This window comes from Haematobia irritans, chromosome 1 (genome assembly GCF_050003625.1).
Source record: "Haematobia irritans isolate KBUSLIRL chromosome 1, ASM5000362v1, whole genome shotgun sequence".
Classification (NCBI taxonomy): Eukaryota; Metazoa; Arthropoda; class Insecta; order Diptera; family Muscidae; genus Haematobia; species Haematobia irritans.
In genome coordinates this window covers 187,614,109-187,686,197 of record NC_134397.1, presented here as the reverse complement: position 1 = coordinate 187,686,197, position 72,089 = coordinate 187,614,109, and the positions used below count along the sequence as shown (strand labels likewise).

Sequence of the window (72,089 nt, the reverse complement as noted above, 5' to 3'; positions counted from 1 at the left end):
GCTGAGACGACAAAGAGAGTTGCCGGTAGTTTCAAGCGAAACCCTAACCTCTCTCTCCGAGATGCCGCAAATAAGCTGGGTGTATCGTCTACAACCGTGCATCGAGCCAAAAAACGAGCCGGACTATCGACTTACAAGAAGGTAGTGACTCCAAATCGCGATGATAAACAAAATTCGACGGCCAAAGCGCGATCCCGGAGGCTGTACACAACGATGCTGACGAAGTTTGACTGCGTGGTAATGGACGACGAAACCTACGTCAAAGCCGACTACAAGCAGCTTCTGGGACAAGAGTTTTATACGGCAAAAGGAAGGGGAAAGGTAGCAGATATTTTCAAGCACATAAAACAGTCAAAGTTCGCAAAGAAATATCTGGTTGGCAAGCCATCTGTACCTGTGGCTTGAAAAGCAGCATTTTCATAGCTTCCGGGACTGTCAACCAAGAAATTTACGTGAAAGAGTGTTTGAATAAACGTCTGCTGCCTTTCCTGAAGAAACACGGTTTTTCTTGCCATTACGGTAAAAAGGCGATGGGGTGGTACACCGCCAACAACGTGCAGGTGGTTCCCAAGGACAAGAACCCTCCCAACACGCCGCCCAATTGAGAAATACTGGGCTATTGTCAAGCGGAACCTAAAGAAGACCAAAAAAACTGCTAAGGACGAGCAGCAGTTCAAGGCAAACTGGCTTTCTGCGGCGAAGAAGGTGGACAAGATGGCTGTACAAAATCTGATGGCAGGTGTCAAGCGTGAGGCCCGGCAATTCGGATTTGGAAAAGCGAAAGTCTAACTGAATATTTTTCCTGAATTTTATACTAATTGAACTTGAAAAAGAAATTTAATTTGATTTTTTAAATAAACGATTTCACCGATTTACACGCGTTTTCCCTTGACCAAATTTTGACCGTATCACCCTTTATATTATCTTATCCCAAACAGTGTTACCGCTGGACATTTTGAAAAAGTCGCATACTCAAGAAAAGGTCGCACAAAAAAGTCGCATACATGTGTGAGGTTTTTATACCCTTCACAACTACTGTGGTACAGGGTATAATAAGTTTGTGCATTTGTATGTATGTTAATGCCGAGAAGGACTAATCATAAACCCACCTTTTAGTATAACGATCGACTTGGAATAAAATTCTGAGTCGATTTAGCGATGTCCGCCTGTCTGTCTGTTGACGTATTTTTGTGTGCAAAGTCCAGCTCGCAGTTTAAGTCCGATCGTCTTCAAATTGGGCATAGGGTCCTCTTTGGGCTCAAAGACGATCCCTAATGATTTTGGAAAAAATCAGTTCAGAGTTAGATATAGCTGCCATATATATTTATAACCGATCTAGTCATAAATGCAAAATATCAGTCAAATCGGTTTAGATTTAGATATAGCTCTCGTATATAGATTTCGTCCGATATTACGAGGCCAATCTTTTGTTCCGATTTACGTGAAATTTTGCACAGAGAGTAGAATTAGCATTATATATATCCGCACCGAATTTGGTTGAAATCGGTTCAGATTAAGATATAGCTCCCATATATAGTATTCGCCCGATTTGCACTCCTATGGCCCCTGAGGCCAGTCTTGTGTTCCCGTTTACATGAAATTTTGCACAGGGAGTAGAATTAACATTATAAATATCCACACCGAATTTGGTTGAAATCGGTTCAGATTTAGATATAGCTCCCATGTATAGCATTCACCCGATTTACACTCCCATGGCCCCAGAGGCCAAAATTTTACCCCGAGTTACGTAAAATTTCGCACAAGGAGTAAAACTAACAGTATAAATATGCATATGAAATCGGTTCAGATTTATAAGTAGCTCCCATACATATATGTCGTCGATTTACAGTCGTATGACCACCGTAGATCAAAATTTCTCTCCGATTTACTTAAAATTATGCACAGGGAATGGATATAACATTTTTGCTATGCATGCCAAATTTAGTTGAAATTGCTTCAGATTTAGATATAGCTGCCATATATATCTTTCGTCCGATACGCACTTAAATATATGGCCCCAGAGGTCAAAATTTCACTCCGATTTACTTGAAGTTTTGCACAGAAAATAAGACTAACCATCTTGCAACACATGCCAAATTAAAATCGGTTCAGAGTTAGATGGGTTAGGTTAGGTGGCAGCCCGATGTATCAGGCTCACTTAGACTATTAAGTCCATTGTGATACCACATTGGTGAACTTCTCTCTTATCACTGAGTGCTGCCCGATTCCATGTTAAGCTCAATGACAAGGGACCTTCTTTCTATAGCCGAGTCCGAACGGCGTTCACATTGCATTGAAACCACTTAGAGAAGCTTTGAAACCCTCAGAAATGCCACCAGCATTACTGAGGTGGGATGATTATCCCGCCGCTGAAAAACTTTTTGGTGTTCGGTCGAAGCAGGAATCGAACCCACGACCTTGTGTATGCAAAGCGGGCATGCTAACCATTGCACCACGGTGGCTCCCTTCAGATTTAGATATAAATCCCATATATATCTTTCGGCCGATTTAGATTCATATGACCACGCAGCCCAAAGTTTCATTTCGAAAGTTTAAAAAATTTTGTCCAAATCGGTTCATATTCAAATATATGTATATGGGAAAATAAACCTTTGTATAGCTCTGAACAAATTTGAAGGTGTTAGGATGGTATCATGTACGTACTATTTGGTTATGGCTAACTCTTGCAAAATTTTACTGGGGAAAAAATTCCTAGAAAAAACTTACAACTTCTCTATTTCTCAAATGTCAAATTTGATTTCACTCTGGATCATTTTTGCTGGCAAACGTAAAGTAAACGAACGTCTCCAGTAATAATGTAAGTGGCCATTTACAGAATTTGATTTTCTTTAATGAGAAGTCATTACAAAACTAAGCAGTTCGTGAATAAACAAAATGATCAGGATTACTTGTCAGCTGAAAATATATGCTTGTTTGTTTTTCAACCATTTCTCCTTTCTTAAGGTATGTTCACACTATGCAAATATTTGACCAAAATAAGTGTCTAACATTTTTCCAGGAGCATTTTGATTTTATATATCCTATATATTGATTTTATATATCCTAAAATGTTTGCTGGTTTGACTGTGCGGACAAATTTTTTTGTTGCCTGCCAAATATTTGTACAGTGTGATCGTACCGTTATACTTGTTTTGTTTTAATGAATTCCTTAATCTGGTAAGACTTAATGTTTAAAAGTTATTAATCGAGGAATTTTAAGTTCCCCAGCGAAATACCAAAAAAAAAAACAAGTATATACGGCCGTAAGTTCGGCCAGGCCGAAGCTTATGTACCCTCCATCATGGATTGCGTAGAAACTTCTTCTAAACACTGCCATCCACAATCGAATTACTTAAGTTGCAGTAACGCTTGCCGATGGCAAGGCATCTTATAGCCTCCTAACACCATCTTCTAAATTGTATGACAAAATTATCTATAGAAAGAAAATTTTGACAAAAATTTCTACAGAAATAAAATTTTAACAAAATTTTCTATAGAAATAAACTTTTGACCAAATTTTCTATAGAAATAAAATCTTGGAAGATTATTTTTGGCTCGAGTGGCAACCATGATTATGAACCGAATAAAATTTGAACAAAATTTTCTATAGAAATAAAATTTTGACAAAATTTTCTATAGAAATAAAATTTTGACAATGATGAAAATTTTATTATGAACCGAATAATATTTTAACAAAATTTTCTCTAGAAATGAAATTTTGACAAAATTTTCTATAGAAATAAAATTTTGACAACATTTTCTATAGAAAAAAATTTTGGTAGATTATTTTTGGCTCTAGTGGCAACCATGATTATGGGCCGATATGGACCAATTTTTGTGTGATTGGACCAATTTTGGTATGGTTGTTAGCGACCATATACTAACACCACGTTCTTAATTTGAACCGGATCGGATGAATTTTGCACCTCCAAGAGGCTCCGGAGGTCAAATCTGGAGAACGTTTTATATGGGGGCTATATATAATTATGGACCGATATGGACCAATTCTGGAACGGTTGTTAAAGATCATATACTAACACCATGTTCCAAATTACAACCGTATTGGATGAAATTTGCTTCTCTTGGAGACTTCGCAAGCCAAATCTGGGGATCGTTTTATATGGGGGCTATATATAATTATGAACCGATGTGGACCAATTTTTGCATGGTTGTTAGAGACCATATACCAATATCATGTACCAAATTTCAGGCGGATCGGATGAAATTTGCTTCTCTTTGAGGCTCCGCAACCCAAATCTGGGGATCGGTTTATATGGGCGCTTTATATAATTATGGACCGATGTGGACCAATTTTTGCATGGTTGTTAGAGACCATATACCAATATCATGTACCAAATTTCAGGCGGATCGGATGCAATTTGCTTCTCTTTGAGGCTTTGCAAGCCAAATCTGGAGATCGGTTTATATGGGGGCTATATATAATTATGGACCGATGTGGACCAATTTTTGCACGGTTGTTAGAGACCATATACCAACATTTTGTACCAAATTTCAGCCGAATCGGATGAAATATGCTTCTCTTTGAGGCTTTGCAAGCCAAATCTGGAGATTGGTTTATATGGGGGCTATATATAATTATGGACCGATGTGGACCAATTTTTGCACGGTTGTTAGAGACCATATACCAACATTTTGTACCAAATTTCACCCGAATCGGATGAAATATGCTTATCTTAGAGGCTCCACAACCCAAATCTAGGGATCGGTTTATATGGGGGCTATATATAATTATGGACCGATGTGGACCAATTTTTGCATGGTTGTTAGAGAGCATATACCAACACTATATACCAAATTTCAGCCGGATCGGATGAAATATGCTTCTCTTAGAGGCTCTACAAGCCAAATCTGGGGATCGGTTTATATGGGGCCTATATATAATTAAGGACCGATATGGACCAATTTTTGCATGGTTGTTAAAGACCATATACCAACATCATGTACCAAATTTCAGCCGGATCGGATGAAATTGGCTTCTCTTTTAGGCTCCGCAAGCCAAATCTGGGGATCGGTTTATATGGGGGCTATATATAATTATGGACCGATGTGGACCAATTTTTGCATGGTTGGTAGAGACCATATACCAACACCACATACCAAATTTCTGCCGGATCGGATGAAATATGCTTCTGTTAGAGGCTCTACAAGCCAAATCTGGGGATCGGTTTATATGGGGCCTATATATAATTAAGGACCGATATGGACCAATTTTTGCATGGTTGTTAGAGACCATATACCAACATCATGTACCAAATTTTAGCCGTATCGGATGAAATTTGCTTCTTTTTTAGGCTCCGCAAGCCAAATCTGGGGATCGGTTTATATGGGGGCTATATATAATTATGGACCGATGTGGACCAATTTTTGCATGGTTAGTAGAGACCATATACTAACAGCATGTACCAAATTTCAGCCGGATCGGATGAAATTTGCTTCTCTTAGAGCAATCGCAAGCCAAATTTGGGGGTCCGTTTATATGGGAGCTATACGTAAAAGTGGACCGATATGGACCAATTTTGGCATGGTTGTTAGAGACCATATACCAACACCATGTACCAAATTTCAGCCGGATCGGATGAAATATGCTTCTGTTAGAGGCTCTACAAGCCAAATCTGACGGTCCCTTTATATGGGGGCTATACGTAAAAGTGGACCGATATGGCCCATTTTCAATACCATCCGACCTACATCGATAACAACTACTTGTGCCAAGTTTCAAGTCGATAGCTTGTTTCGTTCGGAAGTTAGCGTGATTTCAACAGACGGACGGACGGACATGCTTAGATCGACTCAGAATTTCACCACGACCCAGAATATATATACTTTATGGGGTCTTAGAGCAATATTTCGATGTGTTACAAACGGAATGACAAAGTTAATATACCCCCATCCTATGATGGAGGGTATAAAAAAAACAATAACTGAGTTTTTTCAATGGAACATTATTTTATTGTACCATTAAATAAATAAAAGTTATAACAACAAACAATTCAAAAAAACAAAAAACATATTCGAGTTTTAGTCAATTAAGCTCTGCGATGAACATTGGCAGGAAGATAGGAAGCACTTGTGGCAGCACCAAAAGATCCATGATGAGCAGCAGAAGCGCCAAATGAACTATGACCGCCAATAGCACCGAAAGAACCACCGGTAGAGCCAAAAGATCCACCAGTAGAACCAGCTGAGGCGAAATTCAAAGATGGAGCTACTCCACCATCAAAGTGTTGAGTTTTACCACCCAAAGCATCATATTGAGCTTGGATAGCTCTTTGAGCATTGGCAGCATCTTCTTGAGTGCGATATTTGACAAAGTGAACTTCAGGTTTGCTGTTCACATTGCTGCTTTCTGTGCTCAATTTGTTGGCCAATCCAGACAAGTCAGTTTGTTTGCTGAGAACATAGATGGCAGTCTTCTGTTCGTTCGAGTGTTTGGCCAAAGCCAGAGCAGCATTTTCCAAACCATTGTTTTCGGGGCCCTTGATGAAGATAACACGAAGACCTTGCTTGACGCTATTGGCAATTTGATTGGAAGCAGCAGGCTCATTGAAATCTTGTTCATCAGCAGTGAAGGTATAGAATTCCTTTTCCAATTCGCTTTGTACAGGGGCCTGGAAGGAAGAAGAAACTGCACCACCAAATGCAGGACCAGAAGCGGCAAATGAAGATCCAGAACCACCAAAGCTCGAGGCACCAAATGATGAACCCGATCCGCCAAAGGAAGCACCAGATCCAAATCCTCCTGTAGCACCACTGGCAAAACCTCCACCAATGGCTCCACCTGATACTCCGTAATTATATCCAGATTGGGCACAAGCAGTAGCCACCAAACAAAGGACAATGAAGGCGCGCATTTTAAGATTGTTTTTCGTTAATTGGAATTGTTTGATTAAATTCGACCTAGAAGATTTTCAGAATGATTACCAGTTGATACGGTTTTAACTTTTATACAAAATTTGTATTTCTTTCGATTAACGATATTGCATTCGACTGTCAACACCGATGTTCTTCATTGATTTATGACTCTTATATGAATATGCAATATTCAAATGCGTTCAATACTTCTCAGCGATTCTATTCCACACTTCTCACACTTTTGATTTATTTAGCACTACTCTGATTTATTTTAATGCTCCAGTTTACTAATTTATTTATGTCAAACATATGTTTAGGCATGTGGTATATTTTACTATAACTTGCTTAGCTTTCAGCTATTAACTTGGTTAACGAATATTATTAGCAGCTCCAACTGCATAAATGTCGATCAATTCAAAATTCTTTGGCAGTCCAGTTTTCATTTTTAGATTGCCGAATAGTTTGTAACTAATGATATCATAATTGCTTCAAAATTCTTTGAGTTCGAATTGAGTTTTCAAATTCCAAAATAAAGTGAGGAAAAAGCAGTGAAAAAAAAATTCTTTGGATCCCCAAGTGTTGCAAAATCGGATCGCATGCAATGAATTTCACATGGAGTTGTCCTACGGAAGGGGTCTGGTAAGTATGTAGACTGAAAAAAATAAAATATATTTAAAAGAAGTTAGGAAAGTCGACACATAGGCAGGGCCGACTATATTATAGCCTTCACCACTTTGTAGCCCAACATTTTTGGTACCATTCCAAATATTTCACATTTATTTACTTATTCATTCTATGGAATAAATTTCTCATAGACTAGCTCTTTTACAAACAAGTAAGGAAAGGCTAAAGTTGGGCGGGGCCGACTATATTATACCCTGTAACACTTTGCACATCCACATTTTCGATATCATATCAAATCCGTCAAATGTGTTGGGTGCTATATATAAAGGTTTTTGTCCCAAATACATAAATTTAAATCTGACTCGATCTGGACAAAATTTGTTAGACTTTTACAAAATCCATAGAATTAAAATTTAACTCGGCTAATGCCTGAGGTGGAACACAATGTTAGTAAAGAAACAGGTTAGTAAAGTCTAAAGTCGGGCGGGTCCGACTATACTATACCCTTCACCACTATGTAGACCTAAATTTTTGTTACCATCTCAACTTCTTCAAATTTGTTGGGATTTATATAAAGGTTTACATATACAGATATTTAAATCAGATCCTATTTGGAGAAATATTTTTAAACTTTTACAAAATATTAGACTTTAAATTTAAATGGGTATAAAATATGACATTTTCTACTATATTTCTCGAAATCAAGCGTATATATGGGAGCTATATCAAAATCTATACCAATTGGTACTAAATTTGGTACACAAAACTAAAATTTTAATTGTACTCTCAGGTTAAAATTTCAAGTAAATCGAAATGAAATTTTGGTTTCCGGTTATTATATCAGTCTAAATCGGGCGAACGATATATATGGAAGCTATATATACAAAATTTTAAGAAACTAAAGGCAAAATTCCGACGTCTAGGGGTAATTAAGACCATATCGGACGAAAGATATATATTGGAGCTTTATCTAAATCTGAACCGAGTTTATCAAATTTTGCATGGATAGCTATATTATTAATTATACTCCCTGTACATAGACTCACATATATCGGAATAAAACTTTGGCCTCTATGGTCATATGACTCTAAATCGGCCGAAAGATGTAAATGGGAGCTATATCTAAATCTGAACCGATTTCCACAAAATTTAGTAAGCATTGGAAGAATGACAATTCTACTCGATGTGCAAAATTTCACGAAAATCGGTAGTAAACTTTGGCCTCTGTTGTCATATGAATCTAAATCGGGCGAAAGATATATATGGGAGCTATATGTAAATCTGAACAGATTTCAATCAAATTTAACATGCATTTCTAGAATGTCAATTCTACACTATGTGCAAAATTTCACATAAATCGGTGTTAAACTTTGGCTTCTGTGGTCATATAGGAGCTATATCTAAATCTGAACCGATTTCAACTAAATTTGTCACAATTGACGACAATATCAATTGTACTCTTTGTACAAAATTGTGAGCAAATCAGGTAAACCTCAGGCATCTCGAACCATACAAGTACATATCGAGCGAAAGATATATATGGGAGCTATATCTAAATCTGAACCGATTTGGATGATATTCTGCAAGTTTTTCGAGACTCATAAAATATTCGGATGTACGGTTTTTGAAGGAGATGTAATGATAAACACGTCAATTATGACTAGATCGGTAATAAATATATATGTCAGCTATATGTAAATCTGAACCGATATTTTCCAAAAACAATAGCGATTGTCTTTGTCCGGAAAAAAGACCCTGTGCCAAATTTGACGACAATCGGACTTAAACTGCGACCTGCACACAAAATTGCATTAACAGATAGACGGCTAAATCGACTCAGAATTCAATTCTAAGACAATCGGTATAGTAAACGATAGGTCTCTGACGTTTCCTTCTTGGCGTTACATACAAATGCACAAACTTATTGTACTGTACCACAGAAGTGGTGAAGGGTATAAAATCAAAAACTTTTCTAAGTCAGCGCAACAGACACTTTTTTTATACCCTCCATAATAGGAATGGGGGGGATACTACGTTTTTCATTCCGTTTGTAACACATCAAAATGTTCGTGTCATTGTGAAATTCTGAGCGATGTCCGTCCGTCTGTCTGTCTGTCTGTCTGTTTAAATGACAATATTTTCCGTACGGGCCCAGCTACCGACCTGAAACTATGTAGAAGTAGTTGTTATTAATGTAGGTCGGAAGGTTCTGCAAATAGGCATTATCGGACCATTTTTTGGTATAGCCCCATATAAACCGACCCCAGAGTTATCTTGCAGAGCCTCTTAAAAGAACATGCTACGTGATGTTAGTATATGTTCTCTAATAACCATGCAAAAATTGGTCGATGTAGGTTCATAAGTGCATAAAGACCCCAAATAAACCGATCCCCAGATTTGACCTCCGGAAACGCTTGGAGAAGTAAATTTCATCCGTACGAGATGTTAGGGTATGCACCTGACAACCATGAAAAAAGTTTTCCATGTCGGTCCATAATTTCCTAGCAAAAACAGTGTCGCAAAAAATTAGTGATAATGTTCTTTCCTATTGAGGCACGCACGCAATAATGTGCTGAGGGGTACACCATGAGGACATAATCTGCACGGGAGACTCCCGTTAGAGTTGATATCAGAATTAGATCTCGACACTTAGGGAGCCACCTTGGTGCAATGGTTAGCATGCCCGCCTTGCATACACAAAGTCGTGGGTTCGGTTCCTGCTTCGACCGAATACCAAAAAGTTTTTCAGCGGTGGATTAACCCACTTCAGTAATGCTGATGACATTTCTGAGGGTTTCAAAGCTTCTCTAATTCACTGCAATGTGGAACGCCGTTCGGACTCGGCTATAAAGAGGAGGTCCCTTGTCATTGAGCTTAACATGGAATCGGACAGCACTCAGTGATAAGAGAGAAGTTCACCAATGTGGTATCACAATGGACTGAATAGCCTAAGTGAGCCTGATACATCGGGCTGCCACCTAACCTAACCTAACCGAGATCTAGACACTTAAACATAGTCCAGTCGGGTAAACTACATTCCTTTCGCTGAATGTTAATATTCTAAAGGCGAAACTTTGGTTATCATTCCTTTCATTCCATCTTTGATTACATTTAAGATTCCCAGTGTAAAAACCTTTTCATTGAGCTGTTGAACAATGTTGTTCACTTTACGGTTGCACTTGGCGTTAGCCTTGGAAAGACTTAGACTTGTAGACCAATCTTGTTTGTTTCAATTATTTCAGCAGAGTCACATTCAGTGATTTCGTAGGTTTATTCCCCTGAGGAGTAAAGGTTGAGTTACATATCATGCGTTAATCCATGAGTTGATGGAAGGGTTGATTTTTTTTAATTGAAGCACTCTAACAAAACTGTTGCTTTCAAAGAGAAAATTCAACTCTTCAATCAACTGACGCATTAACGCATGGGAACCACCGCGGTGCAATGGTTAGCATGCCCGCATTGTATACACAAGGTCGTGGGTTCGATTCTTGCTTCGACCGAACACCAAAAAGTTTTTCAGCGGTGGATTATCCTCAGTGACACTTCTGAGTGTTTCATAACTTCTCTAATTGGTTTCACTGCAATGTGGAACACCGTTCGGACTCGGCTATAAAAAGGAGGTCCCTTGTCATTGAGCTTAACATGGAAGCGGGCAGAACTCAGCGATAAGAGAGAAGTTCACCAATGTGGTATCACAATGGACTGAAGTGAGCCTGATACATCGGGCTCAACCTAACCTACCGCACGGTATGTAACTCAACCTTAAGTCTTGCTTGCTTGCATAAAATCGAACAAAAACACTTACAAAGGCAATCACTGACCGTCCATCTGTCTATTCTGAGGGCTTTTAATCAAACTCATCTCCAGTCGTCTGTAGTTCGTTCTTACTTCCTCCATACGGTGGATGATTGATTGTTTGTGAATGTCTGTGAACTCATCTTGCAATTAAACTTTTTCACTCTTGTGGCTTCATTTTAAGTAACTCTTTAATTCACTTGTAATTCCTTAATCAATAAATAACAATAACAAAACAAAATTAGTAACTGTTTAGAAATTATCGCAATTTAAAGACGAAGACGGCGTAAAACGGAAGCGGGTAAATAGCTAGATCCCACATTTCCACCAGCGCCAGCATGAGAAGCAGAAGCTCCACCTCCTACTGCAGCACTATGACGGACTGAGGCAGCAGAAGCAGGAGCGGCAGAAGCAAAATTCAAAGATGAAGCAACACCACCATCAATGTTCTGGGAATGTCCACCTAAGGCTTCATATTCAGATTGAATGGTGTGTTGAGCATGGATAGCATCTTCTTGGGTGCGATATTTGACAAAGTGAACTTCAGGTCCATTATTGGAATTTCTAGTTTCAGCATTCAATTTATTGGCCAATTCGCCTATGTCAGCCTGTTTGTTGAGCACGTAGATGGCAGTCTGTTGATTGGCAGCATTCTTGGCCAAAGCAAGGGCAGCATTTTCCAAACCACGATTTTCAGGGCCCTTAATGAATACGACACGGAGACCTTGCTTCACAGAATTGGCAATTTGTTGAGAAGCCGAGGCATCATTGAAATCTTCTTCAGCAGCGGTGAAGGTATAGAATTCCTTTTCGAGACCACCACTAACTACAGAGTTATCATTGGAGGCAGAGTCAAAACTGCCCTGAGCTACACCAAAATCTGAGCCAGATCGAGTAGCGGCAAAGGAGTGATCGGAAGAACCATGATCGAAAGCTCCAGCGGCATTGGAAACAACAACACTGTCATCTGAGCTGGCTACTCCGAAAGATCCTGAGCCAGAGCTGGAACCACCGAATGAAGAAGATCCGCCATCAGCTACACCAAAGGATGTGGATGAAGCACCAGAAGTACCAGCATCAAAAGCGCCATCCGAACTTCCAACATCTATGGCAGCTTGGGCATTACTAGCTGCAGCACCTAATCCAGAGCTCTCACCAGGAGGTATATACGAACGATCCACTGGATGATAATCCGCTGCCAAATGATCGGCACTGGCCACGGCCACAAGACACAAAACAAAGGCAAAGAAGCGCATTTTTCCTTTCAGATGGATGATAAAACAATTATTACTGCTCGAGATTGAACCGAAGGAGGAGAATGGTTCTTGCTACGAACAGATTTCACTTTTATACATTTTAATAAAAATCATTTGGCATGCGGCTTGAATTATTATGTCGTTGACTAATGAGCCTAATGAAATATTCATTATTCAAACTCCCTTCAATTCTCAGATTAGAAACTAAAAGTGATAGTAGTGTCATTGTGTTTTGTTTACCTAATTTTTTTCTTGCTATGATTAATGGCATTTATTGGTAGACCTCTGTGAAGGTATCACAAAATATATGAACCTCTTTTGAATATTTGACCGAAGAGAAATGAAAGCCCATACGTCATTTCCACAAGCCATAGACAAAGACAATAGGCGTTCATCTGATACCTGGTCAGAAGGAGGTCAAAAGTCCATGAAGCATGTAGCATGTATGGAGTAGGTGGTTTTTCAAGTTTTTCTTTGTTTTGATTGTTTTTTTTTTTTTTTTTTTTGTTTTTGTTTCTTGTGACATTAGGAATTTTACATTTTTATAAATAGTGCGAAATTAGATCCGTGTTGGTGCATGAAAAGCATGGGAACTTGTTTTCTGTTTGGCTGAATGAATGGAGGCGATGACCTATGACTCAATTCCTACACAATTTTGTTTTGAAAATCAAATTGTGAGACAATCTATGGAATATAAGTTAGGATGCTCATACGAGTATTGTGGATATAAAGCATTTCTTACATATATATAACGTGGCACAAAGTGGCCCAAAATTGAAGTCATTTAGCCAAAATTGTTGTATTTGTGATCGAAATGGAAGAATTCGTAATGTCTGTTTTTCTTTGGTAATCAAGTTACAGTTATCACATAGATCTGGTATTGATTGCCACACGGGTTAAGGTTCGGCGTTCAAAGAAATATGAAGACCATTTGTAACATGATGTCACTATTGGAGTACTGCTCCCTCTTGTGTCAAACGCATGTGCTAAAATTCTGAGGGATAAACACACAAGAATTATGATTTGTCCAGGAGGGCATAACTTGCGGGAGAGACTCCCGCGAAAGTCGATACTAGAATCTAGATCTAAACAGCGTCCAGTCGAAGTAACTGCTTTCCTGGATGTTGTTGTTGTATTGGCGTTTTTATACCCTAAACCACATAAAGAGTATAATAACTTTCATCTGCCAAAAAATGTTCCTATTGATATAAGTCCGCATAAAATATATACCAATATAGCCCTTGGTGTCCGTCCTTGTATTTGTTCTTTACAGGATTCCGGTCTGACTGAGTTTTTTTATACCCTGCGCCACACTGTGGAACAGGGTATTTTAAGTTAGTGCATATGTTTGTAACACCCAGAAGGAGACGAGATAGACACATGGTGTCTTTGGCAATAATGCTCAGGGTGGGTCCCTGAGTCGATATAACCATGTCCGTCCGTCTGTCTGTGAACACATTTTTGTGATCAAAGTCTAGGTCGCAATTTAAGTCCAATCGCTTTCAAATTTGGCACATGTTCCTAATTTGGGTCAGAATAGAACCCTATTGATTTTGAAAGAAATCGATTCAGATTTAGATATAGCTCCCATATATATCTTTCGCCCGATATGCACTAATATGGACCTAGCAGCCAGAGTTTTATACCGATTTGCTTGAAATTTTGTACAAACATAACACTTAGTCGTACAGTCAAGTTTTTATTGAAATCGGTTCAGATTTAGATATAGCTCCCATATATATTTTTCGCCCGATATGGACTAATATGGTCCTAAAAGCCAGAGTTTTGGCCCAATTTGGTTGAAATTTTGCACAGGGAGTATATTTAGCATTGTAGCTATGCGTGCCAAATTTGGCTGAAATCGATTCAGATTTAGATATAGCTCCCATATATATCTTTCGCCCGATATGGACTAATATGGTCCTAGAAGTCAGACTTTTTGCCCAATTTGTTTGAAATTTTGCACTAGGAGTACAATAAGTAGTGCTATTAAGTGTGCAAAATTTGATTGAAATCGGGTCAGATTTAGATATAGCTCCATATATATCTTTCGCCCGATATGGACTAATATTGTTCTAATAGTCAGAGTTTTGGCCCAATTTGGTTGAAATTTCGCACAGGAAGTAGATTTAGCATTGTTGCTATGTGTGCTAAATTTGATTGAAATCGGTTCAGATTTATATATAGCTCACATATATAGCTTTCGCCCGATTTACACTCATATGACCACAGAGGCCAATTTTTTACTCCGATTTAGTTGAAATTTTGCACAGGGAGTAGAATTAGCATTGTAGCTATGCGTGCCCAATTTGGTTGAAATCGGTTCAGATTTATATATAGCTCCCATATAAATGTTTTTCTGATTTCGACAAAAATGGTCAAAATACCAACATTTTTCTTGTAAAATCGCCACTGCTTAGTCGAAAAGTTGTAAAAATGACTCTAATTTTCCTAGACTTCTAATACATATATATCGAGCGATAAATCATAAAAAAACTTTTGCGAAGTTTCCTTAAAATTGCTTCAGATTTAAATGTTTCCCATATTTTTTTACTAACATTGTGTTCCACCCTAGTGCATTAGCCGACTTAAATTTTGAGTCTATAGATTTTGTAGAAGTCTATCAAATTCTGTCCAGATCGAGTGATATTTAAATGTAAGTATTTGGGACAAACCTTTATATATAGCACCCAACAAATTTGACGGATGTGATATCGAAAATTTAGATCTACAAAATGGTGCAGGGTATAATATAGTCGGCCCCGCCCGACTTTAGACTTTCCTTACTTGTTTTTTTTTTTTTTTTTGGCAAAAGGACGAACGCTATTGAATTTGGAAAACATCCGACGGAATTTAGATATAGCTTTCATATACTGTGGCGGGCAGAAATGAGTACATAATTAATTTTTTTCAATGCTAAACGAATAAAAAAGCAGCAATAAAGAAACTAAAAGTAATTTTATTATACCCTCCACCATAGGATGAAGGGTATATTAACTTTGTCATTCCGTTTGTAACACATCGAAATATTGCTCTAAGACCCCCATAAAGTATGTACACTCATAGAAAAAAGTCTGCTAAAAACAGCAGTCGATATCTGCTGTTATATTTTTGTACTTCAGGGCCAAATGAACAACAATTTATAAAATTTGTAGGTTATAAATTTTTCCCCAAAGCATATTTAAGAACCAAAAGTAGTTTTTAGTATATTTTTGCACTGTAATATACTTACAAGCTCCTAAATACGATCAGCAAACATTTTGTTTGCTGTTACGCCTCAATTCGATAAATATTCAGATTTTTGGTCAAATACTATAGATATTCATAAAATATTGTTTTAATTATGTTAGGATAGCTCCTAAGTTGACATTTTTATTTGTTTTAGCCAAAATAGAACATGTTTTAGTTTAATCGAGCTTCAAAAATAGCAGGAAATGTTTGCTATTTCAGCAAACAGTGACTGCTGTCCCTTTTTCAGCAGACTTTATGATGTTTTAGCAGACTTTTCTGCTGTCCCTACTAACTAATTCCTTGGGTGTATATTCTGGGTCGTGTTGAAATTCTGAGCCGATTTGAGCATGTCCGTCCGTCCGTCAGTCTTTTGAAATCACGCTAACTTCCGAACGAAACAAGCTATCGCCTTGAAACTTGGCATAAGTAGTTGTTATTGATTTAGGTCGAATGGTATTGCAAATGGGCCATATCGGACCACTTTTACGTATAGCCCCCATATAAACCAAAATTCATCCGATCCGGTTCAAATTAGGAACTTGGTGTTAGTATATGGTCGCTAACAACCATACCAAAATTGGTCCAATAACACAAAAATTGGTCCATATCGGTTCATAATCATGGTTGCCACTAGAGCCAAAAATAATCTACCAAAATTTTATTTCTATAGAAAATTTTGTCAAAATGTTATTTCTATAGAAATAACATTTACGTATAGCCCCCATATAAACCGACCCTCAGATTTGGCTTGCAGAGCCTCTTGGAGGAGCAAAATTCATCCGATCCGCTTGAAATTTGGTATGTGGTGTTAGTATATGGTCTGTAACAACCATGCAAAAATTGGTCCAAATCGGACCATAAATATATATAGCCCCCATATAAACCGATCCCCAGATTTGACCTCCGGAGCCTCTTGGAGGAGCAAAATTCATCCGATCCGCTTGAAATTTTGTATGTGGTGTTAAAATATGGTTTATAATAACCATGCAAAAATTGGTCCATAAATATATATATATATCCCCCATATAAACCGATCCCCAGATTTGACCTCCGGAGCCTCTTGGAGGAGCAAAATCTTCCGATCCGGTTGAAATTTGGTACTTGGTGTTACTATATGGTCTATAACAACCATCCAAAAGTTGGTTCATATCGGTCCATATTTATATATAGCCGCCATATAAACCGATCCCCAGATTTGAACTCTGGAGCAGCGTTGCCAATTCAGCTTTTTTCCCGCTAGAATTGGCTTTTTTTGAAGACGTTTAGCGGGAAAAAAATGCCTTTAGCTTTTTTTCTGGCTTTTTTTCATGACCCTTTTAGCTATTTTTACCTTTTTTATTTCCGACATGTTCCTATTGAAATATGGATAAAACTTCGTTTTTATCTAAGCCTTACTGACAGAATAAGATTTTCCACATATATCAAAGTTCAATTGAAACATTAATAATTATTCCAGCATTTTTGCAGCACATACACCTTGTTATAAAGTTTTTCCTCGTATTCATAAAAGTTATCGTAAATTTTAAATCTACTATTACCATACAAATTCCTTATATAAACTGTCAGTAAATTATTAGGAATATTAGCATTTGACTCGTTTATCCTTTTTATGTTATTATAATATTCTAAAGTGAATTGCTTTGTACACTGAAAAAAATATTGTCGTGAGGCCATAGATTTCATGTCCTTAAAATACGAACGCGAATTTTGGTTATAATAGCATTTGTGAATTTCTCTTATATAAACTGTTTTCCTTGTCCAAAAGCCGATAAAGTCGAATCACTTAACTATAAGGACAAAATTATAGTTAAGTGATTCAACTAAAAAAGGGGTATCTTTTCATGAAGGAAGGCTAGGGTAAATTCTAAAAAATCTTAAAATTAATGAAATAGTCTTTAAATTTGCGGAGTTTTTGTATCTTATACCACAAAGCAAAATAGCGTTCAAAAATAGAAGAGGTTTTTCAACATTTTATGGTGAGTACTATGTTCGGGGTTTTCACCAACACACTAAACTAAAAGTACAAATATATTCGTGAAGACGTTTATATTTTGCTCAAGTCTTACCAAATAATGGATGGAAAAGATCCAAGGAATGATTGCAAATAATTTTATATTTCTAAATTAATTAATTAAAACAAGTAAGTAAAGTAGAAAGTCGGGCGGGGCCGACTATATCATACCCTAAACCACCATTACAGAATTAGTAATCATAAGCATTTGTGGGGTAACATATAGGTCTGGGAGATAAACCGCAGTTGCATATTTAGGAAAATTAAGGGGTACATGTCTATGGGTGCTTTGTGTCAATCTGACTATAGCTCATAGTCAATGTTGCCAGGGAAAATGTTCGGTTTACCCTACAAGGACAAAAAAATTCCCTACTTTCCCATACATTCACAAACAATTTTCTCTACTATATTTTTCGTTAAATTAAAAAAAAAAATTACAAAACAAAAATGGTTCTAAGTACTTTATTATCTTAAAACATGAATATGCAACGTATATAACTTAGAATATAAATTTGTATTACGACCACGGTTGCCACAGTTGGTAGAATTCTACCCAAATTAATAATCTTTTTTGTTAAATCTTTATAAAAATAAAATTTTGGAAAAAGTTTCTATAAACAAAATTTTGTGAGAAATTTTTCTATAGAAATAAAATTTTGACAATAAATTCTATAGAAATTTGAAACAAAATTCCACAGAAATAAAATTTTGAGAACATTTTTTATAGAAATAATATTTTGAAAAAAATTTCTATAGAAATACAATTTTGACAAAATGTTCCATAGAAATAAAATGTTGACAAAATTTTCTACAGGAATAAAGTTTACCACACATTGTTAAATATCAAGCCTTGCCGGCTAATTCCTAATATTGAGCCCACTATTAAAAAAGAGCAAATCGTTAAATTAGTGTGGGTAATAAATACAAATTTGTAAAAATAGAGCAAAATTCTTATGTAAGAGCTGCAAGTACGTATAAGTACGATCGGTTAGTACATCAAAATTTGAGTAACATTGGTTAATAAATAAGAGTACTATGGCCAAATTTGGGAAAATCGAGCGATGCATATATATCGAAGCTATATCCAAATCTGAACCAATTTGCATAATATTTTGCTGGTTTGATTAATACCACAAAAGGTTACCTTGTGCAAGATCAGTTAAGAAATGAGGCCTGTATGGTCAAACATAAGGTTATTAGGGGCGAATTTTTCAAAATCGGGTGATACATATATGGGAGCTATATCTACATCTGAACCGATTTCGATGAAATTTTGCACATATAGTTAGTACTATGGAGGACTGGATCTAGCCAACTTTTAGTAAGATCGGTTAATAAATAAGGGTTCTACGGCCAAATTTGGGAAAATCGGGCTATACATATATATGGGAGCTATATCTAAATCTGAATCGATTTCGATGATTTTTTGCACATATAGTTAGTGCTATAAAAGACTACATTTAGCCAAATTTGAGTAAGATCGGTTGATAAATAAGGGTTTTACGGACAAATTTAGAAAAATCGGGCTATACATATATATGAGAGCTATATCTAAATCTGAACCGATTTGGATGAAATTTTGCAGACTTGAAGGGCGATGAAAAAGATTACCTTTTGCCAAATTTGGTGACGATCCGTTTGAAAAAAAGCGCAACGTGACCCCATTTGTCGAAATCGGGCGATACATATATATGGGAGCTATATCTAAATTTGATCCGATTTCTTCCAAATTCAATAGAGTTCGTCCTTGTGCCCAAAAAAACTCCCTGTACCAAATTTAATCAAAATCGGTTAATAATTGCGACCGGAATCCTGTGAACAACAAATACATGGACAGACGGACGGACGGACGGACACCAAGCGCTAGATCGACTCAGGAGGTGATTCTGAGTCGATCGGTATATATTTTATGGGGTCTAAAATAAATATTTCTGGTAGGCACATTTTTTGGCCGATCAAACTTATTATATCCTGACCACTATGTGGTTTAGGGTATAAAAAGTAACCGTGAAAACAAGCTGGTTTTCAGCTTGAAAACTTAAAATAGTACTCAGCTTTATTTTAAAATCGTATACATAAAATAATTTCTACCTAAATTCGAGCCTGAATTTGGAAATTTAAGTTGTCGTTAGCACGTTTTTAAAGCACAGCTCATGAAGAAAAAGCCTAAAAAACTAATAAATTCAAATTTGACTCGGAATCAATACCAAAATCATTAGTGTACAAAATCTTTGGAACCGAACATAGAAATAATTAAGGAAATAAAGTTTTGAATGTGGTATTATTTTTTTTAACATCAAAAAATGCAATAAAAAATTCGTAGTGATAGGATCACAACAAATCTGCTATTTATTAATGGAATGGATTTACATTTACGAAAACTGGACAACAGTAGGTTTGTATGGGAAATTTCCGAATAAAAGTCATTCAGTATAAACTTGCAAGACAGTTGGAATGGGTTTTGTTCTCTTGGGTAAAATTAGGAGAAGTGTACACGTTCACGAATTTATCATTAATTCAGTTAAAACGAAATATATTGATATTTTCTAATGCAGTTCTAAGTGACATTGTGCAATATATCGCACATTGGACTTGATGATTAACCAGCTGACAATTGCAAGTTTACTGGGAAAAATGTTTTTACTAGGAAATATTTATAAACGAAGGACTTCCAGTAAACATTTGTGATAGTAATCAAAATGTATCGAGTACGCCAACAGAGCTAATATGACTTAGATTTTCTTACAGTCACACAGAAATGGAATTAAAATGAATATAATTAAAATAATATGCATTTTAAGTGAAGTAAAGCCTTTAAGTTTGTTAAATTTGATGACTTTTGATACAAACAAATTTAGCTTTTTTTCTAGCTATTTTTTAACATTTTTTTAGCTTTTTTGGCTAGTTTTTTGGACAAATCTAGCGGTTTTTGGTGAAACAATTCTGGCAACGCTGCTCCGGAGCCTCTTGGAGGAGCAAAATTCATCCGATGCGGTTGAAATTTGGCACGTGGTGTTAGTATATGGTCTATAACAACTAGATTTGATTTCAGGAACCTCTTGGAGCAGCAAAATTCATCCGATTCTGCTAAAATTTGGTACATTGCGCTAGTATATGACCGCTAACAGCCATGCACAAATTGGTCCATATCGGTCTATAGTTATATATAGCCAATGGCCAATCACACAAAAATTGGTCCATATCGCCAAAAATAATCTACCAAAATTTTATTTCTGTAGAAAATTTTGTCAAAATTTTGTTAGTAGAAAGTTTTGTCAAAATTTTGTTAGTAGAAAATTTTGTTAAAATTTTTTTTCTGTAGAAAATTTTGTCAAAATTTTATTTCTAAAGAAAATTTTGTCAAAAATTTATTTCTATAGAAAATTTTGTCAAAATTTTATTTCTATAGAAAATTTTGTCAAAATTTTATTTCTATAGAAAATTATGTCAACATTTTATTTCTATAGAAAATTTTGTCGAACTAATTATATAAAGGGTGATACGGTCAAAACTTGGTCAAGGGAAAACGCGTGTAAATCGGTGAAATCGTTTATTTAAAAAATCAAATTAATTTTTTTTTTCAAGTTCAATTAGTATAAAATTCAGGAAAAATATTCAGTTAGGCTTTCGCTTTTCTAAATCCGAATTGCCGGGCCTCACGCTTGACACCTGCCATCAGATTTTGTACAGCCACCTTGTCCACCTTCTTCGCCACAGAAAGCCAGTTTGCCTTGAACTGCTGCTCGTCCTTAGCAGTTTTTTGGTCTTCTTTAGGTTCCGCTTGACAATAGCCCCGTATTTCTCAATTGGGCGGAGCTCTGTGTGTTGGGAGGGTTCTTGTCCTTGGGTACCACTCCATGGCCTTTTTACCGTAATGGCAAGATGCCAAATCCGGCCAAACAGTACGGAACAACCGTGTTTCTTCAGGAAAGGCAGCAGACGTTTATTCAAACACTCTTTCACGTAATTTTCTTGGTTGACATTCCCGGAAGCTATGAAAATGCTGCTTTTCAAGCCACAGGTACAGATGGCTTGCCAAACCAGATATTTCTTTGCGAACTTTGACAGTTTAATGTGCTTGAAAATATCTGCTACCTTTCCCCTTCCTTTTGCCGCATAAAACTCCTGTCCCGGAAGCTGCTTGTAGTCGGCTTTGACGTAGGTTTCGTCGTCCATTACCACGCAGTCAAACTTCGTCAGCATCGTCGTGTACAGCCTCCGGGATCGCGCTTCGGCCGTCGTATTTTGCTTATCATCGCGATTTGGAGTCACTACCTTCTTGTAAGTCGATAGTCCGGCTCGTTTTTGGCTCGATGTACGGTTGTAGACGATACACCCAGCTTATTTGCGGCATCTCGGAGAGAGAGGTTAGGGTTTCGCTTGAAACTACCGGCAACTCTCTTTGTCGTCTCAGCGGCTTCCGGTTTTCGATTTCCCCCCGATCCAGACTTCCTGGCTGTCGACAAACGTTCCCCAAACACTTTAATTACATTTGTAACGGTTGATTTGGCAACTTTTAGCGATTTTGCCAGCTTTGCGTGCGAGTAGCTCGGATTTTCGCGATGCGCGAGCAAAATTTTGATACGCTGCTCTTCTTGCTTGGACGGCATTTTGAAGAGTGAATTCCAAAATCAAAATAGGAGCAACATTCTACACACACCTTCAAAATAAGGGGTGTTCAGGTTTTTTAAATGCAAAATTGAAAGAAATATATCAAGTTTATATTGACCAAATTTTGACCGTATCACCCTTTATCTGGTACATCCGGTGCTATTATGGTATTAACAAAGACCTTTTACTTTTGTTTTGTTGAAATAAAAAGGTATTAACATTTTACCAAACCGGTATTAAGACCACTATTAATACCGCTTAGACTTTGATACCATATTGGTACTTTCTTAATACCGTATGGTACTTTCATGCTTTGCGTACCGTCTGTACCGTTCTGTATTGATATTGTACCACACGGGGTTGGCTAGGTAAATATCAATAATGTACGGTATCGATTTGAGCCTGTATGGAAATAATTTTTTTATCGGTTTAGGGATAGAGGCAGTGTGTTTCGACACACTGAACCGTACCATGGTTTAGGGTATTCTTCTATATGGGATCTAACCAGAAGCAACGCAAAAAGAGGGACGAAACACCACGTATTGGCACTGAGACTGTGTACTGTAACCAGAGAAAATCACAGATCATCTTCAAAGATGATGCGAATCGTAACGCATTAATGTCATGTACTATCGATAAAATAAAGATGTCATAAACTGTCTTAAATTTTATGTGTTTTTTTATACCCACCACCATAAAATAGTGACGGAGGTATAATAAGTTTGTCATTTCGTTTGCAAAACATCGAAATATCGATTTCCGACTATATAAAGTATATATATTCTTGATCAGGGAGAAATTCTAAGACGATATAACGATGTCCGTCTGTCTGGCTGTCTGTTGTAATCACGCTACAGTCTTCAATAATGAAGCAATCGTGCTGAAATTTTGCACAAACTCGTCCTTTGTCTGCAGGCAGATCAAGTTCGAAGATGGGCTATATCGGTCCAGGTTTTGGTATAGTCGCATATAAACCGACCTCCCGATTTGGGGCTTATAGAAATCGTAGTTTTTATCCAATTTGCGTGAAATTTGAAATGAAGAGGTATTTTATGACCATAAAGAGGTGTGCCAAAAATGGTGAGCATCGGTCCATGTTTTGGTATGGTCCCCATATAAACCGACCTCCCGATTTGGGGTCTTGGGCTTATAGAAACCGTAGTTTTTATTCAATTTGCCTGAAATTGAAAATCTAGAGGTACTTGAGGTCCATCAAAAGGTGTGCCGAAAATGGTCCGTATCGGTCCATGGTTTGGTATAGCCCCCATATAGACCGATATCCCGATTTTACTTCTTGGGCTTCTAGAATCCGAAGTTTATATCCAATTTACCTGAAATTGGAAATTTAGAGGTATTTTCTTATAAATCCAGAATCTGATATAGTCCTCATAGGTGAAATCTTTAAATTTATCTTCGGGAAGTGTCCTCAAGTCCTCCTGAAATTTCAAAGGAATCCCTAATATTTGGTTCATGGTGGTGGGTATTTAAGATTCGGCCCGGCCGAACTTACTGCTGTATATACTTGTTTTGTTTCTATTGCTCCTCAAGAGTCACCACTTACATAGGGTATCCAAAGCTTTAAGTCTTCTAGAGGTAAAACACAATCTTTTTTTTTTTTAGAAAACTTTCGATAACTAAGTCGTATATTTAAAAAAATAATAACAACAATCAACAACAATCTAAGCGAAATTCAAACGGTTAGAAACGATTACGACGGAAAATCGACGCTGGAAGATAGCTGGGACTGCTGGCAGCACCGAAAGATCCCTGGGAAGCTGGAGCAAATGGGGCCTGAGAAGCAAAGTTCAATGATGAGGCAACACCACCATCAATGTTCTGGGATTTACCACCCAAAGCATCGTATTCAGCTTGAATGGCTCTCTGGGCATTGGCAGCATCTTCTGGGGTGCGATATTTGACGAAATGAACATCGGGTTTGTTATTGGCATTACTGGCTTCAGTGTTCAATTTATTGGCCAAGGCGGCGAGATCGGTTTGTTTGTTGAGGACATAGATGGCAGTCTGTTGGCTGGCAGCATTCTTGGCCAAAGCAAGAGCAGCATTTTCCAAACCGCTATTGTCGGGACCCTTAATGAAAACAACACGAAGACCTTGTTTAACAGCATTGGCGAATTGATTGGTAGCTTGGGGATCATGGAAATCCTGTTCATCAGCAGTATAGGTGATGAATTGTTTCTCTAGTTCACCGTGGGCAACGGGGGCATCGAAGGATGAGGCACCAGCAGGACTTGCAGATCCACCGAATGAAGGTCCAGAACTAGAACCACCAAATGAAGGACTAGAGCTTACACCACCGAAAGATGGACCTGAACTGGAACCACCAAAACTAGGACTGGAACTAGAAGCCCCATATGAAGGGCTACCAAATGAAGAACTTCCACCCAGACTTCCACCACCTTGTTGATAATTATATCCAGATTGGGCACTAGCCACTGCTACCAAGCACAATACAATGAAGGCACGCATTTTTTTCTAGATACTCTGAACTTTGTTCGTTATGCTACAAAAACTTAAATGATACTAATGATCAATTTTGCATGACTTTTATACAATCATAGAATTTCATAATAAAAAAAATATGAATTTTCACCGCCAATCGCTGTTTCTGTATAAATTAATAATTAAACTAAATCTGAAGCAAAATCTTTAGTCTGACATATTTTCCTTTTGTTCAAAATTCATAGGTAGACTTGTTTTTATGCTTCCGTTTTGGCAAAAATTCCTGATATTTGCACTATTGACTCATTTGAGACTGGGTCAGTGACATTGCAATCGATTCTAAATCAAAACTTACTCTTAACCATAATCCATCCTATAGTGGGTGTGAATTTAAGGTTAATAACATTAAACATGAAATTTAAAAGACAAAAAAACACAGATATTTGATTTTTTTATTATATGCAATAAAATGCATTTGAATAATTAACACTAAAATCTTTTGATGTTACTGGTATTTAATCTCTTAATCCCACAAAATATTTGTTATAAACCAATAAAAATATTAACAGTTTTTGTTTTTGTGTGCCATGGTATTGGCTGATGTGATTGTTATACATGAAGACATGAAAAAATTAAACATTTCCGTGGTAACCAAAAAAAAATCACCAGCCTATAATTGTGTACACGTAAAGAAAAAAAAACGTTTGGAACACGTGTATCGAAAACGTTTTTTTTTTGTTAGATTTTTTTTAATTTCTTCAAAAATTTTAAACTTTAATCACCAAAAAATTTCGTTGGTTACAAAACTTTTATTTTTTTAATATTTTTTTTTAATAAAAGAAAAACATTCCTTTCGTTTATATCAAGCACTATTCTTTTCTGACATTAACCCCCAGATTCATAAAGCTACATTAGTGTTCCGTTAACTAACCAACTTTTAAACCTATTATGGACGAAGCTGTCATATTCCATATATACACACAAAAAAATGTTTTTCTGATTCAATCACGAAATTAGTTGATCCTATTAATTTTTAATTGAAATGTCTTCAATCACAGAAATGATAGTATCAATTAAAAAATTAATTGAAGGTCAATTAAAAAGTTAATTGATCCAAATAAAAAATTAATTGATACTATTATTTTTGTGATTGATTTTTGTTTCAATTAAAAAATTTGTTGAACCAATTAAATTTTTAATTGAAAAATTTTTAAAACTCAATTAAAATTTTGGATCGAACCCACAACCCTTGGTATGTAAGGCGGACGTACTAACTATTGCCCTACGTTGCCCAACTAAAAGTATGTTTCTGTTAAATAAAGTTTGTTTGAACGGCTCGTGGGCGCCGAAAACGATGCTATAGAAATATAACTGTTTCACTGTTGATGACAATAACAGCTACGTAGCCTAGTGGATAGTGCGTTGGCTTACAAATTGTATGGTACGCGGTTCGATTCTTCGTCCAGGCGAAAGTTAGAATTTAAAAAATTTATAAAATCGAATAATTTCTTCTATATTGTATTACAGAAAAAGGTACTAAGAACTAAAACAAAAAACCTCTTGGAAGTGGGAGAAATGTGAGAAAAAGTTTGTTTTTTGAATTAGTCTTTATGAAATTGTTTTTATATACACCCTGAAAAAAAGCATGCCCGGTTTCAAAGATTTTGTCTTTACTTTAAAAATGTTGGTATTTATTCCGAGCCAAAGAAGCGTAGAATACAAGTAAGGATACTTTTAAGACACAATTCTCTTTTAAATTTGAGTTTTATGTACTTGCTTCTAGGATTCACTTTTTCAGATTTTTTTTCTTCATATGCTATCAAATTCCTTTAAAAACGAGTTAACGACAACTTTATTTTCCCAATTAAGACTCGAGTTTCAGTAGAAATGCTATGTTTCTATGTTTCAAGTAAAAAACGTCTTTAAAATAAAGTGTTGGAAAACATGTCCTATATTTGAAAGATTTTTTGCTTTGTAGTCAAGATGCAAACAGACAACAAATTTAAAGGCAATTTCAAGAATTTTTCTGAATTATTAAAGTCAAGTTGACCTTAGCCCAAACATTTTTTTTCTTTCATGTTATGATACCCATTTTTAAGTGAAATCACTTAATTATAAGGACAACACCACTTCATTGAAACGTTTATCGATTTTTGGACAAGGAAAAAAACTTTATATTAGAGAGATGCGTCTTATATGCTAAGCAAAATTTGCATTCGTATTTTAAAGACATGAAATCTTTGACCTCACGACAATATTTTTTTTTAGTGCAGGAAAAGAATAAACGTTTATCACAAAAAGTATATACTTTCCCGCCTTGCATACACAAGGTCGTGGGTTCGATTCCTGCCTCGACCGAACACCAAAAAGTTTTTCAGCGGTGGATTATCCCACCTCAGTAATGCTGGTGACATTTGTTTCAAAGCTTCTCTGAGTGGTTTCAATGCAATGTGGAACGCCGTTCGTAATCGGTCGTAATGAGGTCCCTTGTCACTGAATCAAACATAGAATCCAGTGATAAAGGAGAAGTTCGTCACTGTGGTATCACAATAGACTGAATACCTAACCTACCACAATGACGAGTTACTAACATTTTCTTGAATGGGGCCATTTTTCGTTATCGTGAATGTACGTAAGTCGTTATAAGTTTTATGTGCGTGAGTACAGATTTTTTATGTGCGTGAGTACTCGTGAGTAAAACTTTCCGTCATGAGTGTGCGTGAGTAAAATGTTACTCACGTTCACACCTCTAATATCCAATATAACACAGAAGTGTTTGCCATACTCATTATACCCTTCACCACTACTGTGGTACAGGGTATAATAAATTTGTGCATTTGTATGTAACGCCAAGAAGGAGTAATCATAGACCAACCTTTTAGTATACGGATCGGCTTAGAATTAAATTCTGAGTCGATTTAGCGATGTCCGTCTGTCTGTCCGTCTGTCTGTCTGTCTGTCTGTCTGTTGATGTATTTTTGTCCGATTTGTCCTAAAATTTGGTATAGGGTCCTGTTTCGGCTCAAAGACGATCCCTATTGATTTTGGAAAAAATGGTTAAGATTTAGATATAGCTGCCATATATATTTTTCACCGATCTGGTCATAATTGGCGTGTATATCAACCGATCTTCCTCAAATTCCGTACATCCAAATATTTTATGAGTCTCGAAAAGCTTGCAAAATATCAGCAAAATCGGTTCAGATTTAGATATAGCTCCCATATATAGCTTTCGCCCGATTTACACTCATTTGCCCACAGAGGCCAATTTTTTGCTAAGATTTAGTTGAAATTTTGCATAGGGAGTAGAATTAGCGTTGTAACTATGCGTGCCAAATTTGCTTGAAATCGGTTCAGATTTGGATATATCTCCCATATAAAGCTTTCGCCCGATTTATACTCATATGACCACAGAGGCCAATTTTTAACTCCGATTTAGTTGAAATTTTGCACAGGGAGTAGAATTAGCATTGTAGCTATGCGTGCCAAATTTGGTTGAAATCGGTTCAGATTTAGATATAGCTCCCATATATATGTTTTTCTGATTTCGACAAAAATGGTCAAAATACCAACATTTTCCTTGTAAAATCGCCACTGCTTAGTCGAAAAGTTGTAAAAATGACTCTAATTTTCCTAAACTTCTAATACATATATATCGAGCGATAAATCATAAATAAACTTTTTCGAAGTTTTCTTAAATTTGCTTCAGATTTAAACGTTTCCCATATTTTTTTTACTAACATTGTGTTCCACCCTAGTGCATTAGCCGACTTAAATTTTGAGTCTATAGATTTTGTAGAAGTCTATCAAATTCTTCCAGATCGAGTGATATTTAAATGTATGTATTTGGGACAAACCTTTATATATAGCCCCCAACGCATTTTACGGATGTGATATGGTATCGAAATTTAGATCTACAAAGTGGTGCAGGGTATAATATAGTCGGCCCCGCCCGACTTTAGACTTTCCTTACTGGTTTTTTACTAACATTGTATTCCACCTCAGCGCATTAGCCGACTTAAATGTAAAATCTATAAGTATTGCAGAACTCTGTACAGATCTGCTCAGATATACATAATATAGGTGTATGGATTCATATAGCATCCAACACATGGACAGATATGGTATCGAAATTGTGGACTTACAAAGTGGTGAAGGGTATAATATAGTCGGCCCCGCCCGACTTTAGACTTTCCTTACTTGTTTAAGGAGATTAACTCATCCAAAGAAATCTTAAATCACAAATACACTCACAACAAGCAGTAAATTCGGCCGGGCCGAATTTTAAATACCCAACGCCATGAATGAAATATTAGAGTTTCTTTTGAAATGTCAGGGGGATTTGATGACAGATATTCTCCCCAAACAGAGCAGTTCAACTAGTACACTTCTCGAAGATAAATTTAAAGATTTTACCAATGAAGACTACATCAGATTCTGAATTTATAAGAAAATTTTTGTTTGAGTTTTAGAGGAATCATTAACGTCTCTTCTAAGTGTGCAAGAACATGATGAAATAACGAATTGATTTGAAATCTAGAATCTGTAGATTTTCACCCCCATTATTTAAATGATTACGAGAAGTAAAATGTGGAAATTATACATTCAGTTTCAAGCAATTTTCATGATCAGTAAGCTTTCTATACCCTCAAGAAGTGAAATCGGTCTATATGTATGCCTTATCAAATGGACCGATAAAAACTAAATCCGATACACGTTTTTGTGAGTCTAAAATTCCAGTATAACATATTTACAATTTCAGGCAAATCGGATAAAATGTACGGTTTCTAGGAGTCAAATCGTGAGATCTGTCTATATGGGGGCTTTACTAAAACATTGACCGATACTCACCATTTTAGGCACACCTTTTAATGGTCCTAAACTAGTTCTTGATTTAAAATGTTATGCCAATTGGATAAAAACTACGGTTTCTATAAGCCCAAGAAGTAAAATCTGGAGGTCGGTCTATATGGGGGATATACCAAAACATGAACCGATACTCACCATTTTTGACACAACCCTTTATGGTCCGAAAACACCTCTAGATTTCCAATTTCAGGTGAATTGGATAAAAGCGATGGTTTTTTATAAGCCCAAGACCCCAAATCGGGACGTCGGTTTATATGGGGACTATATCAAAAAAGAAACTTTATTTGAAGCGTTTTTATCTTAAATCTAAAGATTCAATATTTCAGTTATTTCAAGGTAAATTTCTTTAAATCAAAAATGTGTTTCTTTACTTTAAGGAAAATTTGCCGTAGTACAAAGATATTCGACTTTAACAGAGGGACGCAGGTTTCCAAAATTTGTGTCTTAATTTTAATTAAAAAAAATTGAAACTAAGATTAAAAACTTTATTTTAGTTACAATTTAAAGCAATATGCCCTAAATATTTTCTAAATTACGAATCCTAAAATTAAGGTTGAGTGTTTGCCACACTCATTTCATTTAAGGAGATGGACTTATCCAAAGAAATCTTAAATCTTGTGCAGGACACAAATGTACTCAAAAAAAGTTTACTTGAATCCAAAGATTTTGACTTCCCATTTAAGATTCTGCTATTAATTCCGATCCAAAGATACAGCTTCGTTAAACTAGAGATATTTTTAGCGACCTATTTGTTTTTACATATAGGATGAATAAACTTCAACTTAGCATACAGACTTCATTTATAGATTTTTTTTTCATTCTCTTTTCGCGGCATATTAATAAAGCTAATTAGGTACAAACAAATACCAGTATAAAAATATTTTCTTAATTAAAAAAAAAAATATTTGAAGCCCTTTTATCTTAAATCTGAATATTCAATATTTCAGTTATTTCAAGGTCAATTTCTTTAAATCAAAAATGTGTTTCTTTACTTTAAGGAAAATTTGCCGTAGTACAAAGATATGCGACTTTAACGGAGGGACGCAAGTTTCCAAAATTTGTGTCCTAAATTTAATAAAAAAAAAATTTAAACAAAGATTAAAAACTTTATTTTAGTTACAATTTAAAGAAATACGACCTAAATATTTTCTAAATTACGAATCCAAAAATTAAGGTTGGATAATCCTTTTCCAGAGTAGTTTTGCTTGCAGGATTTACTCCTAGAACAATCTGCCTAGCGTCTTGCATAGAAAGGGTCGTGGTTTCTATTCCTGTTTCGACCAAAAATAGATTTCAGTGAAACCTATGACATTTCTGTTTCAAAATTCCTCCAAGTGGTTTCCCCAATACTGTGAAACGGTCTTGTCTATAACACGATGTTTCTCCCCCCAGAAGAAAACATATTAATTTTTTTGCGAAAACTTTGGTTTACTTAGTCGTTAAAAAATAAATAATAACAAAAATCAACAACAGTCTAAGCAACGTTTTGACGCTTAGAAACGATAACGACGGAAAATCGAAGCTGGAAGATAGCTGGGACTGCTGGCAGCACCGAAAGATCCCTGGGAAGCTGGAGCTAATGGAGCCTGAGAAGCAAAGTTCAATGATGAGGCAACACCACCATCAATGTTCTGGGATTTACCACCCAAAGCATCGTATTCAGCTTGAATGGCTTTCTGGGCATTGGCAGCATCTTCTGGGGTGCGATATTTGACAAAGTGGACCTCGGGTTTGTTGTTGGCATTGTTGGTTTCGGTGTTCAATTTGTTGGCCAAGGCAGCAAGATCGGTTTGTTTGTTGAGGACATAGATGGCAGTCTGTTGGCTGGCAGCATTCTTGGCCAAAGCAAGGGCAGCATTTTCCAAACCGCTATTGTCGGGACCCTTAATGAAGACAACACGAAGGCCTTGTTTCACAGCATTAGCAAATTGATTGGTGGCTTGGGGATCATGGAAATCCTGTTCATCAGCAGTGTAGGTGATGAATTGTTTCTCTACTTCACCATGGGCGACGGGGGCATCGAAGGATGAGGCACCAACAGGACTTGCAGATCCACCAAATGAAGGGCCAGAAGATCCAAAGGAAGGACTTGAGCTGGAACCACCAAATGATGGACCTGAACTGGAACCACCAAAACTAGGACTGGAACTAGAAGCCCCAAATGATGGGCTACCAAATGAAGAACTTCCACCTGGTCCTCCACCTACTCCTTGTTGATAATTATATCCAGATTGGGCACTAGCCACAGCTACCAAGCACAATACAACGAAGGCACGCATATTTTCAGTCTTTGCTGATTATTCGATATAGTTAAAAAACTAGAATGATTCTATTTCAAACTCTGCATCACTTTTATACAATGAAAAGAAGTTTAAGCAAAAATTATGAATTTTTCCCCTAACATAGTTGTATAAATTAATAATTTTGCATAACTGTGAAATAAATTGCATATTAAGGCATATTTTCCACTATGTTTTTAGACTAGCCTAGAGATTTGTTGTTTTTTTGTTTTGCTTCCGTTTTGACCAAAAATCCAGATTATGGTAGCATAAATTGTGAACATGAATGAATGTTGACTCATACAAGCTAGGGGTCAATAACATTGCACTTTCATTATTCAATCATTTTTGCGTATTTTTTCTTTAAAAACATTTGAGTGATTTAGTAGTATTTTTAACATATCATAATCGCATGAGATTTAGTTCATTTTTAAAATTTTCAGAGTTATCGCATGAGATTTATCGTAATCGCATGAGATTTAGTTCATTTTTAAAAGATTCAGAGTTAAATTGAAACAAGTACAGTATGTCAAGAAAGTGTTTTGACAATAGGATAAAACTTATGTTTTGTTCCAAAATTAAATATAATTTAATTTTAAAAAATATTTTATTATGTATTTTGCAAATTATACATATTTTATTTTTCTCAAAACGAATTAACATTTAGATTTTTACTTAAATTATTTCTGGAATTTGAAATATTTGGCAATGTCAAAAGACTTTCTTGACATACTGTATATACGGCCGTAAGTTCGGCCAGGCCGAATCTTATGTACCCCCCACCATGAATTGCGTAGAAACTTCTACGAAAGACTGTCATCCACAATCGAAATACTTGGGTTGTGGTATCTTAAAACTTCTTAACATCGTTTTCTAAATTGTGAGTTAGTCCATACGTGGTATATATTAGACAAAAAAGTTATGTGTAGTTAAGTCTACAAATAATTACGAACCGATATGGACTTTTTGGTACGTAGAGAGCCAGAAGTGAAATATGGGGGTCACTTATATGGGGGCTATATACAATTATGAACTTGATATGGACCAATTTTTGTGTGATTGGAAATCGATTTATCTGAGGGATATATATAACTATAGACCGATATGGACCTCGTTAGGCATGGTTATTAACGACCATATACTAGCACAATGTACCAAATTTCAACTCACTCGGATGAAATTCGCTCCTCCAAGAGGCTCCAAAACCAAATCTCGGGATCGGTTTATATGGGGCTATATGTGATTATGGACTGATATGGACCACTTTTGGCATGGTTGTTAAATATCATATACGATCACCACGTACCAAATTTCAAGCAGATCGGATGAATTTTGTTTCTCCAAAAGGCACCGGAGGTCAAATCTGGGGATCGGTTTATATGGGAGCTATATATAATTATGGGCTGATAGGAACCAATTCCTGCATGGTTGTTGGATACCATATACTAACATCATTTACCAAATTTCAACCGAATGGGAAGAATTTTGCTCTTCCAAGGGGCTCTGGAGGTCAAATCTGGGGATCAGTTTATATGGGGCCTATATATAATTATGGACCGATTTCGACCAATTTTTGCATGGGAGTTTGAGGCCATATATTAACACAACGTACCAAATTTCAACTGAATCAGATGAATTTTGGTCTTCCAAGAGGCTCCGGAGTTCAAATCTGGTGATCGGTTTATATGGGGTCTATATATAATTATGGACCGATGTGGACCAATTTTTTCATGGTTGTTAGAGGCCATATACTAACATTATGTACCAAATTTCCGCCGGATCGAATGAAATTTGCTTCTCTTAGAGGCCTCGCAAGCCAAATCGGGGGATCGGTTTATATGGGGGCTATATATAATTATGGACCGATGTGGACCAATGTTTGCATGGTTGTTAGAGGCCATATACTAACACCATGTACCAAATTTCAGCCGGATCGGATGAAATTTGCTTCTCTTAGAGGCCTCGCAAGCTAAATCGGGGGATCGGTTTATATGGGGGCTATATAATTATGGACCGATGTGGACCAATTTTTGCATGGATGTTAGAGGCCATAGAGCTACTTGTGCCAAGTTTCAAGTCGATACCTTGTTTCGTTCGGAAGTTAGCGTGATTTCAACAGACGGACGGACGGACGGACATGCTCAGATCGACTCTGAATTTCACCACGACCCAGAATATATATATATATATATATATATATATATATATATATATATATATATATATATATATATATATATATATATATATATATATATATATATATATATATATATATATATATATATATATATATATATATATATATATATATATATATATATATATATATATATATATATATATATATATATATATATATATATATATATATATATATATATATATATATATATATATATATATATATATATATATATATATATATATATATATATATATATATATATATATATATATATATATATATATATATATATATATATATATATATATATATACTTTATGGGGTCTTAGAGCAATATTTCGATGTGTTACAAACGGAATGACAAAGTTAATAAGTTAATATACCCCCCATCCTATGGTGGAGGGTATAAAAAAAAAACACAACTATCTAAAGATGTTTTAAAAACATCCACATTTTCTAATTATAAATTCTATTTTTAAAGACAGAAATAAAGAGTTTCTGTTTTGGATTTGGAAGTGGTGCATTTCTTTTAAAGTGCATCCCGAGATCCCCTATCGATTTTTTCCCATGCAGTCCTTTTGGACAAGTCTGAGAAAGTACGGAATTAGGCCGTTTTAAAGTGAAAATTTAAGTTTTGGACAATTAAATTTGGCAAAAAGAATGGAAAATCAAAAAAAAATAAAAATAAAAAAATCATCCCCGCTGGGATTTGAAACTGTGTCGTTTGACTTTTTCACTTCCGTGGAAGTTCTGTCGAGAAGGTTTTGCAAATTACGATAAGTTTTATTTTTTTTGGTGATTTTTAATGGAAAAATATATTTATACAAAAATATATGTGTCGAAAAAAAAAAAACAAAATAAAAAAACGATGTATAATATAAAAAATAATTTGTTTGAAAAATATTTAATAAAAAACAAGTAAGGAAAGTCTAAAGTCGGGCGGGGCCGACTATATTATACCCTGCACCACTTTGTAGATCTAAATTTTCGATACCATATCACATCCGTCAAATGTGTTGGGTGATATATATAAACGTGTGTCCCAAATACATACACTTAAATATCACTCGATCTGGACAGAATTTGATAGACTTCTACTAATCTATAGACTCAACATTTAAGTCGGCTAATGCACTAGGGTGGAACACAATATTAGTAAAAAAATATGTGAAACATTTAAATCTGAGTTAAAAATTGGCCTTTGTGGTCATATGAGTGTAAATCGGGCGAAAGCTATATATGGGAGATATATCCAAATCTGAACCGATTTCAACCAAATTTGGAACGCATTGTTACAATGCTAATTCTACTCCCTGTGCAAAATTTCAACTAAATCGGAGTTAAAAATTGGCCTCTGTGGGCAAATGAGTGTAAATCGGCCGAAAGCTATATATGGGAGCTATATCTAAATCTGAACCGATTTGGCTGATATTTTTCATGTTTTTCGAGACCCATTAAATATTCGTATGTACGGAATTTGAGGAAGATCGGTTGATATACACGCCAATTATGACCAGATCGGTGAAAAATATATATGACAGCTATATCTAAATCTGAACCGATTTTTCCCAAAATCAATAGGGATCGTCTTTGAGCCGAAACAGGACCCTATACCAAATTTTAGGACAATCGGACTAAAACTGCGAGCTGTACTTTGCACACAAAAATACATCAACAGACAGACGGACAGACAGACAGACAGACAGACAGACAGACAGACAGACAGACGGACATCGCTAAACCGACTCAGAATTTAATTCTAAGCCGATCCGTATACTAAAAGGTTGGTCTATGATTACTCCTTCATGGCGTTACATACAAATGCACAAACTTATTATACCCTGTACCACAGTAGTGGTGAAGGGTATAAAAATTTGCCACTGGTGATATTTGAACCATAATAACATTCATAATAATGAATAACATCTCAGGAAGAAGTTAGTTAGAAATATTTCAATTTGCAAAATTTGAGTACACAGAAAAAAATTTCACGAAAATTTTTCCAATTAAAATTTTAATTAAGTTTTAAAATATTTTCAATTAAGAATTTAATTGATTCAACTAAGTTTTTAATTGAAACAAAAATCAATCACAAAAGTTAATAGTATCAATTAATTTTTTAATTGACATCATCATTTCTGTGATTGAAGACATTTCAATTAAAAAATTAATTGGATCAATTAATTTCGTGATTGAATCAGAAAAATTTCTTTTTGTGTGTATAAGAAAATAAAAGTGTAACAAAAAATACTGATAAAAATAAAAAGTGATTTTTTTTTTAATTTCTTCATCCACATAAACTTCCAAAGCACAACTTCTAGAGCAATGCAAAGGATCCAAAAATGGAGTACATCCGTCCTATGTAAAATTCATGGAGGTGATCAAAGTTTGCATTACTTCCGGATCACAAATTGGGGATCCAAACTACTTATTTGGAAGCTCTTTTTTGCTGGGTTTCTAGTAAAAAAGTAAAACAATACCACAGTAACTAAAAGTACCAATTATATATGGGCACTTTTAGTTTTAACCGCTGAACCTTCTCCACCATTTACTACTGTTGAACAAACCTTAACCAACATTTGCTTAAATTAACGTTTTCCAGGTCCACCAGTAATAAAAGCTAAAATTCGCTTACGCCTAATACAAAACAAAGGACACTCACACAAGAGGTGTTGAATTGATTCCTTTGCCTCCGCATGATGACAGCTCATGCAGTAGTACTTCGGGCCTATGGTTTCCGCAAACTCGCCTATCAGGCAGCGACCCGTTGTAGCAAATATCAGGAGTGATATCTGACGTCTTGAATACACTAGCATATCTAGTGTGCGGTTTAAGTTTAGATGGGGCCATATTGGCTTAGTGTCGTTGCAACCCTTGCAATTCTCCCATCGGACATTCGCCATCATAATAGCCTTCTTTTATAGCAGGTTGACTGTCTGAGTATATATTAATTCCACCATTTGTTGCAACATTGAATCTCAGGCAATTTTCTACCTTTTTTATTGTTTCGGTATTTTAAGTTCCTGGTCTTTAGAATATACTCCGAAACTCAGTTGTCCATTCAATTTGAATCCATTGGTGTAGAAATCTATATAACGTTTATTCCCAGGGATTTGTGTGCTCCACGCCGCGCTGTTGGGAATTAGAGTTTCAAACTTTTTGTCGAAAAGCCGTTTTTTGCCAGAGAGTAATGCACTACGTTTGGCACATCTGGCATTACTTTAAGGACCGAGGTGTGACCATGCGTTTTTTTTTCCGACCATAGCAATGGCTCACAGCCGTTGTTGCTGTAGACTGTTTGGCTAATATCTCTAAATGTAATAGATGCAGCATGACATTAAGGGAATCGGTTCCTGTCTTGCTGAATGCACCTGAGATACATAAGCACGCCATTCGCTGAACTTTATCTACACTAGTCGGCTTCTAAAGTACAGGCCACCAGACCACAATACCATATAACATTATATGTCTAACCCCTGCAGTGTATAACCAATGCATAATTTTCGGTTTTAGTTTCCACTTTTTTCTATTGCCTTTTTGCACGAATACAAAGCTATTGTGGCTTTTCTCGCCCTTTCTTCAATATTAAGATTAAAGTTCAGCTCCCTGTCCAAAATAACGCCAAGGTATTTTGCACACTCGCCAAAGGGAATTTCAATATCCCCTAATGATATGGGCTTAACCGTTGGAGTTTTGTGATCTTTGTAGTACATGACTAGTTCTGTCTTTGCAGGATTTATCCCTAGACCATTCTCTTTCACCCATTTCTCAGTCATCCGGAGAGCTATCTGTATAATATCTGTGATTGTGGATGGGAATTTTCCCCTGACTGTAAGAGCCACTTCACCTCCGTATGCCACCACTTTTATCCTTTATTTTTCGAGGGAAACCAGAAGGTTGTTTATAGCAACATTCCAAAGAAGAAGTGATAGAACTCCCCAGCAAAAAAAGCGTCGCCAAAAACATAATGAAAATTTTCTTTTTGGATCCGGAAGTGGTGCCAAATTGACGCAGAAGCGATGAATTTAACATGGACTTGTCATAGGACGGATGTCCACCATTTCAACAGCCGATGCACTGAATTTGCATCACTTCTTAAGGTGTGAGGTGAATTCATGGTTTTTGATGTGAATGAAGAATTTTTGGTAATATTTTGACAAAAAAAAAATAAATTTTAAAATTTTTTATGATTTTTTAATGCATTATAAATATTATAAATATTTTAAAAAAATCGCAATTTTTCTAGAAAGGATTAAACATTTTTTTCGGCTAAATTTGAATAACTTGTGCCATTTTATTAATTCTTAATATGTTTTTAACCTATTTGAAACAAAAACAAGTATATACGGCCGTAAGTTCGGCCAGGCCGAAGCTTATGTACCATCCATCATGGATGGCGTAGAAACTTCTTCTAAACACTGCCATCCACAATCGAATTACTTAAGTTGCGGTAACGCTTGCCGATGGCAAGGTATCTTAAAACCTCCAAACACCATCTTCTAAATTGTATGTCCATACTTGGTATATATTAAATCAAAAAAGATCGATCCAATACGTATATTATTCAGTTTTACAAAGTAGACATAAAATTTTGACAAAATTTTCTACAGATAGAAAATATTAAAAAATTTTCTATGGAAATAAAATTTTCACAAAATTTTCTATAGAAATAAACATTTTGACAAAATTTTATATAAAAAGAAAATTTTGACAAAAATTTCTACAGAAATAAAATGTTAACAAAATTTTCTATAGAAATAAACTTTTGACAAAATTTTCTATAGAAATAAAATCTTGGTCGATTATTTTTGGCTCGAGTGGCAACTATGATTATGAACCGAATAAAATTTGAACAAAATTTTCTATAGAAATAAAATTTTGACAAAATTTTCTATAGAAATAAAATTTTGACAATGATGAAAATTTTATTATGAACCGAATAAAATTTTAACAAAATTTTCTCTAGAAATAACATTTTGACAACATTTTCTATAGAAATAAAATTTTGGTAGATTATTTTTGGCTCTAGTGGCAACCATGATTATGAACCGATATGGACCAACTTTTGTGTGATTGGACCAATTTTGGTATGGTTGTTAGCGACCATATACTAACACCACGTTCCTACTTTGAACCGGATCGGATGAATTTTGCTCCTCCAAGAGGCTCCGGAGGTCAAATCTGGAGAACGTTTTATACGGGGGCTATATATAATTATGGACCGATATGGACCATGTTCCAAATTACAACCGGATTGGATGAAATTTGCTTCTCTTGGAGACTTCGCAAGCCAAATCTGGGGTTTATATGGGGGCCATTAGCGTAGCTAGACAATTTTTCTAGGGGGGGCTATAGCCCCCCTAGCTAAAACTTTATAGACTGAACTTATAGGTTCAACTAATGTTTTATTTCATAAAAAATAGACATCAAAATAACTCGACAATCAATTTATAATAAAGCAACTAAAAGTACCCTACGGGAAATTGGTGCAAATTGCCACTGACGGACCTATCACAGAATTGATACCTGTGCTCCAGTTAGTTGCAATTTTCACATTTAGTGAAATAAAATTATCAGAATAACCTTTTGTTCGACATATTTCAAAAGTTTTTTTTTTTTCATTTCGGGTTCGATTAGGAGCCCAAATTGAAAGAGATTTCTAAGGGTTTGTCCGAGACTGGTTTCTGAGGACCTGTTTATGGGTTGGTCCTGCTAAATTGTCCCAGGATTCCAAGGGGGGGGGGGTCTAAGCCCCCTCCCCAGAGGCCTTCCTACGCTTATGATGGGGGCTATATATAATTATGAACCGATGTGGGCCAATTTTTGCACGGTTATTAGAGGCCATATACCAATATCATGTACCAAATTTCAGGCGGATCGGATAAAATTTGCTTCTCTTTGAGGCTCCGCAACCCAAATCTGGGGATCGGTTTATATGGGCGCTATATATAATTATGGACCGATGTGGACCAATTTTTGCACGGTTGTTAGAGACCATACATCAATACCATGTACCAAATTTCAGAGGGATCGGATGCAATTTGCTTCTCTTTGAGGCTTTGCAAGCCAAATCTGGAGATCGGTTTAGATGGGGTCTATATATAATTATGGACCGATGTGGACCAATTTTTGCATGATTGTTAGAGACCATATACCAACACCATGTACCAAATTTCAGCCGGATCGGATGAAATATGCTTCTCTTAGAGGCTCCACTAGCCAAATCTGGGGATCGGTTTATATGGGGGCTATATATAATTAAAGACCGATATGGACCAATTTTTGCAAGGTTGTTAGAGACTATATACCAACATCATGTACCAAATTTCAGCCGGATCGGATGAAATTATCTTCTCTTTGAGGCTCCGCAAGCCAAATCTGGGGATCGGTTTATATGGGGGCTATATATAATTTTCCATGGTTCTTAGAGACCATATACCAACATCATGTACCAAATTTCAGCCGGATCGGATGAAATATGCTTCTGTTAGAGGCTCCACAAGCCAAATCTGGCGATCGGTTTATATGGGGGCTATATATAATTATGGACCGATGTGGACCAATTTTTGCATGGTTGTTAGAGACCATATACCAACACCATATACCAAATTTCAGCCGGATCGGATGAAATATGCTTCTCTTTTAGGCTCCGCAAGCCAAATTTATATGGTGGCTATATATAATTATGGACTGATGTGAACCAATTTTTGCATGGTTGTTAGAGACTATATACCAACACCATATACCAAATTTCAGCCGGATCGGATGAAATATGCTTCTGTTAGAGGCTCCACAAGCCAAATCTGGGGATCGGTTTATATGGGGGCTATATATAATTATAGACCGATGTGGACCAATTTTTGCATGGTTGTTAGAGACCATATACCAACACTATATACCAAATTTCAGCCGGATCGGATGAAATATGCTTCTTTTAGAGGCTCCACAAGCCAAATCTGAGGGTCCCTTTATATGGGGGCTATACGTAAAAGTGGACCGATATGGCCAATTTTCAATACCATCCGACCTACATCGATAACAACTACTTGTGCCAAGTTTCAAGTCGATAGCTTGTTTCGTTCGGAAGTTAGCGTGATTTCAACAGACGGACGGACGGACATGCTTAGATCGACTCAGAATTTCACCACGACCCAGAATATATATACTTTATGGGGTCTTAGAGCAATATTTCGATGTGTTACAAACGGAATGACAAAGTTAATATACCCCCATCCTATGATGGAGGGTATAAAAATTAATTTCGCATTAAAAATATGAAAAAAGCGGGTTATAAAAAATTGACTCAAATGAACTTCCTGTGCAGTTAAAATAAAGAACATCTTTCGGAGGCCATTTTTGGAAGTTCTTTTAAAGTTGTGCCTTGAGAAGAACTTTCAAATTTTTTTGCTGGGTCCTCCTTCGGGAGTGCCTCTGTTCACATACCTTTGTATGTTTGCTTGTCCTAGTGTGGTTGAAATACGTCTCTTCGTTAGAAGTTCGTCTAATGCGCCGTCCAGACTATATGTTTTTCCAGACGGAATGTCTCTGTTTGTAAAGAATCTTACAGCGTGGACGAACGCTTAGAATTGTCGAACGTAAAAAAAAATATCGATTATGTCTTCGAGCATAACTTGTAGTGTAGCCAAAATTTGGGATATGTACGACACGAACACTGTCGTCCCGATAAACTTATATTCTGGACGGCACATAACATCTGAGTATTCCTTGATCAACATTCATAGTTGTCAATCCATTTAATATCGAGCTCGGATGGACGTTGCTGAATGACCCTTTGATGTCTAGAAAAGTCACAATTGTGTATTCATTGACAAATGGTAAGCTTTCAATAAAGCTGACTGGTTCATGCAATGCGGTCTCAGTAGACCTGCCCTTCGAGTAAGCATGTTGTCGTTTCGAGAGCAACTTTCAATCGATCTAGGATCTATAAAATTAAAATTGGGGTACAGGTCTCATATATCAAATTTTCATTCTCTTTTCGCGATATATTAAAAAAGCTGACAACGGACCTCCTTTTTATAGCCGAGTCCGAATGGCGAATCACGTTGCTGTGAAACCACTTAGAGAAGCTTTGAAATACTCAGATATGTCACCGGCATTATTAAGGTGGGATAATTCACCACTTTCGAAGCAGGAATCGAACCCACGACTTTTTGTAAGCAAGACGGGCATGCTAACCATTGCACCACAGTGGCTGCCTATATTGGAATATAATATCCCAATACTCGTAAATTTGATGAGTTTGAAATGGTACCAAAAATTTTGGCCAACAAAGTGGTGAAGGGTATGAAATATTCAACCCCGCCCGACTTTAGAATTTGCTTACTTGTTATCTCTGTATAAGACCCACAAGTGCCAATTCTTTCAGCAATTAAAGTCATAAGGTAGATTGAAATCTAGCCACGATTGGCATTACAGCATCCGACGAAATTAAAAAAAAAAAAAAAAAAAAAAAAAAAAAAAACAAATAAGTTCTTAGTTTTCCAGAAGTACAAAAAATCCTAAATTATCTCCAAAAGTTATAATGATCAACGGGTATCTTTAAGCCAATCAAATTGCATATTTCTAAACAATTTCTTGTCATCTCATGCCACTGTGAGTAAATAATTATACAAGTCCCAAAACGTAGATGCGGAAGAAAGAACTCCCACTGCATCACATTAAACTGGATTTGATTTCATCTACAAATTGGCGACCCCATTTTAAAATGTGTCAAGTTTGTGATTTTTATGTGCAAGCATAAGATTTGAATTTATCTTCAACGGAAATATAGGAGAACAAGTATATTGAGAAGAAGGCAATGCAATATATGTTCAAATATGAATTTAGTATATTGGCAAAGAATTTTATATAAAATATTAACTAGAACTGATATTATGGAAAATAAAAATCATAATTTTAAAATCTAATAATTTTGCCTAGAATTATTATATAAAAGTATAGCATTTTTCGAAGAATATCATTATTAAAGTCTTGTGTCTCAGTTATACAATATCAAAAAAAATGCGCACATTTATCGCTCTATGCCTTGTGGCAACCGTCTGCGCTCAATCAGGATATAACTATGGAAAGGGTGGAAGTGGGCTAGGAGGAAATAGTCTGGGAAGTGGACTAGGAAGCGGACTAGGAGGAATTAATTTGGGTGGTGCGGTTAGTGGTGCCAGTTCTAGCCTGGACGATGCCCCATTTTTCGATGTTTTGCATGCTGATTCCGGATCATCCAAGCCAAGTTCATCCGGACTTTCTTTTGGAGATTCCAGTTCCAGCCCATCATTTGGGGCTTCCAGTTCAAGTCCTTCATTTGCATCCCCAAGCTCTGGTTCATCTTTTGGTTCATCGTCTCCTTCATTTGGTGATTCTGTAAGTCCAGCTGGAGCAGCCTCATTCGATTCGCCTGCTGTACAGGGTTCTATTGAAAAACAATTCATCACCTACACTGCTAACGATGAGGATTTCCATGATCCCCAGGCCACTAATGAATTTGCCAATTCCGTTAAACAAGGTCTCCGGGTGGTCTTCATTAAGGGTCCCGATACTAGCGGTTTGGAAAATGCTGCCCTTGCTCTAGCCAAGAATGCTGCCAACCAAGAGACTGCCATCTATGTTCTCAATAAACAAGCTGATCTTGCTGCCTTAGCCAATAAACTGAACAGTGAAAACAGTAATGCCAATAATAAGCCCGATGTTCATTTTGTCAAATACCGCACTCCCGAAGATGCCGAAAACGCTCAAAAGACTATCCAAGCTGAATACAATGCATTGGGTGGTAAATCGGAGAATATTGATGGTGGTGTTGCTACATCATTGAATTTCGCTTCACAAGCCCCATTAGCACCAGCTTCACAAGGATCTTTCGGTGCTGCCACAAGTCCCAGCTATCTTCCAGCATCGATTTTCCGTCGTTTCCGCTACTAAGCTGTGATCGAAGAGACTGTTTTAGTTAGTTTATCTAACAGTTTGTTATTGTTATTGCATTTTAAATCATAAGTTAAATAAATATAATTATCCAAAGAAACAAATTATTTCTTCCAGTGGATATTTTTTTAAATAATGGCTTATTCCACATGGAGTGTTTAAATATGATGAAGTTTTGAAAGTTCAAATTCAATTTTGTAATCCTTACAATTTACAAAACCCATCGAAATAATGGTGAACGGCGTCCACGTTCTGATACCATCCGTTCATGAAAACAAGCCAACACACAAATTGTATAAAAAGGAGAACAGATACAAAGAAATATTTGCGTGATACTAAAGATTACACAACCTAACAGGTTAACTGATAAGTCCCCGGTCTAACAAAGAAAATTACATTTTTTTTTGTCAAAATTCGTTTTTATTATTCAACATAGTTCCCTTCAAGAGCGATATAACGATTATAACGACCTTCCAATTTTTTGATACCATTTTGGTAGTACTCCTTTAATTTTGCCTCAAAATAGGCCTCAGTTTCGGCGAAAATTTGCAGCCAAATTTTTTCCCAGCGAGCATCCTTTCGAGGTTTGAGAACAAGAAAAAGTCGCTGGGGACCAGATCTGGAGAATACGGTGGATGGGGAAGCAATTCGAAGCCCAATTCATGCATTTTTGCCATCGTTCTCAATGACTTGTGGCACGGCGCGTTGTCTTGGTGGAACATCATTTTTTTCTTCTTCATATGGGGTCGTTTTGCCGCGATTTCGACCTTCAAACGCTCCAATAACGCCATATAATAGTCACTGTTGATGGTTTTTCCCTTCTCAAGATAATCGATAAAAATTATTCCATGCGCACCCCAAAAAACATAGGTCATTACAAAAAACAGAGGACTTTTGAGTCTTTCCACGCTTCGTGAGTGTAGTGATGGAGCCATGTTTCATCCATTGTCACATATCGACGAAAAAACTCGGGGTGCATTACGAGTTAACAGCTGCAAACACCGCTCAGAATCATCAACACGGTGTTGTTTTTGGTCAAATGTGAGCTGGCGCGGCACCCATTTTGCACAGAGCTTCCGCATATCCAAATATTGATGAATGATATGACCAACACTCTCCTTGGATATCTTTAAGGCCTCTGCTATCTCGATCAACTTCATTTTACGGTCATTCAAAATCATTTTGTGGATTTTTTTGATGTTTTCGTCTGTAACCACCTCTTTCGGGCGTCCACTGCGTTCACCGTCCTCCGTGCTCATTTCACCACGCTTGAATTTTGCATACCAATCAATTATTGTTGATTTCCCTGGGGCAGAGACCGGAAACTCATTATCAAGCCAAGGTTTTACTTCCACCGTATTTTTTCCCCTTCAGAAAACAGTATTTTATCAAAACACGAAATTTTTTCCCATTTTTTTTTTACAATAACAAAAGTTGCTTCACAAAAGACGCTCTATCTCACAAACTAATTGACTTACAGACGTCAAATTTTGACACGAATCATTTGAACGTTGGTACTATATAAAAATAATATACATTTAATAGTAGCGACGCCATCTACGTGTCAGACCGGGGACTTATCAGCCAACCTGTTTAATGTTGGGATGCGTTATTTACAAAATATTAAGAACAAATTTCTTTAAAATAATGAAATTTTAATTAATATGAAGTTTATAATATTTGCTTCAAAAATTTTTTTTTATTAAATTTAGGACACAAATTTTGGAGATTTGCGTCCTTAAAGTAAAGAAACATATTTTTGATTTGAAGAAATCGTCCATAAATTAAATGAAATATTGAATCTTTAGATTTCAGATAAAAACGCTTCAAATATAAGCTAATCCTTATTTTGAGGATATAGCAGCTTTGGCTAAAAGTTTTTTTTTTTTTTTTGGAATTAAGAAAACATTTTTTACTTTGAAGTATCCGTTATAATTTGATTTTTTTTATTGGCATTAGTTTGTATGTGAATAGCTTTATTAATATACCGTGAAAAAAATTAAAATTCGATAAATGATCTCTGTACCCTAATTTTAATTTTGCTGATCCTAGATTTAAAGCCAGATAGGTTGATAAAAATGTCTTTATTTTAAATAAGGCGCATCTTTGCCTCGGAATTAATACCAAAATCCATAAAGGATGGTCAAAATCTTTGGATCCAAGTAAACTTTTTTTAGTGCAGAAAGCACATATAATTTTGGTTATATTATGATGTCTATTCGATATTAAGATCAGTCAAAAAAAATATATATCACGCTTTAAGGAAAGAATTGCATTGGATACATATATTTTTTCTGATTCATTACGAAATTAATTGATCCAATTAATTTTTTAATTAAAATGTCTTCAATCACGAAAATTATGGTATGAATCACAGTTTTAATTGGGCATAAAAAATTCTTGATTAAAAATTTAATAGATTTCAATAGCAAATTTTAATTCATTTTTTAATTAATTCAATTAAAAATTTAATTGATGTTGATTGCAAAACTCAATTAATTTTTTCTGTAAAGGCGTAACTATTTGCAATTACTTTCTCAAATGTGTTTATATTTTGGATCAATAATTATTGTTTCAAATAAATTTCTAATTAAAAACAAAGTAAGTAAAGTCTAAAGTCGGGCGGGGCCGACTACATTATACCCTTCACCACAGTGTAGATCAAAATTTTTGGTACGATCTGAAATCAATCAAATTTATTGGGAACGGTATAAATCTCTAAATTGGAATATACATGTATTTAAACCTGAAGCGATTTGGACAAAAGTTTCTACACATCTACAAATTCTATACAATTAAAAATTAAATCGACTACCGACACACCATCTTAGTAAAAAATATGGGAAATATGGAAATGATAATGTTTTATGCAATTTAGCAAAGGTGCATTTATGGTTTATTGAGCGATGCATATGTATTAGAGGTATGGGACAATCATCATTAGCGATTGTCTTTGACCCGAAAAAAATATTCCATGCCAAATTTGAGGACGATTGGACTTAAATTGCGAGCTGTACTTTACACACTAAATCGACTCAGAATTTAATTCTAAGCCGATCGGTATACTATGACAACTCATGCTGGGCGTAACATACAAATGCACAAAATTATTATATCCTGTACCACAGTAGTGGTGAAGGCATAAGCGTAGGAAGGCCTCTGGGGAGGGGGCTTAGACCCCCCCAGAAAAATTTTAGCCCCCCCAGAATTTGAAAACCTATTTACTATTTTACATTTTTATAAAAATTATAATAAAAATTTGTGCGTTGTACGAGTATATAGTACAACACACAAAGTTCCACTAAAGACTTTCATGCACAATCGAATTACTTGGGTTGTGGTAGAAGTCTGATATTTATGAAATAAAAATAGTAATTGATATTAAAATTATTCTCTCATAAATTAATATCTTAATAACGCTGCAAAAAAGCGTCGCCAAAAAAGAAGTGAAAATGTTCTTTTTGGGTCTGGAAGTGGTACAAAATTGGCAGAGAAGCGATGAATGTAATATGAACTTGTCATAGAACGAATGTCCACCGTTTCAACAACCGTTGCAATGAATTTGCATCACTTCTTAAGGTGTGATCCGAATTCAGTGTTTTGAATGTGAATTAAAAATTTTGTGATATTTTCCCAAATAAATAATTTTTATACTTTTTTATGATTTTTAATGCACTCTAACGTTTTCCCTCGAATATTTTCATATATTGTCGATTTTTCAATAATGGATTTAGCATTTTTGTTGCAAAATTTGAATAATTTGTACCATTTTATTTATTCTTACTCTTTTTTTAACTATTTGAAAAAAGAAAGCAAAAAATTACGCATTAAAATATAAAAAAATGTAGTAAAAAACTTCCTGTGTAGTTAAAATAGTTAACTTCTTTGTGAAGACATTTTTGGAAGTGCTTTTAAAGTTGTGCCTTTAGAACAACTCCCAATTTTTTGCTGGGAAAAGTGTGGAACTACTCTACAGGAAATGGTGTGTATGGACCAGTCCCAGTTCTGATCAAAACGTATGGAAGGGACCGTCCATTTTAACATGGGTTTGTCATTGACGGAGTAAACTTACATTTTAGGACGCGTCTTGGACTCATCCCAAAGGACACGTCCTGGGACAATTTAGCAGGAGCAACCCATAAACAGGTCCTCAGGAATCAGTCTCAATTTTGATAAGTCCCCGGTCTAACAAAGATATATATACCCTAATTTTATACCCTAATTTTAATTTTGCTGATCCTAGATTTAAAGCCAGATAGGTTGATAAAAATGTCTTTATTTTAAATAAGGCGCATCTTTGCCTCGGAATTAATACCAAAATCCTTAAAGGATGGTCAAAATCTTTGGATCCAAGTAAACTTTTTTTAGTGCAGAAAGCACATATAATTTTGGTTATATTATGATGTCTATTCGATATTAAGATCAGTCAAAAAAAATATATATCACGCTTTAAGGAAAGAATTGCATTGGATACATATATTTTTTCTGATTCATTACGAAATTAATTGATCCAATTAATTTTTTAATTAAAATGTCTTCAATCACGAAAATTATGGTATGAATCACAGTTTTAATTGGGCATAAAAAATTCTTGATTAAAAATTTAATAGATTTCAATAGCAAATTTTAATTCATTTTTTAATTAATTCAATTAAAAATTTAATTGATGTTGATTGCAAAACTCAATTAATTTTTTCTGTAAAGGCGTAACTATTTGCAATTACTTTCTCAAATGTGTTTATAGTTTGGATCAATAATTATTGTTTCAAATAAATTTCTAATTAAAAACAAAGTAAGTAAAGTCTAAAGTCGGGCGGGGCCGACTACATTATACCCTTCACCACAGTGTAGATCAAAATTTTTGGTACGATCTGAAATCAATCAAATTTATTGGGAACGGTATAAATCTCTAAATTGGAATATACATGTATTTAAACCTGAAGCGATTTGGACAAAAGTTTCTACACATCTACAAATTCTATACAATTAAAAATTAAATCGACTACCGACACACCATCTTAGTAAAAAATATGGGAAATATGGAAATGATAATGTTTTATGCAATTTAGCAAAGGTGCATTTATGGTTTATTGAGTGATGCATATGTATTAGAGGTATGGGACAATCATCATTAGCGATTGTCTTTGACCCGAAAAAAATATTCCATGCCAAATTTGAGGACGATTGGACTTAAATTCCGAGCTGTACTTTACACACTAAATCGACTCAGAATTTAATTCTAAGCCGATCGGTATACTATGACAACTCATGCTGGGCGTAACATACAAATGCACAAACTTATTATATCCTGTACCACAGTAGTGGTGAAGGCATAAGCGTAGGAAGGCCTCTGGGGAGGGGGCTTAGACCCCCCCAGAAAAATTTTAGCCCCCCCAGAATTTGAAAACCTATTTACTATTTTACATTTTTATAAAAATTATAATAAAAATTTGTGCGTTGTACGAGTATATAGTACAACGCACAAAGTTCCACTAAAGACTTTCATGCACAATCGAATTACTTGGGTTGTGGTAGAAGTCTGATATTTATGAAATAAAAATAGTAATTGATATTAAAACTATTCTCTCATAAATTAATATCTTAATAACGCTGCAAAAAAGCGTCGCCAAAAAAGAAGTGAAAATGTTCTTTTTGGGTCTGGAAGTGGTACAAAATTGGCAGAGAAGCGATGAATGTAATATGAACTTGTCATAGAACGAATGTCCACCGTTTCAACAACCGTTGCAATGAATTTGCATCACTTCTTAAGGTGTGATCCGAATTCAGTGTTTTGAATGTGAATTAAAAATTTTGTGATATTTTCCCAAATAAATAATTTTTATACTTTTTTATGATTTTTAATGCACTCTAACGTTTTCCCTCGAATATTTTCATATATTATCGATTTTTCAATAATGGATTTAGCATTTTTGTTGCAAAATTTGAATAATTTGTACCATTTTATTTATTCTTACTCTTTTTTTAACTATTTGAAAAAAGAAAGCAAAAAATTACGCATTAAAATATAAAAAAATGTTGTAAAAAACTTCCTGTGTAGTTAAAATAGTTAACTTCTTTGTGAAGTAACCACCTCTTTCGGGCGTCCACTGCGTTCACCGTCCTCCGTGCTCATTTCACCAGGCTTGAATTTTGCATACCAATCAATTATTGTTGATTTCCCTGAGGGAGAGTCCGGAAACTCATTATCAAGCCAAGTTTTTGCTTCCACCGTATTTTTTTCCCCCTTCAGAAAACAGTATTTTATCAAAACACGAAATTCCTTTTTTTCCATTTTTTTCACAATAACAAAAGTTGCTTCACAAAAGGCGCTGCTTCTCACAAACTAATTGACTTACAGATGTCAAATTTTGCCACGAATCATTTGAAGGTTGGTACTATATAAAAATATTATGCATTTAATACTAGCGACGCCCTCTATGCGTCAGACCGGGGACTTATCAGCCAACCTGTTATTCCCAAACACATTCTGCTTCAAGCAAATATATTTTCAGGATTTGTCCAAACAAAATATTGCTTGTATTGTTCAAATATATTATGTTTCTCCTTAGACATATATATTTTTAAGGTGCCAATTGGTTACTTCCATTTGTTTACTTGCAGCAAAATGTCATAAATATACTTATGTTGCATTACAAATAAAAAATATGTTTATAATGTATTGGAATGTTATACTCAAAATATTTATTTATAAACAAAATATATAAGTAACAAGCAATCACGTTTAGGTTTTACATATTAATTTATGTTGAACTTTAATTTTTTTCTGTGTTGACGTCTTTCGTTGTGTCTCTCACCATCTTTAGTTTCTCTTTATACTCTCTCGCTCTCTCTTTCTAAACACATATGTGTTTATAGACAATTTCTAAATTAATATATGTTTCCATTTACACATATTATGTTTAAACAAATGTTATGTCCCAAACATAATATGATCTAATATATTAACATATATGTGCCAAACATATTATGCTACTTTATGAACATTATATGCTTGTACATAAAAATAAAAACTGAGTTGCAAACATATAATTTTTACACCGAAACATACAAGTATAGTTTTCCTTAACAACATACAAGCAGTTTGCGATTCGGATGCTCGAGATGAAACTGGTTCTTATGAGGTTGTCCAATAGTGGTCTATGGAAATCTGTCTATGGGTTGGTCCTCCTAAACTATCACAGGGCCCTAACCTTGAAATGGATCCTAATGTGTAAAGTAGCCGATCCATTCCAGATCTGCTACTGGGCCGTACACATCACAGACTAGTTCTTTGAGTTCTAAATGCATCGAAAATACATTAATAATCTCTTGATTGAATTGATTCAAGATAACAATGTTTTGACTCTGAGCTGAACAATGTTAGGTCATCCAGCCAAATAATCTTTACGAATAGAATATTGAGGTTGATTTTATCACACCAATTTGTTCCATCCCATTATTTATACATATTTAAATACATAAATTGCCAAATGCATTGTGACCCAGTTCAAATAGGTTGTCATTTGATATTTATGTCTGTGCGTTTTGCTTGCAAAAACATCAGGAACTCACAAATTGGCGGAAATACACAAACGAGCTTTTGATTGATACAATAGCCAGCGAAAAATATTTTCTATGTATTTTATCTGGCGCTAATAAATTTTGCGATAAACAAAACCCAATGTGGAGAAAGAAATCATAATTGTTAGCTGATAGAAATTTTGTGATTGTATAAAAGTGAAACGGATTGGGAAGGGAAATCATTCTAAATCGCGACTTTTAACGAAGAATAATAATAACACCAAAGAAAATGCGTGGTTTTATTGCATTGTGCCTGGTAGGAGTTGTGTGTGCGCAATCTGGATATAACTATCATCAAGGATCAGTAGGAGGCAGTGGATTCGGAGGTGGTATAACTGGAGGAAGTGGTTTTCATAAAGGATCTAGCTCTGATGAAGCTCCTTTCTTTGATGTCCTACATCCAAATTCTGGGTCTTCTTTGGGTAGTTCAGGCTCAGGAGGTCCCTCTTTCGGCTCTTCAAGCTTTGGTCCTTCTTCATCTGGATCATTTGGTTCTTCCGGTTCCAGTCCATCATTCGGATCTTCAGGATCCAGCCCCTCCTTTGGTGGGCCTTCCTTCAATGCCCCAGCATCCCAAGGAGCAGTTGAAAAACAATTCATCACTTACACGGCCGATGAACAAGAATTCCACGATCCCCAAGCCACCAATCAATTTGCCAATGCTGTGAAACAAGGTCTTCGTGTTGTCTTCATTAAGGGTCCCGACAATAGCGGTTTGGAAAATGCTGCCCTTGCTTTGGCCAAGAATGCTGCCAGTCAACAGACTGCCATCTATGTCCTCAACAAACAAACCGATCTAGCTGCTTTGGCCAATAAATTGAATACGGAAGCCAGCAATGCCAATAACAAACCCGATGTTCACTTTGTCAAATATCGCACCCCAGAAGATGCTGCCAATGCCCAGAGAGCCATTCAAGCTGAATACGATGCGTTGGGCGGTAAATCGCAGAACATTGATGGTGGAGTAGCTTCATCATTGAACTTTGCTTCTCAGGCTCCATTTGCTCCAGCTTCAAAGGGAACTTTTGGTGCTGCCAGCAGTCCCAGTTATCTTCCAGCTTCGATTTTCCGTCGTTATCGTTTCTAAACGTCTAAGCTCCGCTTAGATTGTTGTTGATTGTTGTTATTATTTATTTTTACAACTAAGTAAACCAAAGTTTTCACAAAAAGAATTCAATATGTTTTGTTTGTTAAAGTCAGAGAATCCCCAAGGTCTATATCGTATAAGGTACACGGATGCCACGCAAGACAAAAATAATTTACCAAAATTTCGAGAAAAATTTACCAAAAAATTTTATTTTGCAAAATATTATTTCTATAGAAAATTTTGTCAAGATTTTATTTCTATAGAAAATTTTGTCAAGATTTTATCGCTATAGAAAATTTTTTCAAGATTTTATTTTTATAGAAAAGTTTGTCAAAATTTTATTTTTATACAAAAGTTTGGAAAAAATTTTATTTTTATCGAAAATTTTGTCACTAATCAAACTTTTTTTATAGAAAATTTTGTCAAACTTTTTTTTATAGAAAATTTTATTTTTATAGAAAACGTTGTCAAACTTTTTTATAGAAATTTCATCAAACTCTTTTTATAGAAAATTTTGCCAAAATTTTATTTTTATAGAAAATGTTGTCAAACTTTTTTTTATAGAAAATTTTGCCAAAATTTTATTTTTACAGAAAATTTTGTCAAACTTGTTTTATTGAAAATTTTATTTTTATAGAAAACTTTGTCAAACTTTTTTATAGAAATTTTGTCAAATTTTTTTTATAGGAAATTTTATTTTTATAGAAAATTTTGTCAACATTTTATTTTTATAGAAAATTTTGTCAAAATTAGAAAATTTTGTCACAAATCAAACTTTTTTTATAGAAAATTTTGTCAAACTTTCTTTTATAGAAAATTTCATTTTTAAGGAAAATTTTGTCAAACTCTTTTTATAGCAAATTTTGTCTAACTTTTTTTATAGAAAATTTTGCCAAAATTTTATTTTTATAGAAAATTTTGTCAATTTTTTTTTATAGGAAATTTTATTTTTATAGAAAATTTTGTCAAACGTTTGTTTATAGACAATTTTGTCAAAATTTTATTTTTATAAAAAATTTTGTCAAAATTAGAAAATTTTGTCACAAATCAAACTTTTTTATAGAAAATTTTGTCAAACTTTTTTTATAGAAAATTTTATTTTTATAGAAAACTTTGTCAAACTTTTTTATAGAAATTTTGTCAAACTCTTTTTATAGAAAATTTTGTCAAACTTTTTTTATAGAAAATTTTGCCAAAACTTTTTTATAGAAAATTTTGTCAATTTTTTTTTTATAGGAAATTTTATTTTTATAGAAAATTTTGTCAACATTTTATTTTTATAGAAAATTTTGTCAACATTTTATTTTTATAGAAAATTTTGTCAAACGTTTTTTTTATAGAAAAGTTTGTCAAAATTTTATTTTTATAAAAAAATTTTGTCAAAATTTTATTTTTATAGAAAATTTTGTTAAAATTTTATTTTTATAGAAAATTTTGCCAAACTTTTTTTATAGAAATTTTGTCAAACTCTTTTTATAGAAAATTTTGTCAAACTTTTTTTTATAGAAAATTTTATTTTTATAGAAAATTTTGTCAAACTCTTTTTATAGAAAATTTTGTCAAACTTTTTTTTATAGAAAATTTTATTTTTATAGAAAATTTTGTCAAACTTTTTTTATAGAAAAGTTTGTCAAAATTTTAGTTTTATAGAAAAGTTTGTCAAAATTTTATCTCTATACAATATTTGGTCAAAATTGTATTTCTATGGGAAATTTTTTCAAAATTTTATTTCTATAGAAAATGTTGTCAAAATATTATTTCTATAGAAAATATAGTCAAAATTTTTTTCCCAAAAAAATTTTGTGAAGTACCTCCTAGTTATAGAGGAATAACGGTTGGCTGATAAGCCCCCGGTCTAACAAAGAAAAACAAATTTTTTGGTCAAAATTCGTTTTTATTATTCAACATAGTTCCCTTCAATAGCGATACACCGATTATAACGACCTTCCAATTTTTTGATACCATTTTGGTAGTACTCCTTCGGTTTTGCCTCAAAATATGCCTCAGTTTCGGTGATCACTTCTTCATTGCAGCCAATTTTTTCCCTGCGACCATCCTTTTGAGGTCTGAGAACAAGAAAAATCACTATGGCCCAGATCTGGTGAATACGGTGTGCGGGGAAGCAATTCGAAGCCCAATTCATGAATTTTTACCATCGTTCTCAATGACTTGTGACACGGTGCGTTGTCTTGGTGGAACAAGACTTTTTTCTTCTTCATATGGGGCCGTTTTGCCGCGATTTCGACCTTCAAACGCTCCAATAACGCCATATAATAGTCACTGTTGATGGTTTTTTCCCTTCTCAAGATAATCGATAAAAATTATTCCATGCGCATCCCAAAAAACAGAGGCCATTACTTTGTCAGCGGACTTTTAATTCGGTTCACCGGTCGCCACGCTTCGTAGACGGTTCACCGGTCGCTGTCCACTCAGCCGACTGTCGATTGGACTCAGGAGTGTAGTGATGGAGCCATGTTTCATCCATTGTCACATATCGACGGAAAAACTCGGTTGTATTACAAGTTAACAGCTGCAAAAACCGCTCAGAATCCTCAACACGTTGTTGGTTTTGGTCAAATGTGAGCTCTCGCGGCACCCATTTTGCACAGAGCTTCCGCATATCCAAATATTGATGAATGATATGACCAACACGTTCCTTTGATATCTTTAAGGCCTCTGCTATCTCGATCAACTTCATTTTAAGGTCATTCAAAATCATTTTGTGGATTTTTCGATGTTTTCGTCGCTCCACCTCTTTCGGGCGTCCACCGCGTTCACCGTCCTCCCTGCTCATTTCACCGCGCTTGAATTTTGCATACCAATCAATTATTGTTAATTTCCCTGGGGCAGAGTCCTGAAACTCATTATCAAGCCAAGTTTTTGCTTCCATCGTATTTTTCCCTTCAGAAAACGGTATTTTATCAAAACACGAAATTCCTTTTTTTCATTTTTTTTTTTTCACAATAACAAAAGTTGCTTCACAAAAGACGCTCTATCTCACAAACTAATTGACTTACAGACGTCAAATTTTGACACGAATCATTTGAAGGTTGGTACTATATAAAAATAAGATGCATTTAATACTAGCGACGCCATCTATGTGTCAGACCGGGGACTTATCAGCCAACCTGTTATTTGGCAAAATTCACCAAAACATCAAGAATTTTACCAATCTACCAAACAGTAAAACATCTACCATTTTTTGTAGAATTCTACCAACTATTGCAACCGTGACAGGGTGCCTATATTATAGACTAGCTGATAGTATTAATCTCCAAAAGAAAGTTTTAGTCTCCACTTACCCCGCCCTAACTACAATAAAACATCGGAGAGATAAAAGACAACATCTTGAGCACGCAGAGAAGGAATATGATCATATCGAACAGTTTCAAGATGTTAATGTTATTTTTGGACAGGGAAAAGGTAACATGTTTGTCGCAACCATGTTACTGTCGCGAAAATTAATTATCTGATTTCGGCAAGGATATTTATGTTAAGCGAGAAACAATATTTTTGCGATATATTGTCCAAAAAAAAAATTAATGCGCTACAATATGAAACCTCATTTTCATATTATGACACTGGTTATTGTTTTGACAACGCATGGTGTCATTTTATCAATGTCAGATTGACACCGTATGTTCTCCGATTGATAATGTGTGTTGATTCACTTTCGTGAACGGATAGTTTTGAAACGTGCACACCGTTCGTGATTTTTCTATGCGTGTATGTACGTGTTCCAGTTAAACAAATTGCAAATATGCTCCTTAAAGTTTAGTTAGACTATCTGTCTAAAATTTAAATCAGTGTTCTAATGTAACCAATCATAAAACCAACAGCACAAACATATGGGATAACATACATCTTAACACATATATATATTTTTTTTCATTTATTTATAACTAAACAATTTCATATCATAACAATAACAAAAACAACTTATGTTTTTCAGTCTTACAAATAATTACTCAATTGGCACATCGCCCAAAGTTTTCTTAGTGACGGAACAAACGCAGAACAGATGCTGGCAAATAAGAGTTGGCAGGTGCGGTAGCTTCATGAGATGAGGATCTTGCTGCTGGGGCTTGAGAAGCAAAATTCAAGCTTGCAGCAACACCACCATTGATGGTCTTCGAGGAACCGCCCAAAGCATCATATTGACCTTGAATAGCAGCTTGAGCATTGGCAGCATCCTCAGGAGTACGGTATTTGACGAAATGAACCTCAGGACGATTGTTGTTATTGTCATTGACCGAATTCAATTTATTGGCCAATTCAGCAAGATCGCTTTGCTTATTGAGAACATAGATAGCGGTTTGAGGAGCAGCAAGTTTACCCAAGTTAAGGAGGGCATCCTCAAGACCCTTGTTGGAGGGTCCACGAATGAAGACAACACGGCTGGGGGCTTTTAAAGATTCAGTTGTACGTTGGGCTTCAGGATCTTGGAAATCCTTTTCATCCACAGTATAGGTAATGAATTGATTGTCTACTGCTCCAGATTGGGGAGCTGAATGGGCAGAAGATCCAAAATCGTTAGGTCCGTTGTGAAAGCCTTGGTTAAAACCACCAGAGGATCCACCTCCAATTCTTAATTGAGCTGCATGGGCATCTCCTCCAATACCACTTGTAGGTTGATAATTATATTGGGCACAAGCCACAGCCACCAAAGATAAGACGATAAAGGCTTGCATTTTTTCCGGATTAATCTACTACTTAGTCAAGCCTATGGTTTTCTAAGAATGAGATCATATATCAAATGTATATGGTTTTATACTTCAACTTTGGGCTTCATGATAAATCGCCATATATAATATTTCATTTGATTGAAGACAAGATCCCATCTAATGTGTAACACATGCGTATATCAAGATCACAAAGATCATGCTTTTTGCTAAATGAATTAATTTTTGGCAAAGGGCCCTATTAAAGTTCGATTAATTTGGCCATTTACTAATGAAAATTCTCATTCAGATATATGGATATTTATTCAAACATGCTTATTCATTAGTTCATTTTGGGTTGTTGTGATTTTCATCAGTATTCTTCCAAACAGTAGGCCAATAAGAGCAAATCCATAAAACGTAAAGGTCTTTGCGACAAAGATGGCTTGTCTGATGTGCCTATAAAAAATGTGTTGGATATAGTCACATATTAATGGTAAATAAAATTAACCAAAAAGAATCAAATATATATTAATAAAATAAATTTTATATTCAGACAAATTTTAATGTTAAATTCAAGGATTTTAATTGAATATGATCAATTTGAAACAAGTTCAAAATTATTACCCATGTTTTCTTGCTTGTCCAACAAGAACAACATCTTATGCTCACTAAAAGAATAAAGATCATTGTTAATAATGAACATTATTATATCCATAGGATTGGGCTATACTAACATTGTCATTTCGTCTCACACCCCATATAGTACATATTCAGAGACGTAGAGAAATTATGATCGATGAAGATCCGTCTATTAAAATCAAGGTAACTTCCTTTGGCCCGGATCTTGGCACAGGGCCGCTTTTAGGTATAGACTCCATATAAGAAGTTTTGACTCCTGGAGCCTCCAGGATGAGGAATTTCATCCGATCCAAATGAAACTTTCTACATTTTATCAACCATGTAAAAATTTGTCCATATCGGTTCATAATTTTATAAAGCTTCCATATAAACTGATCTCCAGATTTGAGTTGTTGGGCCTCCGGAAGGAGCAAAGTTCATTCGATCCTGTTGAAATTTTGCATACCACCAAAAAACAAGTATATACGGTCATAAGTTCGGCCAGTCCGAATCTTATGTACCCTCCACCGTGGATTGCATAGAAACTTGTACTATAGACTGTCATTCACAATCGAATTACTTGGTTTGCCGTAACACTTGCCGATGCCAAGGTATCTTAAAACTTCTTAATACCGGCTTTGCTTTGGGGTTTATATTAAACAAAAAACGCCGATTAAATATGTATATAATTCAGTTTGACAATATTTTCTATAGAAATAAAATTTTGACAAAATTTTCTACAGAAATAAAATTTTGACCAAATTTTTTTTATAGAAATACAATTTTGACAAAATGTCCAATAAAAATAAAATCTTGACAAAATTTTGTATAGTAATAAAATTTTGACAAAATTTTCTACAGAAATAAAACTTTTGACAAAATTTTCGATAGAAATAAAATTTTGACAAAATTTTGTATAGTAATAAAATTTTGAAAAAAAAATTATAGTAATAAAATTTTGACAAAATTTTCTATAGAAATAAAATTTTGCTAGATTATTTTTGGGGATCGGATATGTATAACTATAGACCGATATGGACCAGTTTCGGCATGGCTATTAGCGGCTATATACTAGCGCAATGTACCAAATTTCAACCGGATCGGATGAATTTTGCTCCTCCAAGAGCTTCGTAGGTCAAATCTGGGTATCGGTTTAAATAAGGGTTATATATAATTAAGACCGGTATGGACAAATTTTTGCATGGTTGTTAGAGACCATATACTAACACCACGTCCCAAATTTCAACCTGATCGGGTGAGTTTTGCTCTTCCAAGGGGCTCCGGAGTTCAAATCTGGGGATCGGTTTATATGGGGGCTACATATAATTATGGACCGATATAGATCAATTCCTGCATGGTTGTTAGATACCATAATATATACTACCACCACGTACCAAATTTCAATCGAATCGGATGAATTTTTCTCATCCACGAGGATCCGGAGGTCAAATCTGAGGATCGGTTAAAATGGGGCTATATATAATTATGGAACGATGTGGACCAACTTTTGCATAGTTATTAGAGACCATATACTAACACCATGTACCAAATTGCAGCCGGATCGGATGAAATTTGCTTCTTTTAGAGGCTCCACAAGCCAAATCGGGGGATCGGTTTCTATGGGGGCTATATGTAATTATTACACGGATGAAAAAGACTGTTTTTCATATGTTTGGCTATAAACATTATATGTTTGGAAAACAAATTTTTAAACACAATATTTTTGAGTGCAAGCATATAATGTTCATAAACTAGCTAACATGTTTGGGACATATATGTTAATATGTTAGAACATATTATGTTTGGGACATAAAATGTTTGTAAATATAATATGCTTGGATGCAAACATATATTAATTTAGAAATAGCCTATAAACATATATGTGTTTAGTAGCTTGGAGCGCTATTTAACAGGGAGCGATATTGAATTAAGTTGGTGGTTGTTGCTTGTTATTACAAAATTAACATTTTATTTTTCCTTGGGCAATTGATCAGCTACTTCTTTGATCCTTACAAACTGTGTGGTCCGCTGTTCGAATCCCCGTCCGGCAAAAGGTAAAATTAAAATAAAAAAAAAATCATACAATTGAATAATTTCTTCTACAATGTTTGTATTACAGAAAAAGGTGCTAAGAACTAAAAAATCTCGTGGAAGTGAGAAAGATGTGGGGAAATATACAATTGGGCAGAAACAAAATTTTGAGCATTCAGGTCGAAAACCTATGTTGTTAGCACCTATATTACCTGTTTATTTTCATAATTCATTATGATTGTAAATATATAAATAAATAAATAAAATTTTGAGCACAATATTGTTTGGGAGAATTTTTTTAAGCATATAATATTTTTGGGTGCAAAATGCTTCCAAACATATTATATGTTCACATAATAACATATTGTTTTTTGGAAGACAACATTATTGAATTTGGATGCAAAAATACAAAATGTTTGGAAATTGACTACCCAAACATATATTGTTTGGACCAATATGCTTTCAAACATATTATATATTGGAAGAGATCAAACATATAAATGTTTGGGCAATACCCAAAAATGTATATGCTTGAAGCAAAATATGTTTGGGAGTATATGTTACAGAAGCGATTTTTTGTGAGCGTGTAGAGTGACCGCAACTTATATGGGGCAAAATAAAAATGTCGGAATCTTGTTTGCCTTAACCCCACAAAACGAATCCCCTTTCCAGATATGGGGATATCCAAAATTTGAGTCCGATTAAACGACGTTAACACGTGCCGCTCGTCGCTCAAAATTGGAAACAAGTATATATGGCCGTAAGTTCGTCCAGGCCGAATCTTATGTACCCTCCACCATGGATAGCGTAGAAACTTCTACGAAAGACTGTCATCCACAATCGAATTACTTGGGTTGTGGTATCTTAAATCGTTTCCTAAATTGTGAGTTAGTCCATACGTGGTATATATCAGACAAAAAAGGATTGTGTAGGTAAGTCTACAAATAATTACGAATCGATATGGATTTTTGCAGGGTACGTAGGGAACCAGAATTGAAATATGGGGGTTTTGTGTGTTTGACGATCGATTTATCTGAGGGCTATATATAACTATAGACCGATATGGACCTAGTTAGGCACGGCTGTTAACGGCCATATACTAGCACAATGTACCAAGAGGCTCCGGATCGGTTTATATGGGGGCTAATAGGATTATGGACTGATATGGACCACTTTTGGCATGGTTGTTAAATATCATATACTACCACCACGTACCAAATTTCAACCCGATCGGATGAATTCTGCTTCTCCAAAAGGCACCGGAGGTCAAATCTGGGGATAGGTTTATATGAGGGTTATATATAATTATGGACTGATATGAACCAATTCCAGCATGGTTGTTGGATACCATATACTAACATCACGTACCAAATTTCAAACGAATCGGATTAATTTTGCTCTTACAAGGGGCTCCGGAGGTCAAATCTGGGGATCGGTTTATATGGTGGCTATATAAAGGGTGATACGGTCAAAATTTTGTCAAGGGAAAACGCGTGTAAATCGGTGAAATCGTTTATTTAAAAAATCAAATTAAATTTCTTTTTCAAGTTCAATTAGTATAAAATTCAGAAAAAATATTCAGTTAAGCTTTCGCTTTTCCAAATCCGAATTGCCGGGCCTCACGCTTGACACCTGCCATCAGATTTTGTACAGCCACCTTGTCCACCTTCTTCGCCGCAGAAAGCCAGTTTGCCTCGTCCTTAGCAGTTTTTTTGGTCTTCTTTAAGTTCCGCTTGACAATAGCCCAGTATTTCTCAATTGGGCTCTGGCGTGTTGGGAGGGTTCTTGTCCTTGGGAACCACATGCACGTTGTTGGCGGCGTACCACTCCATGGCCTTTTTACCGTAATGGCAAGATGCCAAATCCGGCCAAAACAGTACGGAACAACCGTGTTTCTTCAGGAAAGGCAGCAGACGTTTATTCAAACACTCTTTCACGTAAATTTCTTGGTTGACAGTCCCGGAAGCTATGAAAATGCTGCTTTTCAAGCCACCGATACAGATGGCTTGCCAAACCAGATATTTCTTTGCGAGCTTTGACAGTCTTATGTGCTTGAAAATATCTGCTACCTTTCCCCTTCCTTTTGCCGTATAAAACTCCTGTCCCGGAAGCTGCTTGTACTCGGCTTTGACGTAGGTTTCGTCGTCCATTACCACGCAGTCAAACTTCGTCAGCATGGTCGTGTACAGCCCCCGGGATCGCGCTTTGGCCGTCGTATTTTGTTTATCATCGCGATTTGGAGTCACTACCTTCTTGTAAGTCGATAGTCCGGCTCGTTTTTTGGCTCGATGCACGGTTGTAGACGATACACCCAGCTTATTTGCGGCATCTCGGAGAGAGAGGTTAGGGTTTCGCTTGAAACTACCGGCAACTCTCTCTGTCGTCTCAGCGGCTTCCGGTTTTCGATGTGCCCCCGATCCAGACTTCCTGGCTGTCGACAAACGTTCCCCAAACACTTTGATTACATTTGTAACGGTTGATTTGGCAACTTTTAGCGATTTTGCCAGCTTTGCGTGCGAGTAGCTCGGATTTTCGCAATGCGCGAGCAAAATTTTGATACGCTGCTCTTCTTGCTTGGACGGCATTTTGACAACTGAAATCAAAATAAGAGCAACATTCTACACACACACACCTTCGAAATGAGGGGTGTTCAGGTTTTTTAAATGCAAAATTGAAAGAAATACGTCAAGTTTATATTGACCAAATTGTGACCGTATCACCCTTTATAATTATGGACCGATTTCGACCAATTTTTGCATGGGTATTTATGGCCATATATTAACACCACGTACCAAATATCAACAGAATCAAATGAATTTTGGTCTTCCAAGAGGCTCTGGAGGTCAAATCTGGTGATAGGTTTATATGGGGGCTATATATAGTTATGCACCGATGTGGATTAATTTTTGCATGGTCATTAAAGACCATATACTAACACCATGTACCAAATTTCAGCGGGATCGGATGAAATTTGCTTCTCATAGAGGCTCCGCAAGTCAAATCGGTGGATCGGTTTATATGGGGGCTATATGTAATTATTGACCGATGTGGACCAATTTTTGCATAGTTGTTAGAGACCATATACTAGCACCATGTACCAAATTTCAGCCGGATCGGATGAAATTTGCTTCTTTTAGAGGCTCTGCAAGCCAAATCGGGGGATCGGTTATATGGGGGCTATATGTAATTATGGGTTGATGTGGACCAATTTTTGGATGGTTGTTAGAGACCATATACTAACATCATGTACCAAATTTGAGCCGAATCGGATGAAATTGGCTTCTTTTAGAGGCTCCGCAAATCAAATCTTGGGATCGGTTTATATGGGGGGATATGGCCCATTTGCAATACCATCCGACCTACATCAATAACAACTACTTGTGCCAAGTTTCAAGTCGATAGCTGGTTTCGTTCGGAGTTAGCGTGATTTCAACAGACGGACGGACGGACATGCTTGGATCGACTCAGAATTTCACAACGACCCAGAATATATATATACTTTATGGGGTCTTAGAGCAATATTTCGATGTGTTACAAACGGAATGACAAATTTAATATACCCCCCATCCTATGGTGGAGGGTATAAAAAATGACAGTTGTCTTATAAACATTTCTTTTTCATAGCATCCCGTGATTCTCCATCAATTTTTTTCCACTTCCCAAGGAGTTCTTTTGAAACCAAAATGTATATTTTGAACAATTATCTATCGCAAAATAGAATAGAAAGTCTAAAAAAAAACATGAAAATAAAATTAACAAGTATATACGGTCCTAAATTCGGCCAGGCCGAATCTTATGTACCCTCCACCATGGATTGCGTAGAAACTTCTACTAAAGACTGTCATTCACAATCGAATTACTTGGGTTGTGGTAATACTTACCAATGGCAAGGTAGATACACGCAAAGAAAAAAAACGTTTGGAAAACGTGTACCGAAAACGTTTTTCTTTTGTTAGAGTTTTTTGAATTGCTTCGAAAAGTATACACTTTTATCACCAAAAAAATTCGTTTGTTACAAAATGTTAATTTTTTTAATAAAAAAAGTTATTTTTGAACCAAAAACACAGTCCATTTCGTTTATATCAAACACTGTTCTTTTCTGACTTTAGGTCTTTAATAAGACACATTTTACAGTTCAAAATTTAATATACTACAATGTAATGTTGAACATTTTTTCGGAATCTTCCTAACATAGAATAGAATATATGTAAAAAAAAAAAAACTTTGGTCGAAGCAGGGATCGAACCCACGACCCTTGGCATGCAAGTCAGACGTAGCAACCACTGTTCCATGGTGCCCAACTAAATGTATTTTTCTGTGAAATAAACTTTGTTTAATCGGCTCGTGGGCGCCGCAAGCTATGCTATATAAATATAACTTATATGGGTAATTGTCTATTGATGACAATAACGGCTACATAGCTCAGTGGGTAGTGTGTTGGCTTACAAATTGCATGGTCCGCGGTTCGATTCTCCGTCCAGGCGAAAGGTAAAAAAAAATTAAAATTTATAAAATCGTATAATTTCTTCTACATTGTTTGTATTACAGAAAAAGGTGCTAAAGAACTAAAAAACTTCGTGGAAGTGAGGAAGATGTAAGGGAAAATGCAATTAGCCAGAAAAAAATTTTTTTTAGTTAGTCTTTATGAAATTGTTTTTACATCCTGGAAAAGAATAAACGTTTATCACAAAAAGTATATACTTTTCTTTCAAATACACTTCCTTTCAACGAAAAGCAAATGAGAAACGAACTTTGTTTGTCTAAAATTTCGTTTGGGAGGAAAGAATTATTTTTTTGCGTGTACATTTGAAAGTATATCCCAAACTGATCTTGTTAAGATGGACTTCATTTGAACTTTACAATTCCTTTTTTTAGGTATTTTATAAAAATCATTTTATAAAAATCATGAGATTTTTGGTTGGTTACGCAGTTTTCGCAATCAATTTAAAATTTCTGAATTTTACTGCACTCAAAAAAAAATGTTTTCTTGCTAAATCCTCAAAATAAGTCTTAGCCTATATTTGAAGCGTAATTATTTGCTGGATGTCATTTCAGATTTAAATTATTATATACTATAATTACCTATCATCCGAGTTTGAATATTATGACCATATCAATCTTATTTTCTAACCGATGGCTTTGAATTTTGGGGCAAGGTATTCTCTTAGTTCATATTCAGTCCATTTGGTGATGAAAATGTTTCAAAAATAAGTTTATTTCAATAAGACCATGTATATGATCTTATCAAGTCAACATTCAGTTTGAAACTGAAAACGAAGGCTAGTTATATTAAGATGATATTTAATGTATTTCGATTTCCAAAATAACAATGTGACAGATATGACTATCATTATGAAAAAAATGAGGTTAGAGGGACCAAAGGCAATGAACTACACGGAATGCTTGGAATGCAACCAACGCAAAAATCTACTACGTGTTATCATATTTAAATTTTTGGAATCTATTTAATGCAGCACATCAACATTTTTTGTTTGAGTTGATGGCTCTCTTAATGCACAACGCATTTGTTTTTTTTTAACTTGATTGAATGCTACCACTCGTATTTGCATAATAGGGCTTCAAACAATCTGACCAAAGTAACAAGTCGTCAAGCTTTGTTTGTAATAATGGGAAGAACAATGGGAATTCATTTCAAACAATTTACGCGTTAAGGCCGGTAGTGTGTTCGGTTTTCGTATTGAGATTTTTGGTTGAAGTTATTTGAATCAGATGAATTTTGGTCTTCCAAGAGGCTCCGGAGGTCAAATCTGATGATCGGTTTATATGGAGGCTATATTTAGTTATGCGCCGATGTGGACCAATTTTTGCATGGTCATTAGAGACCATATACTAACACCATGTACAAAATTGTACCGGATCGGATGAAATTTGCTTCTATTAGAGGCTCCGCAAGCCAAATCGGGGGATCGGTTTATATGGGGGCTATATGTAATTATGGACCGCTGTGGACCAATTTTTGCATGGTTGTTAAACACCATATATTAACACTATGTACCAAATTTCAGCCGGATCGGATGAAATTTGCTTCTCTTAGAGGGTCTGAAAGCCAAATTTGGGGGTCCGTTTATATGGGGGCTATACGTAAAAGTGGACCGATATGGCCCATTTGCAATACCATCCGACCTACATCAATAACAAGTACTTGTGCCAAGTTTCAAGTCGATAGCTTGTTTCGTTCGGAAGTTAGCGTGATTTCAACAGACGGACGGAAGGACGGACGGACATGCTCAGATCGACTCAGAATTTCACCACGACCCAGAATATATATATACTTTATGGGGTCTTAGAGCAATATTTCCATGTGTTACAAACGGAATGACAAAGTTAATATACCACCATCCTATGGTGGAGGGTATAAAACAAACAAGTGGGGAAAGTCTAAAGTCGGGCGGGGCCGACTATATTATACCCTGCACCACTTTGTAGATCCACATTTTCGATAGCATATCAAATCCGTCCAATGTTTTTGATGCTATATATAAAGGTTTATGTTCCCATAAAGATATATTTAAATCTGACCCGATCTAGACAAAATTTGTTAGACTTCTATAGACTTATAATTTAAGTCTGTTAATGCCCTGGAGTGGAACAAAATGTTAATAAAAAAGAAGTATATACAGCACTAAGTTAATATACCTACCACCATGAACCAAATATTAGGGTTTACTTTGAAATTTCAGGAGGGCTTGAGGACACTTCCCGAAGATAAATTTAAAGATTTCACCTATGAGGACTATATCAGATTCAGGATTTATAAGAACCATTTTTGTTTGAGTTTTAGAGGTATCATTAACATCTCTTGTAAGTGTGCAAGAAAATTATAAAATAACGTCTTGATTTGAAATCTTGAATCTGTAGATGTAAAAATTTTACCTTGAGTTTCAAGCAATTTTCATGATCAGTGCGCCTTCTACACCCTCAAGAATTGAATTCGGTCTATATGGAGGCATATGGTCCGATAAAAACTTAATCCGATACACGTTTTTGTGAGCCTAAAATACCAGAATATTTAAAATTTCAGGCAAATCAGATAAAAACTACGGTTTCTAGAAACCCGAGGAGTTAAATCGGGAGATCGTTCTTATGGGGGCTATACTAAAATATGGACCGATACTCACCGTTTTCGGCACACCTCTTTATGGTCCTAAAATACCTCTAGATTTCCAATTTCAGACAAATTGGATAAAAACTACGGTTTCTATAAGCCCAAGACCCCAAATCGGTTTATATGGGGACTATATCAAAACCTGGACCGATATAGCCCATCTTCGAACTTGACCTGCCTGCAGACAAAAGACAAGCTTGTGCAAAATTTCAGCCCGATTGCTTCATTATTGAAGACTGTAGCTTGATTACAGCAGACAGACAGACAGACAGACGGCCATCGTTATATCGTCTTAGAATTTCTCCCTGATCAAGAATATATATACTTTATATAGTCGGAAATCAATATTTCGATGTGTTACAAACGGAATGACAAACTTATTATACCCCCATCACCATGCTATGGTGGTGGGTATAAAAATATGGGAAACATTTAAATCTGAAGCAATTTTTAGCAAATTTGCAAAAGTGTATTAATGATGTATCGATCGATAGATATCTACGAGTATTAGAAGTATAGAAAAATTGCAGTAATTTTTACAAGTTTTCGACTTATCAATGGCGTTTTTATAAGGAAAATGTGGGTATTTTGGCAAATTTTGCCGAAATTAGAAAAACATATATATAAGAGTTTTATCTAAATCTGAACCAATTTCAACCAAGTTTAATTCTACTCCCTGTGCAAAATTTCACTTAAATCGGATTACAATCTGGGGTCATATGAGTATAAATCGGACGAAAGATATATATGGGAACTCTATCTAAATCTGAACCGATGCCAGCAACAATTGGCATGTATATCGAGAACGTTAATTCTACTCCATGTACAAAATTTAAAACATATGGTACCAATACCTAAAAAAAGTGACGCTGCTGCGTTAGAAGATTTCCGACCCATTTCAATTCTGCCAGTTATTGACACTGTTTTCGAGCGTGTAATACATAGTCAACTGTATAGGTATTTTTTGGATAATCATTTATTGAATGATTACCAATATGGCTTTCGGAAAGCATGTGGGACGGAGGAGGCTGTTATAAATGTGCATACCAGTATTTGCAAGGGATTAGATGAGGGTCATCGGGCGGTTATTGGGGTATTTTATGATTTATCGAAAACCTTTGATCTTGTCGATCACAATATTTTGATAAGGAAACTCGAATCTTATGGAATTTGTGGTAATGGACTGATGCTATTGAAAAATTATTTAACTAACAGGAAACAGTTTGTACAGCTGAAAGGGCAGAAAAGTTCACTGAGAGATGTCAGGTATGGAGTACCTCAAGGTAGCGTTTTAGGGCCGCTACTGTTTTCTATTTATATAAACGATTTGAAGGATCTAACATTGGATGGGAGGATATTTATTTACGCGGATGACATTTGTCTTATTTATCCCTACAAAAATGAAACAGCGGTAAAGCTTCGTATAGAAAGAGATGCGTCATTGATTTTAGAGTTTATTCGCCTTAATAAGCTCTATCTGAACTCCGACAAGACTCAACTTATCAGATTTAAACCTCGTTTTAAATTCAGCAATCGATTTAGTATTCATATTGATGGAAGTGAGATACAGGAAGTTCACACCGTACGATATTTAGGTTTACATTTACAAGGGAACCTTTCGTGGGATAGTCATATACATTACCTTAAATCTAAAATATCACCAGCACTTGGATTACTATACAAGTTTCCACACAGGTTCGATATGAAAACTAAACTCTTAATTTTTCAGGCCTTGATTCAAAGTCATTATAGTTACTTGCCTATAATTTATGGTTGGAAAAAATCAGCTGAGTTGAAATCTCTTCAACGGCTTCAGAATAAAGCTCTGAAAATCGTAGCAAATTTGAGAATTTCTCATTCCACTTTGGACTTATATCAGGAATTTTCCCCACAATTTTGCCTATATATGGAATTCATAAACTTCAATCAATGATCTATATTTATAAAAGCTTACATAATATCGGACATCACACCATACACTTTGTGAGAAATCAGCTATCGGTAAATACCCGTAATAGAAATAATTTAAAAATAGCTTATTGTCAATCTGAAACCACAAAACAACGTATTGATCATGTAGGTACGCAGCAATATAATTTGCTGCCCCCATATATTAAAGAAATTGAACATCTATCTTTGTACAAAATTACTTTGAAGAAATATTTACTAGAACGAATTGAAGAGCTTCTGGTATAATGTAAACGGAGATAAAATATTATTAATTATTGTATTTATATAAAATGGAATTTAAATAATATTATGTATATCTTTATTAAATTGTTAATATATACTTTATGAACAGTCTCTAAAATGCCTAATGGGGCAGAGACGAAATGTATTAATGTTTTGTAATTTGCACAATAAAGATACAAAAAAAAAAGTAAAACTCTGGCTTCTACACAGAAAAAAGTGAATACTGGAATCAAATACAAAAATTGTGATTTCAATTATTTTTGTATTTGATTTTCCGCTTATTACGAAAATCATAAATCCAATTACCCAAATTGTAAGGTTGTCGTAAAATTATTTTCAAATGAAGGGATATTTGTGTTGAGTATAAAGGTAATTGGAATTTGTCAAAATTGTGTTTATTACGATGTTAATCAATATAATCTTTGTACTATATGTTATAATCTATATTGGTTTAAGAAAATTATAAAAATACACTCTGAAAAAAGTTTTTATGCTTTTTATTGTAAAAAATGTTAAAAATATATATAACTGAAAATATGGCAAAGTACATGTTTGGAAAAAATACAGAATATTCCTTATAAACAACAGGCTCACTCACAAAGAATAAACAGTTTTTTAATTATCTGTACCACCTGTTGGATTGGGCTTCCCAAATCTCATTTCTATGTGATTCGTCGTCTTGCTCTTCTGTAATGCAATCAATGTAGAAGCGTCTACTCATTTCAAAATTTTAAAAAGATTTAAAAAATTTTTATATAATTTTACCTTCTGTTGAAGAATTCTGGGAAGAATTGAAGCACGAACTTCCCGTTTTCAAACTAAACACATTTTCCTCTAGGCCACATAGTTTTGGCAGTCGCCTTTTATCCATTCATACACCAGTTTGACGCGTACACATCCTAAATGTAAAAACATAATATAAAGAGTGAATATATCAAAGCATTTCGCAAGTTTTTGAATGGCCCAATTCAGGATGTGTGTAAGTTTATACAACGAAAGAATTCATTTACTAATTTTATTAAAGTTTTCAACGAATTTTGTAAATTTTACGAACAACTTTTTACGAATATACTAAATATACTATTATTCTAAAAAGTTCGTGCTGTGAAACATTCGTGATTCGTCGTGATCCCGACTAATAGTAGAAGTCACGAAAAATTATTGAGAATCTTTAATAGTATTTGCGATAACATACATGAGTATTTCGTGAATGTACTTGAGAGAGAGAGAGAGAGAGTTCTTCACACACGATACACTCACAACGAAACTGTTAATTTTTAGGAAGAGAATTCTTTCAGAGTAGTTTCCACAAAAGTTCGCATGTCAAAAAAAAAAAAAAAAAACTCGGATTTAGATAAAGTATATAACATACTTACCTACGATAAAAATTAAATATGATGCGTTGTTAATATTTAAACATTTGGAATGGCGATACCGATAGCAATTTTTATTTGCGCGACCATGTACTAAGAAAGTTTCCTAATAATAACAATAAATGATATTATTGTTTGTATTTATATATTTTTCGTTACTTAGCAACGTCATAATCAGTTTTGTCTGGCAATTACGCATTATAATTAAATCAATAACTTTTACACTTGGTCCAATTGAACATAGTAATTGATGTGTTGAAAATTCAATTATCGGAGAAATTGTATATTTTTTCCAGTTTTCCATTCAACCAATTATTTGTATACCCTCCATCATAGGATGGGGGTATATTAACTTTGTCATTCCGTTTGTAACACATCGAAATATTGCTCTAAGACCCCATAAAGTATATATATTCTGGGTCGTGGTGAAATTCTGAGTCGATCTAAGCATGTCCGTCCGTCCGTCCGTCTGTTGAAATCACGCTAACTTCCGAACGAAACAAGCTATCGACTTGAAACTTGGCACAAGTAGTTGTTATCGATGTAGGTCGAATGGTATTGAAAATGGGCCATATCGGTCCACTTTTACGTATAGCCCCCATATAAGGGGACCCTCAGATTTGGCTTGTGGAGCCTCTAATAGAAGCATATTTCATCCGATCCAGCTGAAATTTGGTACATGGTGTTGGTATATGGTCTCTAACAACTATGCGAAAATTGGTCCACATCGGTCCGTAATTATATATAGCCCCCATATAAACCGATCCCCAGATTTGGCTTGCGGAGCCTAAAAGAGAAGTAAATTTCATCCGATCCGGCTGAAATTTGGTACATGGTGTTGGTATATGGTCTCTAACAACCATGCAAAAATTGGTCCACATCGGTCGATAATTATATATAGCCCCCATATAAACCGATCCCCAGATTTGGCTTGCGGAGCCTCAAAGAGAAGAAAATTTCATCCGATCCGCCTGAAATTTGGTACATGATATTGGTATATGGTCTCTAAGAACCATGCACAAATTGGCCCACAGCGGTCCATAATTAAAGGGTGATTTGTTAAGAGCTTGATAACTTTTTTTTTTAAAAAAACGCATAAAATTTGCAAAATCTCATCGGTTCTTTATTTGAAACGTTAGATTGGTCCATGACATTTACTTTTTGAAGATAATTTCATTTAAATGTTGACCGCGGCTGCGTCTTAGGTGGTCCATTCGGAAAGTCCAATTTTGGGCAACTTTTTCGAGCATTTCGGCCGGAATAGCCCGAATTTCTTCGGAAATGTT

General features: G+C 35.3%; 7 protein-coding genes and 1 long non-coding RNA gene across 8 annotated transcripts; 2 read left to right on the top strand and 6 right to left on the bottom strand.

Moving 5' to 3' along the window:
- Positions 1 to 6,047: 6,047 nt before the first annotated feature.
- LOC142233756 (uncharacterized) lies at positions 6,048 to 6,872 on the bottom strand. Its single transcript, XM_075304782.1, has one exon. The coding sequence runs from the start codon at positions 6,870 to 6,872 to the stop codon at positions 6,048 to 6,050; it is 825 nt and encodes a 274-aa protein (XP_075160897.1).
- Positions 6,873 to 11,561: 4,689 nt separating this feature from the next.
- Positions 11,562 to 12,548, bottom strand: LOC142233748 (uncharacterized). Its single transcript, XM_075304771.1, has one exon. It carries the CDS (start codon positions 12,546 to 12,548, stop codon positions 11,562 to 11,564), a length of 987 nt encoding a protein of 328 aa, XP_075160886.1.
- Positions 12,549 to 24,099: 11,551 nt separating this feature from the next.
- LOC142233740 (uncharacterized) lies at positions 24,100 to 24,888 on the bottom strand. The gene has a single exon (XM_075304758.1). The coding sequence runs from the start codon at positions 24,886 to 24,888 to the stop codon at positions 24,100 to 24,102; it is 789 nt and encodes a 262-aa protein (XP_075160873.1).
- Positions 24,889 to 31,223: 6,335 nt separating this feature from the next.
- On the bottom strand, positions 31,224 to 32,009 carry LOC142233733 (uncharacterized). Its single transcript, XM_075304748.1, has one exon. The coding sequence runs from the start codon at positions 32,007 to 32,009 to the stop codon at positions 31,224 to 31,226; it is 786 nt and encodes a 261-aa protein (XP_075160863.1).
- An 11,066-nt stretch (positions 32,010 to 43,075) lies between these two features.
- On the top strand, positions 43,076 to 44,162 carry LOC142242972 (uncharacterized). Its single transcript, XM_075314435.1, has one exon. The coding sequence runs from the start codon at positions 43,219 to 43,221 to the stop codon at positions 44,128 to 44,130; it is 912 nt and encodes a 303-aa protein (XP_075170550.1). The 5' UTR covers positions 43,076 to 43,218; the 3' UTR covers positions 44,131 to 44,162.
- A 7,778-nt stretch (positions 44,163 to 51,940) lies between these two features.
- LOC142233724 (uncharacterized) lies at positions 51,941 to 52,798 on the top strand. The gene has a single exon (XM_075304736.1). The coding sequence runs from the start codon at positions 51,941 to 51,943 to the stop codon at positions 52,796 to 52,798; it is 858 nt and encodes a 285-aa protein (XP_075160851.1).
- Positions 52,799 to 56,793: 3,995 nt separating this feature from the next.
- LOC142233716 (uncharacterized) lies at positions 56,794 to 57,489 on the bottom strand. Its single transcript, XM_075304723.1, has one exon. It carries the CDS (start codon positions 57,487 to 57,489, stop codon positions 56,794 to 56,796), a length of 696 nt encoding a protein of 231 aa, XP_075160838.1.
- Positions 57,490 to 69,997: 12,508 nt separating this feature from the next.
- LOC142242971 (uncharacterized) lies at positions 69,998 to 70,860 on the bottom strand. Its single transcript, XR_012724273.1, has 3 exons — positions 70,807 to 70,860; positions 70,196 to 70,329; positions 69,998 to 70,117 (listed from the first exon to the last, which is right to left on the bottom strand). It is a non-coding gene; the product is annotated as an uncharacterized LOC142242971 (long non-coding RNA).
- Positions 70,861 to 72,089: the final 1,229 nt, after the last annotated feature.

Excerpts from the sequence above, each read along its gene's own strand:
- LOC142233756 (XM_075304782.1), bottom strand. The coding sequence starts at position 6,872 with ATGCGCGCCTTCATTGTCCTTTGTTTGGTGGCTACTGCTTGTGCCCAA.
- LOC142233748 (XM_075304771.1), bottom strand. The coding sequence starts at position 12,548 with ATGCGCTTCTTTGCCTTTGTTTTGTGTCTTGTGGCCGTGGCCAGTGCC.
- LOC142233740 (XM_075304758.1), bottom strand. The coding sequence starts at position 24,888 with ATGCGTGCCTTCATTGTATTGTGCTTGGTAGCAGTGGCTAGTGCCCAA.
- LOC142233733 (XM_075304748.1), bottom strand. The coding sequence starts at position 32,009 with ATGCGTGCCTTCGTTGTATTGTGCTTGGTAGCTGTGGCTAGTGCCCAA.
- LOC142242972 (XM_075314435.1), top strand. The coding sequence starts at position 43,219 with ATGCGCACATTTATCGCTCTATGCCTTGTGGCAACCGTCTGCGCTCAA.
- LOC142233724 (XM_075304736.1), top strand. The coding sequence starts at position 51,941 with ATGCGTGGTTTTATTGCATTGTGCCTGGTAGGAGTTGTGTGTGCGCAA.
- LOC142233716 (XM_075304723.1), bottom strand. The coding sequence starts at position 57,489 with ATGCAAGCCTTTATCGTCTTATCTTTGGTGGCTGTGGCTTGTGCCCAA.